At 39.9% G+C, this 71,882-nt stretch overlaps 2 protein-coding genes across 5 annotated transcripts in view; one reads left to right on the top strand and one right to left on the bottom strand.

The window, feature by feature from the left end:
• LRP6 (LDL receptor related protein 6) overlaps positions 1–31,056 on the top strand; it is a 127,668-nt gene extending 96,612 nt beyond the window's left edge. For 2 of the 3 annotated variants that reach the window (XM_085305905.1, XM_085305908.1), the window contains exons 11-23: positions 957–1,141; positions 2,830–3,156; positions 6,596–6,798; positions 8,722–8,933; positions 9,119–9,309; positions 13,491–13,700; positions 15,153–15,278; positions 16,684–16,920; positions 18,602–18,712; positions 20,549–20,779; positions 21,999–22,135; positions 23,300–23,397; positions 25,212–31,056. In XM_085305905.1, coding sequence (XP_085162031.1) covers positions 957–1,141; positions 2,830–3,156; positions 6,596–6,798; positions 8,722–8,933; positions 9,119–9,309; positions 13,491–13,700; positions 15,153–15,278; positions 16,684–16,920; positions 18,602–18,712; positions 20,549–20,779; positions 21,999–22,135; positions 23,300–23,397; positions 25,212–25,503 — 2,560 coding nt within the window. In that variant the 3' untranslated portion in view covers positions 25,504–31,056. The remainder of the gene's footprint in view (positions 1–956; positions 1,142–2,829; positions 3,157–6,595; positions 6,799–8,721; positions 8,934–9,118; positions 9,310–13,490; positions 13,701–15,152; positions 15,279–16,683; positions 16,921–18,601; positions 18,713–20,548; positions 20,780–21,998; positions 22,136–23,299; positions 23,398–25,211) is intronic. The other variant, XM_085305907.1, reaches the window with a different exon arrangement.
• A 13,308-nt stretch (positions 31,057–44,364) lies between these two features.
• Positions 44,365–58,590, bottom strand: BCL2L14 (BCL2 like 14). Of its 2 annotated transcripts, none has more exons than XM_085305923.1 (6): positions 58,467–58,590; positions 50,947–51,408; positions 47,946–48,110; positions 46,938–47,005; positions 45,658–45,930; positions 44,365–44,920 (listed from the first exon to the last, which is right to left on the bottom strand). In XM_085305923.1, the coding sequence occupies exons 2-6, from the start codon at positions 51,398–51,400 to the stop codon at positions 44,879–44,881; spliced, it is 1,002 nt and encodes a 333-aa protein (XP_085162049.1). In that variant the 5' UTR covers positions 51,401–51,408; positions 58,467–58,590; the 3' UTR covers positions 44,365–44,878. The 2 variants fall into 2 exon arrangements, with proteins under 2 accessions (XP_085162049.1, XP_085162050.1); XM_085305924.1 differs by having other exon boundaries at positions 47,964–48,110.
• Between the last annotated feature and the right edge of the window lie 13,292 nt (positions 58,591–71,882).

The following is a 71,882-nucleotide window of genomic DNA, read 5'->3' as shown; positions in this document are numbered from 1 at the left end:
GTCCAATCTGCGAAATTTTCAAGTATTAGAAAGAAAACTTCAGGTTTTCTTACTGGTGGTAAAGAATGGCCCACCCTTGGTCATCAGTTTCTGAAGCAACCTGTTCCAGTCTGTTGTTCAGTCAGTTGATTGTAATTAATAAAAACTTTACAGATTCATTGGTTACTACAGCTTGAGCTAAAGGTATTAATGTAATTGTCTCACTTTTAAAATGGTATTAGCTTTATGTCTTGGAAGAAATGACTAACTGTCTGATATCAGTTGTCAAATATACAGGCCTTTCTGCTCCTACGGAAAGAAGATATTAATATGTGGAAGCCTGAGCTTCTGCCAAATGAAGCTAAATTGTCATGTAAATACATAATAACTTGCATGTTTGCTCCAGTGGAAATGCCATACAGTTTTGTGGCATTCTGCCATCAGCTGAAATGGAGACACTGCTATACGGCTGATTGAATTAGTTGTGTGGAGATAAGCAGTGACACCCACTAACAAAGCCTTGCATACCCCTGCTTTCCTACCATTTTTATTCCAGCATTTGGTGGACAACTGAATAAAAACAGAAGACAGTTCTTGCAAAGTAGCATAGAAATACTGTGCTAAATAACCAGGCATAAATGAAAGTACTCTATTGCCAGCCTTTTTTCTCTTAACTGATGTGGATTTGTTAAGATTGAAATGCTTTCATAAAGAAGATGCTGGTAAAAATCCAGCTTCATGTGGAAAAAATAATGTTGGAAGCACTTTGAGGAAATCTGACTCACTACTTTGCTTGTGTTTTGAAATAGATGTTTAGTGTAATGGGGCCTAATAAATGCCTAAATTCATAACTCTTGTTTTCCCTACTCTCTTTAAGAATTTCTTCTTTCCTTTTTCTTTTTTTTTTTTTTTGTTTTCATATTTTCTGCTTAAGTTCTCTTTTGAATAAACATGACATATTTTTGCCTTTTAATCAGGTTTATGTACTGGACTGAATGGGGCGGTAAGCCGAAGATCGACAGAGCTGGTATGGATGGAAGTGAGCGGACTACTTTGGTACCAAATGTGGGACGTGCTAACGGCCTAACTATTGATTATGCTAAAAGACGACTGTACTGGACTGACCTCGATACCAACCTAATAGAGTCATCCAACATGCTGGGTGAGCCCCAGAGCCCTGGGCTGTGTGACGGGGATAGTGGCATTCTTTCGCAGTTTCTTAAGGCAGATTATTGCTTCGATAATGCAAAAATACGTATCTTAAGACAAAAATAGAATTTTCCGAACTCACACCTTTAATATTTGCTTCTATACTTGATGTTTATGCAACAGAGCACTCAGTGAGGCCTCAATTTTCTTGTATGCAATATAGTTGCTCACAAAGTTAAAATTATACAAGCTATGCATGTTTTTAGTTATATGTAGGACAAAGTTGTCAACTTTTAGTGTTTTGGACAGTCTTGTTTTGCTGCTCTGAAGAATGTTGGCAAATACATAGCAAACACTTCATTGTCTGTAGAAAGGTAGAGAGAAAGCCAAGATAACAGCTTATTGGATGCTTTTCCCTGTGTAATTTTTTTTTTTTTTTTTTTTCCTTAGGGTTCAGGCATTCTTCCAATATGCTGAGTGCTATGGAGCTTTCCCTGGCCAGTACTGGTCACCAGGGAAGTTCTCTTTTACACTAGAGTCTGCATGAGTGTTTTATAAATGGTCCTTACAGATAAATGGAGGTGCAGTATGTTATTCTGTCAGTGTCCCAAAGGTGGTGTATGGGGGTCCTGGGCCCTCTAAGGTTGGCTCAATATCATATTTTTAACATCTCTACAGCAACAGGAGTAGAATGCCTTGTTGTATGCCATGTTAGTCAGATTAGCATTGTCACTAGCCAATATTTAGCAGGCTGAAAGAGTTCATCTACTTTAAACTTCACACTTGCAATAATAGGACAAAGTTAGAAAAAGATAAAAACAGCAAAATGCATTACTAGGAATCATATGTAACAGAAAAGTATTTCTTCAACTTCTCCTGTGTTTCAGTGTGCTATTGAGGCTGACTCAATACTCCACTGTATCCCTTAGAAGCAATACGTAGAATTAGAATTTTGTCTTTCCTATCCCTGTGGCTATTGATGGCAGGATGCATTACAGCATGTTTCTTCTCTGTGCAACAGGAAATGACTTCTCTCTTGTTAATCTCCTACTCATTTTCTGTGAGTAGACACCAGGGCACCACATGGTAATAAAGCTTTGCATGGTTGAAATCGGTCCCCTTCTCCTCAGTCTTCCTCCCAAAACATGCTCTTTAAGGTCTCTTAACCTTTCTGAGGTAGACACAGTTAACTGGTTCTTGTCTTGAGTTTTCCACTGGTCCTTCCTCTTATGACGTTGTAGAGACAGATTAGTTTAACTTAATTTTTCTCATAATACAATGTAGAATCATCTTCAATTCTGTCTCTGTAAGCAGTGGGCAAAGACTCGAACATAGTGCCAGAGATGACAGCCTGGGAATTCAGTGTCAAGATCCTGCATCTCCTTCAGAGAGATACTGTTTAATCTAAGGAGAAGGCAAAGGACAGGATCTTTCTGATAACCTGTTTTGAAAATTATCAGGTTTTTTTCTTTAGTTAAGTATGTTCTGTTCCGTGAATCACAAGCAGGGTTGTTGGCATGTTTCTATAATAGAAAAAGGGCCCTTAGGCTTTAGGGTGGTGTTTTGAATATGGCACATCATTTTATAATTATAAAATAGTAACTTTAAAGCAAGTATATTTTAACATTTCTATGTCGGGGACACGTCCAACAGCCTCCCCAAATAATTCTGCTTTTTCTCTCCCTTCGTTTTTGGAAACAGGCCTTGACCGTGAGATTATCGCTGATGATTTGCCTCACCCATTTGGCTTGACTCAATATCAGGATTACATTTATTGGACAGACTGGAGCCGGCGCAGCATTGAACGAGCCAATAAGACCAGTGGCCAGAACCGAACTATCATCCAAGGACACTTGGATTATGTTATGGACATTTTGGTCTTCCATTCCTCTAGGCAGGCAGGCTGGAATGAATGTGCCTCTAGCAATGGTCACTGCTCTCATCTGTGTTTAGCCGTACCTGTTGGTGGTTTTGTGTGTGGATGCCCAGCTCACTATTCCTTGAACTCTGACAACAGGACTTGCAGTGGTAAGCCATGATGTGTGAAAATAAACTTCAGAAGCAGAGATCCTTAGTAATGGATACAAGCATTTTATGGGGGAAAAGAAGAGGAGTTTTATTTTTTACAGGTTTGCTTTGCTGATAGTCAAGTTATAACAAGTTTCTCTTCTAGATACCAAATATGTGTTTGAAATCTTTATATTGTCCTAGCATCCCTTCCCCTATATAAAGCAGGATATGTGACCAAATAAAGATGGCAATAAAAATACATATTTTAAAGTATAAGCTTCTAATAGTAAAATCCTATCAACCTTTAAGCGAAGGTACGGTATTAAAAGTAAAAAAATGTTTCAACAGGCCAGTACTGCAGTAAAATATGAAAAAACGGATCTATTGAATCTTTTCCCTGACTCTTTGAGCTAAAGCTGCATAAGTAGGAATGCTGGAAATACTTTTCGTTTTGTGTCTGTCCACACTTCTTAAACACTTGTTTTCTTATTTATTTTTAATCTCACCTGACATAAAGGATATTGGGTAGTTTTGTGTATATTCTGGACTTCTCGTGGCCTTTAGGTGGGTCAGGATTTATTTGCTGTCTGATGAGCTGCTGAAGTAGGCTGTGCTTCAGAGCTACACTCATAGCCTCGAAAGTGTGTGCTCTGCAGCAAGGAGAGACTTGGCTCTGCTGCCTCCGCAGCACTTTGCATTTCTGATCTCAGTGCAGCCAGGCCCCACTTTTCTTCATTGCTGTGTAGAATATGAACCACAAGGCCCCTCAGGCTGTGTGTAATTAGTTTCTAACCAAATAATTTATCCATCTTGCAATAACTGGCTGCCAGTGAAGCACTCATAATTTTGGCATCCACGCTRGATGCTGATTTGCACTGGTGTCATTCAGATTAGTCAGTGGGTTAAGAGATGCATGGTACAGAGAGACGGATTGTATCTTGTCTACATTATGCATGAGTAGAGAGCTCCAAATGTTGGTTTTAAGACCAAAAGCAAGGTTGCTTGTTCTGCAAATGCTACCTCATGGAATTTTTTGAAAATCATGCCCTTTGGAAAAGTCTGCTTTATCTCAGCTGTGTGCTCTGTACTGCTCCTCCTCTTTATTACAAGGGATGTGTGCATGACAGCTGGATCTTTGTATTTTAACATTCTCTCTCCTTTCTGCAAGTTAGAAGCAAAGTTGATACCATTCTGGTAAAATTCTGGAGGAATCTGACTTCCAGTGGAGAATAAGTAGCAAAATGATAAAAGATCATGTTTTCTTTTGAAAATGTTCTTGGTAACAAAGGAACAAGAAAAATACAGGAAATACGTTGCAAAGAAATTGGACCGTTTYCCCTTGTGCAGTTTAGAGTCTTTTAGGAGCCATTAATCATTTTCTTTGTGCCATATTCCAACCTGGTAACTTTCCAGACTCTCATCTGTACATAACTGGAGACTTAAGCTTCTCTGCTTATGATTTAATTTTTCTCTTGGCCACTATAATTGGAGCATGAATAGTCTTAACTTTCTCTTGCCTACTTTACCTGATTATGTATCAGAGGCCAGTTCCTTCCTTTCTGGATCACACTGCTCATGTTTGTATAGATTGTTTTAATTATGGGAAGGACACAGGACTCTGGCTAGCTCTGGTGTCCTTTCAGACCCACCATGTGTTGTGAAGTTTGAATGCAGTGTTCTTCCGGAGATGTGCTCGCTGCACTCAGTTTGCCTTCCAAAAACATAGTGCAAGTATGTGACTGTTGGGAGGGAAGGTGATAAAAACTGGGAGGTGACTTCCAAAATCAGTGCTGTTTTGGAGATACGGGGATTCAAAGGAGGAATTTTGCAGTTATCTGTTCAAATACCAAAATCTGCAGTTATCTATTCCAAGTTGGAAGCCAGTGGCTTCCAAGACAGTGACAGACTGTCTTCAGGGGGAAAAGAAGAAAGGATGTTAGATGCTTATGCCAGTGTGTTTGGCTGTATTATTTGTTTTATCCTCAGCTTATTTTTCTTTGCATTTCTCTCTCAGCTGCTTGATAAGAATACTGATTTTTTCTGAATTTACTGTTTTGCTATATGTATTCAGTATAAACTTTGGTTTGCTTTTATTGTACTTTCTCCTACAGTTAAGACCTAAATAGAAAAAGGCTTAAGTTACTGGAGACATGCTTGGAGGAGAAATACAGGTTTTCCAGAAAGCAAAAATAACTTGTAACTAGGTCTGATTTTTATAGGACATTAGGATTGAGTGTTTGTTGCCAAGGAAACCCCCCCCACACACCCTTTTCTTTTCCAGCAGCCAGAATAAGCATTCAAAGGGTATGCCTAAAATAACAAAGAATGATGATGTTCTCTGGAAGGCTCTTGCTCCGTCTCCTCCCAAGGTGCTGCCTTACCTGTGTTTTACAGGCTGGATTGAATGAGAGCAATATCCCACTGCTAACCTCTCCAGACTTGAGCTATAGAAAATTGATTATACAAATGTCAAGGAGGCTGCAAACTGCATTTCTGGCTACTGGATCTTGTGCTGTCTTGTACAGCAGTGGTTCCAGGTAGACCATTACTGAAAAAAATGCTGTAAAAAGGGGAAATACTTTCACTGCCTCATCTGATTTCTGACCCAGTTATGTAATACAGGGAATTTTTTTTTTTAACAAGGCATTAAGTGTACTTGCCTTGTGCACTAACAGTAAAATAATACTGGTAAGTTACAACTGAATGAGATGGAGAAGTCTTTTTTTTTTTTTTTTTTTTTTTTTTTTTTTTTTTTTTTTTTTTTTTGCTGTTTGACAGTACTTATAAGAAAAAAATTATTCATCCAGGAAATTTTTAGGGGGCATCTGGAAAACTGGAGCAGAGCATGGGATTTTTTTTTCTGCTTGCAGGGTAGCATTCCCAGCTGAGTGCCTAGAAATATTTAGGATAAATCTGAGAAGATTGAATAGCTTTTTCTCCAAAAACCCAGCCTGTACTCACTTAAAACATTTTCCTAGTTGTCATTTCATTCTGGTGTAGGTGGAAAGAGAGTTTGTAGGAAAAGAACTGGACCACCCTAATGGCCATCTCTGTCCCTGTGAGCTGCAAATAAGAAACCAGTGCTGACTTTTGCTCCGCTTTCTTTCCACACTCCGCAAGTGGAGTGTGTTTAGCAAGGTAATTTTGACAGAAGTCTTCACATTCGTTAGTCCTGGGATGCTTGAAATTACCTTTGGCAGTAACATCCACATTTGAACATTTATAATAAATAAAAAAGGTCATTCGAAAGGCTTTCCAAACTGAAAAGAGGATTGTTTTATGTTTTGGGTTTTTTCAGCAAAGGAAGAGGGAGGAAGGGAATGAAATATTAGGTACTGTCTGGTTTTATGGAGTCATGGTCGTTCTTGAACGTATGAATACCCAACATTTTTGCGGTGTTAACTTTCCTTCTTCTCTCTCTTTTTATCTTTCCGTTCTTTTTTTTTAACCCATCAAGCTCCTACAACCTTTCTACTGTTCAGTCAGAAGAATGCAATTAACCGCATGGTGATAGACGAGCAACAGAGTCCAGATATTATACTCCCTATCCACAGCCTCAGGAATGTTCGAGCCATTGATTATGACCCCCTCGATAAACAACTGTACTGGATTGATTCTCGACAGAATATCATCCGCAAGGCACAAGAAGATGGCAGCCAGGTATGCTGCGGGTGACAGAGTTATTAAAAGACGAGGGCAGCTTGCTTTATACCCAGCACTGAATGGATTGTACTTAAAAAAAAAAAAAAAAAAAAAAAAGTATGGATTTCCTGATTTTCCTGCAGATTAGAAGCTGCCAATTGCCAGAACAAATGGCAAATGGGAGTTTCTGGAATAGTAACCCTCAAACAGTAACTTAGGAGATGCTGCAGGAAAATAACATTGAAAATCAAGTCCTACTTAAAGATACTGTTGTCTGTTGTCTGCAGTACTTTACTTACTCAGTGTTGTCTGTTGGCCAGGGGTTGCTGGAAACCCCCATATAAGAGAAGTGAAACAAGGAGTGGAAGATTCTTGGGAGAAATTAAGTGTATCAGAGGTTGAAAGAGCATTTGCGAATGAGCAGAGTGCAGGAACATTGACACAGACATGAGGAGCCTAGGGCTCCGTGAGCATCTAAACTCTGTCTAAAGCCTATGAGGTTCTAGTGGGGATGAGAAGAAAAATGTTGTCAACTATAGAGGCACTGGATACAGAAGTTGAAATTAGTGACATGTAAGAGACAGGTTCAGAAAAAAGTCTTTAACTGGTGAAATTTTATTTATTTATTAACTTTTTCTGATTCTATAGAAAAAGTAGAGTGAGGTAGAAGGCAAAAGGGAATACAGGTTTAGTGAGGTTAAATGTGTGCAATGAGTGCTTATTCCTTTTCCACCTTTAAAATCAGTCTTTCCTTCCTGTATTTTTTTGAAAGGAAGGAGGAGCAGGAAACTAAGATAGACAACACAGGTAGTATGCTCAACTGTGTGATGCTGGATCCTGCTGGAATGTCCTTCAGTCTTGATTCTTAATATAGCAATGGTTTTAGTTTTGGAATATCTGAAAATTTAACACCCAAAACTAGCTGAAGACACCATTTTTGCCAGCTTCAGCAGAATAAAGAAATGCAGGATTTCAGGCACACCCTTTCTTACAGATGACAAGCCAGAAAAAGTTAGGCAGACTTTCCAATGAAAGGTTTAATATGAGAGATGAGGGGGTAGGAAGATGGGGGCTGCACATCTCAAAAGCATCAGATTTTCCAAAAAGATTAATCTCAGCTGTGTTTTGTAAATTATAAATTTTCTTTAGATTTTTGGAAAGTTTAGGAAAGGACATCTGTTATGTTAATTCAGTTAGGTTCACCTTTTGCTACAGAGAGACTATGCAGTGTTTTTCTGATAAAAAAAGAATATGTGAACTCCAGAGGTCTGGACCAGTAAAAGAGAAGAACTTTTGAGCAGAAATGTGTTAGCTGGAAATGTTATAAAGTCACAGGCTTATATTGGTGTCCTTACTGTCTGTTGGCAGAGTTTCCTTCCCATTTATGATTCATCCATATATTATATCCCTCAAGTGATATATGATATATGATAATGATGATGCAGAGGAGTGAGGCAGGATTTCAAGTCCTGTCTGGCCTTACTTTGCCTGTGTTTTTATCTTTTCTAATGTTCAGCTTCAGCTTTGGGAATTATTGGTGATATGAATTTGTCTGTTATAGAGAGCTAAGTGTTCTGGGTTTGGAACCATCTGAACTGAACTTAGGATTGTCAGGAAACCAAAGATAATGAAGCTGAACCTGAATCTTCAACATACAGACTATTTTGACTATTGGTAAAACTTGCAAAATCTTGTAAACTGCAACCAACTTGCGTGATCTTCATTACCACAAACCATCAGGACATTACCACTAACCATCAGACTGTATCTAATCATGGTCTCAAGGGACAACTGGACCTGGCTGTCTCCTGCTTTAGGGTAGTATTTTGGAGGCTTCCCTTTCCTGTACAGTAGTTTGATCTGGAGCATCCATAGGAAATAAAATTGCTTACGTTAGATGAGATTTAATGCTTTTTTGGGGGGTGTTTTTCATCCTTTTAGAGCTTTACTGTTGTGACAAGTCCAGTTCCCAACCAGAACCTAGATATGCAGCCCTACGACCTGAGCATTGATATCTACAGCCGCTATATCTATTGGACCTGCGAAGCCACTAATGTGATCAATGTGACACGCCTGGATGGGAGATCTGTGGGAGTGGTGCTCAAAGGAGATCAAGATAGGCCCAGGGCCATTGTGGTGAATCCAGAGAAGGGGTATGTAGCTGAAATAGAGTGATGTGGGGGAAAGCCAGGCTGAAGATCTTGTGAATTGAATTGTCATCTTGTTGCTGATTGGTTTCTTTTCAGAGAGTAAAAGTATCTCTGACATTTGTTAAGCTGTCTTGGTCACACTGCAAAAATGTGGAAGTATCTAATAAACTTTTATTTTCCTTTTCCAGATACATGTATTTCACCAACCTACAGGAAAGATCTCCCAAAATTGAGAGAGCAGCATTGGATGGAACTGAACGAGAGGTGCTTTTTTTCAGTGGTTTGAGCAAGCCCATAGCCTTAGCTATTGACAGCCAGCTTGGCAAATTGTTTTGGGCTGATTCAGACCTACGGAGAATTGAAAGCAGTGACCTTTCAGGTAGAATAGCGCTTTAATTCAGTGATTTGTTTCTATGATGTGGGTGTTGGGGAATGCAAGGAAAGGTGTCTCCTTTGCCTTCCTACTATAAAYAGCCTGTGGTTCTAATCACTCCTTAAATTCCCAGCTAGGGAATGTGCATGATTCATGCAGCATACCTTTTCAGTTTCATACCTCTGTCTATTATTTGCATTATTAATTGCTACACATGCTATTTACTTTGATTTCTTATTTCAATACCTTTGTGTGGTTTCCCAAAGTCAGTTCACGAATAAATTTCTGCAGTTTTGGAAAGGGGAAGAGAGAAGGGTTGTTTTTAAAGGCATTGGTTTTGTTGCAGTAAACTTTCAATCAGAGGAAAATATTCTCTCTTAGTGGAAAAATCTTTTCTGTAGAGTTAAAACAATAGATGTGCAGGTTACTTACGTATCTGCCATTTAGGGTGAAATAATATGACAAGGATATAGCAGATCTAACATCTCACTGTTCTCAAAAGGCAAAACTCCTGTTCCAGAAGTACCAGAACTGGGACAAAAAATGAGGAAAAATCATGCAGGTAGAGTAAGTGAGACTGAGATTTCTCTCATTCACTCACTGGATCCAGCAGGTTGCTGGATCAGATCGGCTGTCCCGTGTAGCTTCAGCAGTAATTTGCTGTGATAGTAGTTGGGCTGGATGTTGCTGCAGGAAGTGATAGAACGTTCTGAGCAAACACTTGCCTGTCTGCGTTTTGTATTATTGGGTACACAGCCCTCTTGACAGTGCTGCAAGTGAAGGGCAATGACAGAATTTCTCCTTCCTGTACAGGTAAGAGTTGTACATGTCCTTGTACTTCAGCAGTGTTATTCTGCTCTCTCTCAGAGGCATACATTTACATGCATAAGGACATACAGTGCTATCTGGGAGCATATGTGAAAATTTAGGAAGAATCTGATAGTTCATAGTAACATGTTTTACTGATGGTATGATGCCTTCATTTGAAGTAGCAGCATGTAATCCCTTTGATACCAGCGCGCTTTTCAGACTTCTGTTAGTTAACCTGCAAGAATAAGCTTTTGGAGTGGAAAACGTTCTTTCATTTTTCCTAGGTGATTGTAACTAAGGCTCAGCAAGATAGTAATTTTCTTCAGTGACAYGCTTGACATGTCACTGGAAGATTCAGGATCCCTAATGAACTGTGACCTCCTGACTCTTTGCTCTTTTAAAACAAAGGATTTACGCATTTTTGAATTGTTTTGAAAAACAATGGTGGGATGCTCTGGACTGTCCCACATCCAAGATCTGCATGAGTTGACTGAAGGGCAGCAGAGTACCATATATACCGTGTTTCTCTTTTGCATCTGTTGTTGGAAAAAAAAAAAAAAAAAACAGCAGAGGAGGAGATAGGTGTGAATTCTAACTCGGTCATTTTTAATGATTTTACTTTAAAAAGAATATAGCTGTTGGATCTCATGTGTTGTGTAGTAAAAGCTCACCATTCTTTCCATGAAAATGAAGAAAAAATCTTTCCAAAACCTTTCTTGCTTTTTGGCTTTTGCACTGCAAATAGATTGCTGTAATTACCACGATAAATTACTAACTGTTGAGATGCATTCCTGTGCTTAGGAATGCTGATTAATAGGCTCTTTTCACTGGCAAGGTAATTTTTCTGCATTTTAGCTTCTTGAAAACATGCACTGTCTCTTATTTCTGGCCTGTGTAGATGCTACTACCCATAAAGAGAAGGAGAGGTAAATGACTTCGGTATGATGCAGTCATTCTCTTCCTCCTTGTTATTCAGGCCTGCAGTTAGGACATAGTTATGCTGCCCAAATGTGAGATCCTATTGAAGCTAACCAGATTCTTTTCATGATTAAAGGACTGTTTATGAAAAGATGACTGAAATTAGCTCCTTACCATGGAAAATATTTGGAAATTAGTTTTTCTATTCCAGAATAATTAGTGTGATTTAGAAATATCTAATGGGTTTGGAATTAATCGTTTTTATTTGGAAACAGAATGTGCTATGTGTTTTTTTTTTTTTTTTTTTTGGTTTGTAAAAGGTATTTCTGAAAAGAGAATGGCGATGTCAGTGGACAAAGTTCCACTCAATCACATTTCCCTTTCATGTGCAATTCCCAGTAAAATGGACTAGCACCCTGATCAGCTTCAGATTTTATTGTTAGTTTGTGGAAAGAGTAATTTCAGTGTCTTGGTTTAGTCAGAAATAGTCAGCTACACTTTGTCATAAATATTAAAATAAAGATGAAGTTATTAAAGGAGTAAAAATTTTAAGCATCTGAGCTTTATGGGGAATACTGCAAAGTGCTATGCTGATTGATATGGGCATGGCAGAGCAGGGCATGTATAGATTCCATTTGGGTAGGTCAAGTTCTTAGTTTAAACTATATCCCTTCCTCTTATGTCATCTTTACATATCCTCCTACTCCCTTCTTAGATTTTCTTCTCAAAATGCAGGTAGCTGTTTCTTTCATTTTCTCTGTAAGGTTAATCATGTTCACTGGAGTTGAAAGACCATTGCAGCCATTTAGTTTGACTTACATCATTCAGTCTTAATTTCTACATCATTCTGTGTATAGCTTCCTTGCGAATCCATCAACATCTTCTCTGAATCTGATTGTTGTTGTTGTTGCAAATCAGTGGGTAGGAGCTCAGTCTAGCTGATAATTTAAGTTTGAATTTTTATGTTCTGCTTTAGATGCCACTAAATGTGGCAGTAACCTTCCTTGCTAAATGTTGGGAAGGTTACTTCAGTTCTGAGCTGTTTATATATTTCACGTACAGGAGCTAAATAAATTTTTCATAGCTGAATTTGTTTATAAATCATAATCACTGGCATACTGTTGATTAAAGTTCTCAACAAGCCAGAAACTGATTTTGCTTTTAATCAAAATGGAAGATAGAACCTGCTCAAATTGTAAAATGATAAAATAGATGCATCTTTCTGTCCCATAACAGTATCATGTATGGGTATGTAGAGATATGGTATAATATTTTTGTGATGTTCAGTTGTACTAGTACCTTTTACTGGACGAAATATAACAACTCCTTGGAGATTTTATTGTGGATGGACATATGTAAAGCTGTTGCTGCTATAGTAAAAGTAAAAGTAAGCAAAGCATGGATCCCAGATATCTGAAATACCAGGACTTGTATGTAAATTTTCAGGCTGTGGCCTAATTTTAGACTTTGTGACATTTCAGCATTTCAAAATTGGAGCAGAATCCTTATGTTTGTAACAGATTCTGAACATAAAATCAGTCAAACTTAATCGAATATTTGGCTGTTAGGACCTTTTTATATTAGGACCTTTTTATGTAAAATAAAACATGGGTAAAACTCCACTTTTGTGGTCTTAGGTTTTGAATCACGTTTTATTTTTGTATATGAATTATGAACCCTTCACTATCTTTGGACAATCTGTAGTGATATCTCTAGAATGTAGAGAGACTAACTTTTTTTGTGTATGTGCAGGTTAATTGTGAAATCTGGCAATAGTTTTTGACTATATTTTATGATAGTTAATCTATCATAAAAGTCAGCAAGTATTCTTAGAGATGTAAGAGTAAGTTCTCTTTGCTGATACTTTTGATTGCTAAAGGAACTAAGGAAAATAAATCTTCATTAGGAAGAAAGGAGTGTTCCCAGTTTAACATGAAAAACCAGTGAAGTGAATGCAGTTGAAATAAAAGAATACAGGAAGTCAAGTGTTTACCTTAGTCTGAGTTTTACTCATGTGAAGGGTACTCACTTCTTTGTCTCCTTTAGGACTTTATCCTGTATTGGTTAACTCAAACTAATAATACATCTTATTATTTCCCATTGTATGCCAAGACAAAGTGATTGATTTCTCCAAAAAAAGACAGAAGAATGAAAAGAAATACTGATTACCATCATATTGATAAAAGACCTGATAGTCTTATGACAGTTGATACCTCCAGTCCAGATGCTTCTAAAATACAATAAATGTATTTGGAGCACAAAAACCATTCTCTTGATTAAAGTAGGAAAAAAAAATGGTCACATGGCTGTGAAATCTTAATTCTTATATAAGAGGACCCAGGATTGCTTCTGCTTTTGCACTAGGCTACTAATACAAAAGCAGTAAAAAGTATAGTAGAAAGTAGTGTAGAAAACRTTTGTGTTAGTATCTAGCTGAGTTAAAACTTTTTCTTCCTCAGGTGCTAACCGAATTGTTCTGGAAGACTCTAATATCTTGCAGCCTGTGGGACTAACTGTATTTGAAAACTGGCTGTATTGGATTGACAGGCAACAGCAGATGATTGAAAAGATTGATATGACTGGTCGTGAAGGACGTACAAAGGTCCAGGCTCGTATTGCACAACTCAGTGACATTCACGCTGTTAAAGAGCTCAACATTCAGGAATACAGTAAGTACAATACCCATCTGCATGAGAGAGCAGTGCCTGCTAGAGGCAGGGAGCAGCCAAAGAGAGAGGAAGACTGTTGTTCTTCACCACTGATTGCCATCAGCACAGGTTCAAGGGGCCAGCAGTTAGCATCATTTTGTGTCTGTTGTGTTGCCTGAGGAGAATTAAATTTGTTTACTCAATGCAATTGACAATGGATAGGAAAGTTATAACAAACTCAGCGTCACATGCCCCCATTGGGGCCCCATGGGATTTGAGTGTGTATAGGCACAGTGGAAATGCCCGCTTGTCCCTGCTAGAGCATTTTCTCGATTATGCCTGTGGCACTGTAGAGATGTGAAGTAGCAAAGCAGCCACTAGTAGAGGTTTATTCTGCTTAGAAAAGCAGAGCTCAGGGCCTCTTACTAGCGGTAAAGGCTTCAAAAGACAGGCCACCCTGAAGGCAAAGTGTTACTGGCAAGTTGTATTAAAATTAAATGGCAAAAGAGCCACATTGCACTGCATGAAGGTAGTGGTAAACAACCATTTGGGTTGAACAAGTCTACACTTTTAAAAGTGTTCTCTGCACCAGGTATAGCTTCTCTCTCTCTCTCTCTCTCTCTCTCTCTCTCTCTCTCTCTCTCTGTGTGTGTGTGTGTGTGTGTGTGTGTGTGTGTGTGTGTGTTCATTGAGATGATTGGGAGCTGGATATTTAAAATAGCAGAGCTTCAGTCATCTTGGAAGAAATACGCCTGGTTAGCAGGCTATGGTGCATGCCTTGGAGAAATATGTAGAAAAATGTCTGRGGATATTTAATTAAAGCATCAGTGCAGACTACTACTAGTTTTGTTTGCTATTAGTCTCAGTAAACCTGTCAGGAGTTCCAAAAGTAGTATGTTGTCCTTATTAAACATTAAAATGAGGAGACATATTTATCTAGAGCATGTTAATTTGGGTTTTGGAGACAATGTGAAAGCTTCAGAATTTATAAATTAGAAAAGCTGACTTTTTCTAATGATCTTTGATAGTGAAAATGAAGTATAGAAGCAGAGGCATCTTTTTGATTGTTATTGCTGCTATTATTGCTGTAGAACCAATTCTACTGCACCTAAGAAGCTAACACTGAGTTTGTTTACTGTTTTAGAAGACCACATGGCACAAATCTCTGTTTCAGATCACAGATAATTATTGATGTGGGTGAAGGAAAAAATACGCTCTCTTTCAGAGCTGCTTCTAGCAATCACTGTCCCCAGTGGGAAGGGAGTCATGAAAGGGAGTCCTGTGAGCCCAAAGCAATCTCTGAAAGGTCTGAAAAGATGTAGGGTTTCTTGTCAGTGAGCTTATGAAGTTTACTGAATGCATTTTGAAAAAGAAAAGAGGAAATGCAACCCCCCCACATTCTTATTTCCTTACTGCCAACATCAGACACATGGGATTGCAGTTGTGCTATTTGTCTTATTTTTAAAATCACAGGGCAGCATCCTTGTTCTCAAGACAATGGTGGTTGCTCACACATTTGCATTGTGAAAGGCGACGGCACCACACGCTGCTCATGCCCAGTCCACCTTGTTCTGCTGCAGGATGAGTTATCCTGTGGAGGTAAGTTCTTCCCAGTCTCTGCTKAAGTGAGCTCTTCACTTCTGATTAGGTCTTCATGTGAGCCATGTGCTCCCATCTTTAGGGACAGCTCCTAAGCAGAAAGCATGTGACAGTTTACCAGATGTTGTAACATGCTTTTACATGTTTATCTGTTTGACTCCTGCCGATCTAAGTCTGTAAGTACTGATAATGAATAAGAGATGAGGAAAATTTCAGTAGTTTAAGTAAGGAATTCCATTCACCCTTTCTACTTAAGAGCACTGAATTATTTCAGCTTGATTTTCTTTAATTGTAACATTTGTATTGCTGTTTGTATTACTCTTTATGTTCTCCTTTGCCAAATAGAGGTAAATTCTTGTGTTTGGGGATGTTCTACCATTTGCCTATTCTTTGTTTTCCTCCTCAAAATCACCCTGGGTTTCCTTTCTGAACTGCAATCCCAGAAGGAGTAATTAGAGAAGTGTAAGTTGCCTCCTCCATGGTGATGTGGTCACCCTGGCCTATGCCCTGATGGTTCTGAGGGTGCAGATGAAATGAAGGAGATGAGAGACACTTGGGTGTCTTTGCGCCACCAGGCTAAATGGGTTTATTATGCAATCTTCTTACCATCAAGGCAATGGGTGGTCTCAAAGTGGAACAAGAGCTAACATAATCCAGATATTTTCTCAGAGCAAGTTTAATACCAGGCCAAAAAGAGAGAGGAGGAATAGGGGATATGAGTTTAAAAAATAAGAATAACAAAAAGGGGAGGGAGCTGAGGGGGAATTCCACACTTGCTTACTACACGAGATTAACAGTTACTGTAGTAAATGTTAAATAACAGCTGACAGCTGTGTTGAGATAGTAGGACTTGACTAGATGGAGCAGGTTTTTTGTCATGTTAAAAGAATTCTGACTGAACAGAGTTTTTGAGGGCACATAACTAGACATTGAGTCACTGAACATCCATCTGCAGTGCATTACATCCTTCTAATGTTTTCTATACGATTATTGTTGAATATTAAAAAGAAATTGAGCCATTAGTTGTGTATGCAGTCATGCTGTGGGAAAGGGGGAGTAGCAGAAAAGCATGTTGACTTTAAATGACAGCCACTAAAGACCTATTGCAGCCTAAGAGAATGATGTTTCAGGACTGAAATGAAGAGGGGGTAGAAGAGTTGTGCTTTGAGCGTACACATTTCTATGTTCCATTATTCTTTGCTCACTGAGAGCCCATTGCCATGAGCCTGCATCAGTCACATGAGGCTCAAGAATGGCTCCAATGACCGCAGAGGGCATGGGGGGTGCCAGTTACTTTGTGACGTGGCACATCTGTCAGGCAGCCGAGCTCTTCTTGTCCTTACCTGTCATGATCTACTGTTCACCTTGATTTTTTTATTTCTGTCTGTCTGCTTGATTTTTAAAGAACCACCAACATGCTCCCCTCAGCAGTTCACCTGTTTCACAGGTGAGATTGACTGCATCCCCGTGGCCTGGCGCTGTGATGGGTTCACTGAATGCGAAGACCACAGCGATGAGAAAAACTGCCCTGTGTGCTCAGAAGCCCAGTTCCAGTGTGAAAGCGGACAGTGCATTGATAGTGCCCTCCGGTGCAATGGAGAAGCAAACTGCCAGGACAACTCAGATGAGAAGAACTGTGAAGGTACAGAGGAGCTTTCAAAGTATGATGAGAGTAGAGCTGGCCAGAGAAGATTATGGTAGATACTGAAGTAATTGCTGAGTGTAGGATTCAGAAGGATTTGAGGTTGAGTGTTTTGTCACTGGTCCATTGAATGGGAATTAATTTCACTGTTCCATACTGGTATTTCTCCACCTGTAAAATTGAGATAATGCTGAACTCCTGCACAGTGGCTGAAGTTCTATTTTGTGAAAAGTAGCATTATAAGTTTTGTTAAGTTTTTAAACTGTAAAAACCTGCCAACTCTGGAGTGAATTACAAAGCAGAGCAAATCCTTGTCATAGTTGTTTGAATATCTTATATTGAATGCAGGTCCTGGGGTTATTTTATCATACCTGAATAAAATAAAGTTATGTGAAAGTGAGAGTGAGAGACAGATGAGATTATTGAAGACCTCTTTCTTCTGTAGATCTCAGCAAGAGAGAGTGTTCGAGCCATAGTTACGGAGAGAAGTGCCCTTGCCAGTACACTGAGAATTATATTCTTTAATTTTGGAAAGATCGAGCTATACTGATAGAGCCTGAACTACCTCATCATTAAATTAAGTGAAACATTAGCAAACTTTTCCTTCTTTTCCTTATTGCACAAGTAGTGGGGAGCTGTAGGGATCCCTCTTCTCCTTCATCCTTTCAGTACATTTTCTTTCTTTGAAGAGACTGTCTAAGGGTCTAAATTGAGGTCAAATTTCTTCCCAAAAGATGTGTTCCAGCTCAAACGAAAACATACAAGCTGGTGCAGAAATCCCTTTGTGATAAACAGGGATCATTAGCCAGATGGAATGCTGACATCTGAAAATGTTGTGCAAGGTAGATTCCCAGTTGCCATCCAGTGACCAGAGATACCAGAACAGTGGCTGTTTATCACCTTTAAAGTGGTCCTGTTATTCAGAGCATTCAAGTTGGTTACAGATCACAAAAGCCTTTAATTTTAACTTCTTAATTCAACTGAAGTCAGAAGTAATTTCTGGATTTACATGAAACAAGTGGCAAAAATATGTGTAGACAGCAGCAGCCAGCACCTTGCCTGCAGCACCTTTTTTCTCAAAGTAGTAGTTATTTAGTGATTGTATTGGCAAAGCTCCAGTTTTCTCTTCTGTCTTTCATTTCAATTTTAAAACCTAATATCAAGTGAAATATGTTGTTCCATGATCAAGGAGTTTCCTGGTTTATACAAGGGAATTGTACAAGGGCATTGAGAAATCACATTTATCTTTCTTAAACAATTTTATGTTCATAACTTGGCAGATTTATTTTTAATAACTATTCTCTTTTACTACAATAAATGTTTAGAGCTGGGGTTTCTTATAATAATTCAATTTAAAAAATTTTTGGAACAAGCGCCTGTGATCTCAGTGACCTTTTGCTTCTGATTTATTCTAGCCAAGGTAACTTTATCTGGTAATATCCTTATTGTAGATAGGGTTCCAACCGCAATATCTTCTCCAGAACTTTGGATCACATTTTTGCATGCTTGGCATGAGGGACCCTTATGTGCCACTGCCTGCTTCAAGAAATGAAGCTAGCAGCAGACTGAACTCTCCAAGATATTCCTGTTTATATGCCTTGGTGACTTGTTTTCTTAATCATTTTAAAGAGTAGAAATCTTTGATACTGAGTCTTGGTGTGGGGGGTATTTCTCTCTCCAGTGCTTTGTTTAACCGATCAGTTCCGCTGTGCCAGTGGGCAGTGCATTGGGAAAAGCAAGAAATGTGATCACAACCTGGACTGCAGTGACAGCTCAGATGAGCAAGGATGCTGTAAGTGTGAAATCTGAGACTAGTGACTTGACTGCAGTATTTCAAATTTGTTTGTTTCTTTCTCAGTGAGTTAGATTTTACTCTACCAACTGGGCCAAACTATTTGGTCCCAAAATGGATGTTCATGTTCTTACCTGCTATCATGCATCTAAAATACAAGGCAGTGGACTGTTAATAGGAAAAATATCTAGTACTCTTAATGAGTCATCTCAGAAGCAGAGCATGTTTTTAATTTTTCCACTTACATTTTTAAACACTTAAAGGTTTATTTTACTATGATCTATTTGTATGCTGAGATGGCACAGTGTTAAGAATTTTTTTAGCAGCATGAGGCTTTCATACAACTGCTTTGCTTCATGATTTTCTCACCCGGAGAATTAATAGCAGGTGCTTTTAGAATCAGAGGAGCACACAGTTTACAGAATAAACCTTCTAAAAAATTCCTGCATCTTGAAAAGATGTAATTTTGAGTTTGATTTATGATTTGTAACATATGGTATCTCCTACATTGAAATCTCCAGGGTTCTGCAAGGAAACCACTGCCTTTAAAATTCCAGCTTTAAAGTTCATTTTCACTGTTCATACTTTAACAGAAATTGTAAATGGGATATCTCTTCTAATGTCAGAGATCCACATACCGTAGATGACATACACTTAAACTAACACAACTTAAATATGCAAAGCTGGAGCTGAACGCCTGATTTTAAGGAGTAATGGGAGATGCTCTCTTTTGCTATGAAGTTGTTAGGAGGTATTATCATGGACCTCTATAGATATCTTTGTTTTAGCTTGCATGGTTTTTGTTTATGTAACAGAGGATGGAAAATTAGCCCACCTGAAGTAAGACTTCAGTTATCACTGTCTTTCTTCCACTGTGATCAGAAGTCTGTTTATTTCTCCCTGTAGACTGTGACAGGATGGTTAAAGTGTGGATTTAATGTTCAGGAAAAAGGAAATGTGTTGGGTAAAAGACTTTCAGTAATGGGTAAGATGTAAAACACTGACTAGAACAGGAAAATATTTTAAAGCCTACTTTTCTTGTCACATTCATGAGGCACAGGCAGGGGGTTGTCAGCTACTCCCAGAAATGTCATTGCTTGAGATTGGTATTGTAGGGAAAGCCACCCATTTTGACTGGTGAATAATCATACAGGTTCCTCATACAGATAGCACCTCCAAGACTGATGCTCAAATACATCTGTAATCATCCGTGTGGGACTGAGGTAGAGCAGATTAGGTAGTTTTGTAAATACAAGAAGGCTCAAAATTGGTCACTGATGCTTCATCTCTACTATTCAATATAAGTGAATGTTGTAGTCTGAGTTATAAATCTCTAAATAGTTGAGAAAAGGGAGTGATGATCTGTTACACAGAGTGATTACCTAGGCGCTTATGTGATTTAGGTCAAATGTGAATAGTTGCTTTCTTTAATGACAAGGAGGAGCATAATCAGAGTCCCCATCACAGTGCCATCCCGTCATGGCCAAAGGTCCTGTTTATTCAGTTCAAAGGTTAGCCTTGCCAGTCAGCATGCATCAAGTTCAGGAAATGGTTCATCAGACTCCCTGCAGCAGCACATAGCCTGTTATATGTGATTTAAAATGCTCTGTGTATTTGTGGAGCTCTTCATGTCACAGGTGGTGCTCATGGCCTTTCAGAACCTTCAGACAGACCTGTCCCTGTGCCTATTTGTTCCTGCCACATATTAGTTTGAAAGCTGCCTACAGAAGTGGAGGCTTTCGTTTTTCCTCTATGGAAAGGTGTCACAAAAACTAATGTTGGTACATGAAATTGTTAGAATAGTCTCTACAATATGATTTTCCTTTTTCCTTTCAGACACGACAGAGGAGCCTGCACCACAGCCCAACAACACGATAGGCTCCATCATTGGTGTGATTCTTACTGTTTTTGTAGTTGGAGCAATGTACTTCATCTGCCAGAGAGTGCTGTGCCCACGCATGAAAGGTGATGGAGAAACCATGACCAATGATTATGTGGTGCACGGACCAGCCTCTGTGCCTCTTGGTTATGTGCCTCACCCAAGCTCTTTGTCAGGATCTCTTCCTGGTAAGCAAATGGCATGCATGTTCCTTATTCTTCCCTTTGGCACAAAGTAGTTGTAGCTCAGTGTTCTGTGTGTGCACACACAGTAAATATCTGTTTCAGAGGCATAATTCTTGACATCAAGTTTTTGAAAGACTAGAATGTGGAGGCTTGTAGCCATCCTTCATTGTAATCATCAACTGCTATTTCACTTGTAACCCATGGCATCTACAAGCCCATAGATACTTAGCTGAATCATAAGCTCAAGTAGATAAATGTACTATATAAGTTTTCTTCTTTTCTTACTAAAGAAGCCTCTTTTTGGTCTATAATAACAACAGCAAAGTGTCATGATAGCACAAAGTAAAGTAACACAAAAAGAGAAGATTTATATTCATGGGATTTTAAACARTGTAATTACTCTTCTCTGATTTGTAGCTGGGACTTGTATGCTTGTGGAACTTCTTCCAAAGTCTGTAATAATCAGCAACAGTTGTGGTCTCAGGTTATTTCATTCGATAATGTGTAATATTGCACTTAATTTATATACATTGCTTCTCTATATAGTGATTGAATATGTACTCTACACTGTGGCTTTGGATCCAGCAGGTGCCGGTTAGAACATACAGATTCTGTGTGGCCATTGTAGGGTTAAAATAATGCACCATATTTTTTGGCTTTCTGTAATAACTTGCTTTCATGAGAAGGTCTTTGGGCAGAATTTTTGCCATTATTTGGAGCACGGTTGCATACCTCTCTGGTTTCCACTTGGACTGTCTGCCAGCATGCTTCAGTCCAGTCACAAAAGCTTACTTACAGGGTGGAAATGAAAGAACGAACATGTCCTTCTCTTACACACGTTTCAGTTCCTTARTTGAGGTGGTCAAAGGCAGTTTCATGTTTTATTCTGAGGCATGGAAATAGTGTCCAAGTGCCTCTGCCCTCAAGTCTTTTCCAGTTTTTCAAGTGGAATGATTTGTCTTCACATAGCATTAGTATAGCCCAGTGCCAAGTCTGTGGCTCAGTAGCTGATACACAAAACAAACAAGTTTATCCACTGATCATCTTCATTCCAGTTCTCCATCAAGGAGTGCTGAATTTGCTCTTAGTACTGAAAGGATTAGATCCAGGAGTTACGTGTTTATACTGCTGTTATACTCTAGACTTTTTGAAAAACTTTTTTCTCTGTGTTTGCTTCTAAGATTTGAATATTGACATACATAAATCTTTGTTCTTCTTTTAGGGATGTCTCGAGGTAAATCTGTGATCAGTTCCCTCAGCATTATGGGGGGGAGCAGTGGGCCACCCTATGACAGGGCCCATGTCACTGGAGCCTCTTCCAGTAGTTCTTCAAGCACCAAAGGCACTTACTTTCCTCCAGTAAGTCACACTGTTTCTTGTAGACCTTAATAGCTTTCAGTGAAGTGCCAGTGACTTACTAGGGATAATTAATTGACAGATGAATGTTTTGTTTCAGATTTCTAACCTAATAAGTCTRTCTTAATATGGAGTAAATTACTTTAAAGGGGAAAGGAGAGGGGATTGTATTTTTCCAAAACAGCAGAGGAATTTTCTACTAATTTTTAAGTTTTAGACAGCTCAGTGCCAGAGAAAGATATTAGATTGAATGTCTGGGGAGAAGAAAATGTCCTATAAATGCTGAGCAACACTGACACTGGAACTTTCATCATATTCTACCATGTGCCTCTGGAGGTATATGGTTCATTCTGTATAAACCATTGGAAAGAATTAATTTTAATATTTTTGTCAAGTTACAAAGTAAATAATTGTCTTGTAACTCCATAGCATGCCCCTAGTCACAGACCATGAGCATGCTGAGCTAGATGCTATATCAAGTTGGTACCAGTCCTAAAGGGCTCCCCATCTCTTTAATTTTGGCATTGGTTGTTGTTATTTTAGATATTTTATATGAAATATACCAAGCCACTATCAATAAATTAATGAATTGCATGGTCAGTCAGAGCAGGCTGAACTCCTAAAACTATTTTCAGTTCTTAGAGTCAACCCATCATTTATGTTTTTAAATCATTAATCAAAATAACTGTTTGTACAGTAAGAGTACGACTGCACAGGGAACAAATGCTTGCACTGAACAGCAAACTACAGACGCTATAAACAGGATAATACTTAGGGACTACAAGCTAGTAGAGGCAAACATCTGCCAGTTCACCTACGGCAGTAGTATGCCTAGGGACAATCTATTATGGAAAAGCCAGCTTCAGCTTTACTTTTCAGCACTGGATATGTCAAAATATCAACAGCAGTCACCAATTTTGAGAAGAGGTTAGTAATAGCTTCAATGGGAATGGGAACAATAGGAGTTTTCAGGAAGGTGTCTGTTAAAGAAATGGGGAATAAACAGCAGAAAAATCCTATTTGTTTGAGAGGGGCCAAGCATGCAGTTCTGAATTTAAGGTTCCTATTCATCAGGACTAAAAATAAAGTCTATAAAACTGATGTTTTTTTCAATTCTCCTTACTTTTTTTTTTTTTTTTTTTTTTTTGGGGCTCTTTTTTTCCTTAGATTTTGAACCCACCACCATCACCAGCTACTGAACGTTCACATTATACTATGGAATTTGGTTATTCTTCAAACAGCCCATCCACTCATAGATCCTACAGGTAATTGCTACAATAGCTTCTATTAGGACAAAAGCAGTTACAGTAGAAATGCAGAATAAAGACAGTCTCTGCTTCATAAGAATTACAATCAAAGGCTCTAATTCTTCAAGTACTTAAGTGGTTAAATCGGATCACTTGTATCATGTCACTGAAGCATGTGTGGGAGTGCAGCACTGTTGAGGCAAATCATGGAAAGTGGGTTAATGGTAGATCTCTCGAGCATATTGCGTTGGGGGAATAAGAGCRCTCACTTTTGTCACAAAGTTATCTAAATGCCTAAAAGAATTGTTATAATGATAATTCTATGAGACAAAATTATTTAGCCTGGAATGAGCCTTGCATTTTTTTTAAATTCTCTGACATAAATAATTTGTTACATAGTTATTAGGAATGATATGCATACAGCAAGAAGAGGAAAGTTGGGAATATAAAGGCTAGTATTTCAGAAGTAACATTAATATTATGGCCCAGATGAAGTACAGAAATTCTGATTTGACATATTTAGTGTTAATCTCTAAAGCAGGTGGTTAACTTCTGCTTATTTTCCCTTTGGCAAATATTTATGGACATGTAGGCTTTATCCCTATATATCTGAATGCATCTTTTTCATCTTTCCTCTAAGATTTAGAGTTTGTTACCATTTTATTATTAATTTAACTGTTTATCAAAAAATAAAGGAAAAAAGACCTACTACCCAGGGGTGTAAAGGTCCCCTCCCATATTGCTAGTAGATCTGGTCAATGCAAAGAAGTAGCTTCATTTGTCTGTTGAAAGAAATGCCTCCCTAACACAGAGCCTTTGGGTTTTTTCAATAATGAGGTCTCTGGGGCTGAAAAGACATCTATTCTCCATTAACAGAAAATATGGTCTCTGTAGTGCATAAGGTCAGACTAGACTTTTATAATGGTCCGTTCCAGCCATATGAAAAAGCCTCAAAAATGGATAGTAACGTTGTAATGAAATAAACCTAGATCTTGGCATCAGCATGTATCGTGCTGATCACTGGTTAGCTGTGTGATTTTGAATAGTATTAATGGTATTAAGGCTGTAGTGTGGGAATGAATAGTTTCAGACTGCTCACCCACCCAAAAATAAACCTTGTTTTTGCTGCTCCCAGTCTCCAGTCTTTTGTAACATTCTGACTTGCATGTTGCAGAGCTGCATCCCACCAACCCCCAGCTGTTGATTTCAGGAACTGGCAATTGCAGCTGCCAACCACCTTCCTTTACCTTTTTTCTTTACATTATCCCAGGCTCACTTTAAAAATGTTTTCTGATAGCAGCCACTGTGAATCCTATCCCAGTTGTGTTCTGGTAGGTGCTTCTCCTGCCTGCTACGAACATGACAAGTGATTTTTCTCCCTCTCCTTCTTGTTGTTTCTGGATATTTCTCTTTCCCTGAAAGTCAGTATCCATAAGCTGAGTAATGGAAACAGAGCATCTACTCCATGTAATTGCAGCACAGCTGGGTTTTTCTACCATGCCCTGCCTGCACCACTCTCTTGGAGGCACATTTTCCTCCTTGGCTGGAGAATTAATGGCTCTGTTGTCTGTCAGTAATGAGTATGAGCATGCCTTAGTTACTGTAATTTGATGGGGGCTCTCGTGCAAAGGTGGATCATCTGCAGAGGTCTTCAAGTTTGCTCTTTGTCCAAGAAAGAGGAGTGGGATGCTGTGCAGCTGCTACAGTGGGGTTGACCTGCTGCATGTTTCTGCCTTCACTTATCTACAGCTTGGCTTCTTCACGGGCACACCGCCAAAACGGCATAATCTTTTCCTATGCTAATGCTTCTCCCCTGAATGTTCCTGCCACAGCTACAGACCTTACAGCTACCGGCATTTTGCACCTCCCACGACTCCCTGCAGCACAGATGTCTGTGACAGCGACTACGCACCTAGCCGGCGGACAGCCACCACCACGGCCAAGGGCTACACCAGTGACCTGAACTACGACTCGGAGCCAGTTCCCCCGCCGCCAACACCACGCAGCCAGTATCTGTCAGCAGAGGAGAACTATGAAAGCTGCCCACCCTCACCATACACGGAGCGGAGCTACTCTCACCACCTCTACCCGCCACCACCGTCCCCCTGCACTGACTCCTCATGAGGAGTCCCCTCCCTCCATTACCTGCCTCTACCACCAAAGTGTAAATATAAAATGTTCTACTGGGGAGGGAGGGGTGGGAGCCCTTGGTGAGGTAGGACAGTGTACAGATAAATGTTATTAAATGGGGTGGAGGAATACTGGAGATATTTGTACAGAAGAGAGAAAAAAGGATATTTATATATTTTCTTAAATAGCAACTGCTGCTTGTGCCATAAAAAGAGAAATTTTTGTATAAAAAAAAGAAAAAAAGACCCAGACATTTGTACAAAAAGTTTTTATTTTTGCAAATGGAACACAAAAACATGCCTTAATCCAGTGAGGTGACTGAGCACATAAGGAAATGGAAGGACTAGGAGGTGTTGCTTGTCCAGCGAGGTGAGAGGTGGGGTTTATCTATACCAAAAATGTTTAAAGTAATTAATAATAAAGAAGTCCGTCTCAGAGCAGCATACCATAGATACTTGGAAGTAGCCAAATAACCTCTATAGTAACTACAGGGGTCAGCAACTAAAGTTAAACTTGAAAAAAATGCAATCAGGACAGATATTAACCTTACACAAAGGGCTTTGTTTTCTTCTGGAATCCTGCAATCATAGCAGTGAATCCAGAAAAATAGTCGCACGCTTTTTAAAATTAATAAACCTCTATTTCTTCTTAATGCATTTACAAAGCTGCACCATTCAGAGCTCTTCTTGCTTCTGGGATTTCAATGATTTCATAGGGTATATTTTAAAATTTACTTTTTTTGTTGTATAGATTTTACTATCCTTTCTACATCCTTTCTTCTTTCTGTGTGTCACTTTAAATCATAATATTCTTATTTAAATTACTGCTAGAATTGGGCTGCTCTAAATTCTTTTTTTTTTTTTTTTTGTCCCTAATTAGCCTTATCATAGAGTGAGTGTCATGCTCTACTTCACTTTCATTGTTTTGCCAGCACAGCAGAATTCTGTTTTGTACCAGGTCAGTGTGATTTTCACGTGATTGACAAGGGTAATATGCATATACCTGAGTGATCTATAGTCCCTTAAAAAAATATTTTGACCTAGTGCCCATAAATGTCAAATATTTTTATACCACATATATTATAGACAGCATATTTATAAACTATAAATTTAACCATGAATTGTTAGTTTTACTGTAAATGAATAATATATCCTTGCAGTACTTTCAGTGTATATTGATGTCACAGTATACAAATCATATATATATAAAACATATATATATGTTTAAAATATATATATATATATTTTTTTTTCCTAGTAAGGAAGCATTTAACTTGCAGTGAAGCAATTGTTCATAAGAAGTATAAGTCTTTTTCCTTGGAAGGGTTTCCTTTGTTGTATTAACTGCTCGTGGTTTTTGTTAGGCAAAGCCAGTTTTCTCAGTATGATTTCAACATACCTTCTCTTTTGCATGGTGTGAATTTAATACCTTAGAATTGACTGCTGTGAATGTCAAATTTGAAGATATTTTTAACTGAACCATTTTATATTTGCATTCTCTATTTTTGTATATTTTCTTGTTTAGCCCTTTCTCCTTTCAACCTCACCATAGTGATTTTGAAAGGAAGAGTATATAATCAAACACTATCTCTGTAGGTTGAGGGGCAACTTAGGATATCATTAACCTCTCTTCGACTCCAGTGCAGTGTTTGAATTTACTTTAACTGTAGTGGAGTTCACAATATACCTGATTTTGGATGGCACTATGCATTTACAATTTCTGTTGACTTTAAATCCATGTTGAAGGTGCTCCATGCCTTCAAAGAACCGCTCTCTGAAACTTCCTTCTCAAAACAAAGATACAAGAAGCTTCTGCCTTGTAGTCTCTGGGCACAAAATGGCTAAAATATTCTTCATAAGTGTCATTCAGGTTTTATTGTTCTCTGTTGCTTATTTTCCAGACAGTTTCAACCAAAAGAGAAACCGGCTAAAAATGTGGCATGGGCTTTAATTTGAACTATTGACAGAATTGGTAACAAATGATTCTTGCTAGTGCTGCTGCTCATCTGGAGTGCTGGAGCCTCCTCTGATTGCAGCTCCAAGAAAAACAATCATGTTTGGAATTCCAACTATGATAACGGGTCTTGCTAATGGTCAAAGATACCCAAGGCTATTACAGTTGATCTTTAGATCTGCTGCGCTAAGTTTTTTTGTCCAGCTTCATTCTATGTATCTAGGGTTTCTGGTAGCTGTTCTTCTGGCTCTTCCTTGCTGGTGAAGAAGTTTGTGTTCTCCAGCAGGATGAACATAGAGGGTATTGTGAACTAAAGGGAACTCAAATTTGTTTATATGAAGGGAGGGAAGGCAGGTGTGGTGGGGCAGGGGGCATTGAGGCTGGCATGCTGATGAAAATTGAAACTTGTACATTGTTTACATTTTTTTTAATGTGCAGCATTCCATGTGGGGTTCACATGTGGAAACTTGCACTAATGAACTCAGAAGAATATTGTATTATTGTTTCTCAGTCCAAGTGCTTGTACTGCGATGGCAATGGTCTCTTCTTGCAAAATACTTTTTCAATGTGCCAATTTCTATTTGAAAAACTCTAAGGTGGTTCAACTTAAGGAGTGGTATCCTCTTTCTGGTGGAGCTGGACTGCTTCACTGGGAATTTCTCTTGGAACAGACTTGCTAGAGGTAAATCACAGGTGTGTCTGCAAATGGATTAGGCTGTCCAAGTTCTGTGCTAGTTTATGTCCACATGTAACTCAGTTGAAGCCAATGGAGTGGATATATAATTCAGCATAGAATTTGATCAAGTCTCTCTGATGCATATATTTCACTTTGGGCATCAGGTACTTTGAGTGGGAGCCAGTGGGAGCTCATGTGAAGAGGAGAAATTGGACAAGCTATGTTTTTCCACTGAAGATGACCAGTGTAGGGAGCAGATTGTTTCTTGTCTGTATTAACCAGTGAATTTATTTAGTGGAAAGCAGAGATCTACCTTTGCAAGTACAAATATATTCCCAGTGACTCTAGAGTAAAATTCTGTGAAGTTCCTGGTAGGCACATATCTAAATTATAAAAGCAGTGCTGCAAGTTGTCAGTGCACCTGACATATTCCCAGTGAATAACCATAGACGGATTGAAAACTGAGACTAGACAATTTATCTCAGATCCTCTGTGTCATTGAGGTAGTCATGATTTGTATTCTGTCCTTCCCCCCATGAGGGGTGGTCTCTGCTGCTTCTCAAATTGACTGAGATGTTAGGACTGTAGATAACACACAAATGTCAATTCAGGAGATACTTGAGTAAGTGCAAAACATTAGCATGTAAGTAGTCTCACTGATGTCAATGAAACTGCTCATAATCTTTAAAGYAAGCACAAATGTCCTTATCTTGCAGCATCAGATACATATACAGTAGAGCATTTAACATAAGTATTCATTGTGCAGTTTTTCTCTGTGTAAATACCTGAAAGTGTTCATAGCCTAGAGTTTGGGCATGGTAAGTAGCTGGCTCATTGAATTAGGGAAGAAACAGTTCATTGTAGTTTAAAAAGATATGATGGACATTACAGCACAAAGTTTGAGTGCTAGCCATTGCATATTCAATGGGAGCTTTGCATGCTCAAATGGCAGAATTAATAAGACCTATTCTTGCCTTTTTAAATTATACCTGCCATGTCATGCTGCGCACATTTCATACCCTCCTCAAGATCACTTTTCATTTTGCACTACTTTTGGTTACCAAGATATTTATTTAAAAAGAACTTAGATAAGGTAAATGGAATATTCACCTAATATTTGCATTTGAAGTAATGGTTTCTATGAATACAAATTCATACAACCTGTGTATATATGTTAAATGAAATACTATTTACAGTAATGCAATATGTGCAAAAGAACCAGTTGATATAAAAGGATTTGTTTTGCTTTGAGGAGCTGTAACTTTGTATTTTAAGTTCCAAATTACTGCTATAACATTCTCTCATTTATCCTTGTACAGATATATGCATACATGCYTTTGGTAATGCGAATTTAACTAACACTAATAATTTTCTCTTATCCATTCACATTCACATCCCAGCACTGGCAGATTCAGTCTTACTGTCTTTCAAAGTGCTAATTTGGGATACTGTTGTGCTGTCTCATGTTAGCTCAAACTCTTCAGTCTACGTTGTAGGACAGACAGTAGAATACTTGCTACTTTAAACTTGAATAATGAATGCTCTGTCTTTCTTGACAGGAAAGGAGGTACATTTTTGGTACCGTGCTGTTACTTTTTGTGGTCCATTCAGTAGGTGACTAAAGTTGTTCTGCATTTTCCACAAATATACACAAATCAATCTGTTGTAGTCCTAGCCTACTTTTGAAGAAACGTGCACCCCAACTGCTTGATGTGGTAGGTGCTACAATCCACTGCAAGTGAAGGAGCATGCAGAAAATCCCTATTTATTGCATTAATGGGCTTTGCTGTGTCCAGTTTGTGCATTGCTTCTCTATTTTATCTGATTCTATAGAAAAGGCTGTTGCAGAAGTCTTAAATGCAGATTCATTTGCTGTACTTTAAAAAATTTAAGATTGTGTTCGTTATATAACACTGTTACAGACAGAATCTGCCCCTGAATGTGTACCTTGCATGTTGCAGATTACTTATTTTTACAATAAAACAGCTGGTTAATTGGGTGCAAAAATAACTTGAACATTGTTATTTAGAAATAGCTTTCTTTAGGCACTTTTTTTAATTGCATTGTAGTGGGGATATTTCTTGAAAATTTAACTTTAACTTAATTAGTAGTAGGTGACAGATGCACCTTGAAAACAAATTGAGTGACCTAGTAGCTTGAAAATGGGTACAAAGATTTCATTACTTTCTAGAAGAAGTAATATAAAATAGCATACTAATCCAAAATAGGTGATTTTCTTTTGTAGTCTTTAAAAAGAACAGATCAATGAGTGATGCTGGAATAACATTTACAGGGACTGGGTCATCCACTCTAAAACAGCAGGGCAGAGTAAGTAAACTGTCCATATTAGATTCAGGCCAGTGATAGTCTTAATAGAACAGATGATTGTGGTGATGCTATTGTGGTGGTGAAGAGCAGTCCTGTTCACCTCTTTTAAATGAGCAAGGAGCAGCTTTGAAGTACTGATGAAAATGGCTGTAGCCTTAAGGCAGGCAGGCAAGAGTCAGTGAGGGAAAAATGAAAGTGTTTTTTTGTAAAGAGGATACCACAAGGCTTAAGCTGAACTATCTTGTTTGCAAGTGAAGGATCTGGTGCTGCTTTCAGATTTTTAATCTTATTTTTGTTTAGTTTGTTCTTTTTGTAAGCTTTAATCATTGTCTTTGTCATTGTCTTAAAGCCAGCTGGTGTCTCTTGTTCATCAACTTTGGTACGATGGTGCTTTGCAAGGATGTATTTATATTATAATGACCAACATTTGGTCAGCCCTATTCACTCATTCACTTTTTTTTTGTAAAATAAAGTGCTTTACTTGTAAGGTGTATATAAACCTTGTACAAAAATCCTTTCCAATTATTACTATAAATGAATTGTAATAAATGAAATGTTGATTTTTATAATAAAACTAAGAGTGAAAAGGAGAGGGTGCTGTTCATTTTCTTTCAGCATCTGGAGAGAAGGTAGAAGTCCATGCATGCGTTTGTTCTCCATAAAAGCTAGAATGTGATCTACTTTCTAATGCTCTAGACCAATTCTGCAAACAGTGATGCATTTGCAAGAGACACATAGTTGACTTGAAGCAGTTCTTTAATGCAGTTTAAAGGTAAGTCTCCCATTTTTAGTAACTTAGCTTGGTTTGCCAGGTAATGCAAACCAGAGAATTATACCAAGTAATTCTCTATCAGACCACAGAAATATTGTTTTTTTTTTTTGTTTTTTGTTTTTTGTTTTTTTTGAACACTGATATTTAAACCTATAGCTTGGTGTTTACAATGACAGAAGTAGGATTTTTTTTTTCAGCTTTAACTTAAAAAGTAGAACAAGACAAGGCTCCCCGTTCTTTACCCCTAGATCATAGTCCTATCCCTGTAACAAAGAGCTGGATGGGAAGCAGTCCTCAATTTGTAACTCTGCACAGGAATTCCCGCTGTACTTGAGTGCAGAAGTTGTGAATAAAATATGTCTTTGCATTAATGTGGATTTGGCTATACTAAGATTCTTATTTTATATTTCCAGTTCTTCTGTGTGGAGGCATGGACAAGTCACATATCACATCTATATTAGTAAAATGGCCTACATTTATCAGTCTCACAAAATACTGTGAAAATAGATGCTACCCTTCTAAAACCTAAGGCGATATTTTACATTTATTCTTCCGTGAAAAATGAACCAATAGTCTGAAGCTGATGGGTGCTATGATTCTTTTAAAATGCCAGTTTAAAAATTGCTCCTGAGATACAGAGGAGTCACCACCTACCTTTTTTCTTTAAATGATGATGGTTACCTTCTAACAGAGCCAGTGCAGTTGTAATATGATCGATATCAGTGTGCAAGATTCATATGCTTTGAGATTCCCTGATTGTTAGTCTTTGCCAGGGACAGCTGTTAAATATCAGGGMGATCTCAAATGTAGTTCTCCAAGATAGTATGGATGGTATGGGGTGTGCAGTATGGATGGACATCGCAGAGAGCAGAGTCAGCCCTATCCAGTGAGCAACTTGAGTTGAACCTTAAGGGTGAAAAAGCATTTTAGAAGGAAACTATAGATCAGGAAGTAAAAGTAAGCTCTGCTTCAGCCGCAGCTCCACCATGTGTCTTTGCTGTGCCTCTCCAGAGCTAGCTGAACTGCTGAGATCACATTTAGTGTGCACCTGAGGGACAGCAGGTGTAGTAAGGGACGCAGGTATTTTTCATCATTTAAAAAAATATTCCCTGCCTCTCTTATAAAAGACAACTTGGAAGGCTGAAATGAATTGATTTTCTTAGCATAATTATGTGTCCTCCCTTGCACATGTACACACAAGCAGGGGTGACTGCAAGTGCTGGAATCCTGCCACTCGTTTTATATTAGAGGAGAAGGAAGCACATTGCATCTTTGTTTTGGAATGGGGAAGGAGAAGAACATTTCTTTGAGAAGACAAAAGTTGAGGTTTTGAGATCCACCAGTACTGGCAGCACTTCCCTAAGAAGCTGAGAATGCGAACTCACATGCTTGGTCCTGGATGCGAATTGTCAGACTTGTTTAACCTGTTTCACTAAGGAGATTTTGCTGCTGGCTGAGAAATATTTGCATGGGAATCAATGTGTGCTTGGTAGAGCTGCCTGTTGAAAAGTATGCACCTCAAGTTTAGCCTTGAATCAAACCTGCTATCAAATTATATTTTATAACAAAGTATGCAGCAGCTCTTCCTGCATCACATTTTTTTGCATATTAGGTTGGGAATACAAGATGTATATTGCTGGGCCTAGTGACTTTAAAAAACAAACCCAACAAAACCAGACTTGTTTCTCCTGAACAAACTACATGTCTCAGTAGGCAAACTTTACCTTGCCTTGCCCATACCCTTGTTCATCACAGGGAGACCTGTGATGGCAGTTCAATGCAGGTTCCTTTCTTATAGGAGAGATTATGAGCTGACAGCACTCTCCTGCTTACACCCTCCTTTCCACACAGAAACAGCTTAGCAGGAGAGTGTCTCATGTCTTGGGTTATCCAGCCTGGCTTGGTGCAGTTATGATCTTTCTCCAGCTCTGCTTTAACAAGATACTTTTTCCTCAATTTCAGAGAGGGATGCTCTACAGAAAATATGGAGGTTGCTTGTCTGGGTGCCTGTGAAGAATATTGATTGGGTCTGAGGAGACAGAAAGATTTCATGCAATAAATTCTCTCTATTTGTAAGTGTTGCCAAAAATCTTAGCTCTGTCTCCTTGCCAAGGAATTGATAAACATCTTGTCTTGGGACTGGTAACCCACTGAGCATATGGCTGGAGAGAAATGACCAAGTAACCCACCATATGTGTGAAGAAGAATTAGGAATGTAGAGCATAGAAAAGGAGGGGTGCATGAGGATGCAGCAGTGTCAGAAGCTTAGAGAATTAAAGATGTGTAATATATGCTAGGAAAGGAATTGGAAGTGTATGGCAATGGCAAGAAAGGATGAATTAATAGATGGCTATCTAAAGGCATAGAGCAACACAGTACCAATGGGAAGACTCCTCAATACTGCCATAAGAATGGCATGACTGACTGGCAATGTGAGGACCTAAAAAAGAATAATCTGGGATGAGTGACGAAAGGAATAGGTTGAGCAGTTGAGAGAAAAGAGCCAGAGAACTCCAGTAGTAAAGAGGAGCTTTGTGTTTCCTTGTACCCCAGTCTAGCAGAAGCACCTGCCATTATCCCAAATATRCATCCAGTGCTACAGCAGACAGATGAGAATGAATGCAGGAGAACAAAGACATGAATATGCACCTTCTCCTACCTCTACATCTCATACAAGGTGCAACTAGGGGAGAAGAGGCATGCTAAAACAGCCCAGAACACTCCCTTGCATTCACAGTATCATTGAGCGTCTCCCGACTTTTTCTCAGACTAGTTCCCTTTAAAAACAAGCAAAGAACAGTTGAGGAACCTGTTTAAATAACTCCTGCTGTCTCTCTCCATCCTCATGGGCGAAATCCATCTGCTGTTTATGCTAGGTGTGTGCTAGATATTTTACACAGCCATTTTCTGTCCAACACTGCTTGCAGAAAATACATAAATGATGAGGTATGGGAGAGATGAGATTGGGAAATTAAATAAATTGCTCTAAGGATGTCTCTTTATTGCATGTGTTTGTTTTATTTTGGGTAATGTAGCAGCCATGAGACTGGTATGAGGACAATAGGAGAAGACTGCTCTTTCTGCACAGCCCGGGAATCATTCAGGAAATACACATCAAAATGGTATGATCAAATGAGGGTATAACAGGAGCCAAGGCTGGACATTGGTCTGAGCATAGTCTGAGAAACAAGAACCAAGTGCTGATACCCTGAGCACTAGGGAAAAAATATAGAGGGAATGAAGAAAGGGGGAAGGAAGGAAGAAGAGCCACAGTCTGTGTGGCAGATGATGGGACGTGCTTTGAGGTAAATGGCAGGAAGATAACATGGCTGGCTAGGTGCAGCACTGGGCCAGGCCCTATGGAGACTTTAGTCAACAAGAGCAGTTTGGCTGATTTTGGTCTTGGAGGAGAACTGTGTTTCTCTGTGCAGTCTGAAGCGTGGGAAGAGAGGATATCCTGAAATGCTGTCCTGAAGGGAGCTCGGAGGGGCCTTGGTGCAGCTGCCTTCCTCCCAGCACTTTCGCAAAGGTGGCGGCATGCAGGGCAAAGCGGAAGGGCAGAGTTTTGCAGCTGAGGGAGCCAGGGAAAATCTAGTGAGATGAGCTGTTTTCTGTTCAGATCCTTTTCATCTGCCACATTTGGCTTCACAGTAAGCCAGCTATGTTTCTTCTGTGTCCTGAAGACAGTAGCAATAGCGTACGAATTAGCTTCATAACCCAGCAAGTTAGTTTGGGGGCCCCTTTGCCTTCCTCTTCTGACATGGGACTGTCTCAGAGGGTAAACTAATCTTTCCTCTGTAATGCCCTGCCCTACATTTTTTCATAGTTAAAGGTTCAAGGCAGTATCGGGCTAACAAAACCTACCAGTTGCCAGCATTTGGGGCTGGCTGGAGGAGAGTAGGCAAGACCCTGGAAGAGAAGACAACAGGGGGCATGAATGGGGCACTGTGAATCCATGTAAGCATCCTTGTGCACAGCCAAGTCCTTTGCCTCATCCAAGGTGCCCTCTTTCCATGAGCCCTGTTCAGCACCAATGCAGCATCTCACTTAGACCTGTTGATGCTTGTGGAAAGTGCTGTAAAAATCCTATGTGCGCAATGCTTACATGCTGTCTGCCTCCAGAGCTTTGCCTCCCCTGGTACTTATGAAGTGGAGCATCTAATGAAAGGCAGCTCATGGCTTCCCAGGGCATTTCATGTGCTTTTGTGGCACATTCCCTGACTGAAGCAACCTTTTTCATGGCTGTGAAATTGCAATCACTTGCTGTGGCAGGGAGTGGGGTGTTGCTGACATGGTTATTTGGCTCCAGGTGGGAAGTCAGCAGCAGGTGAACTGGGGAGATAAAGATCCAGATTTTATGCAAATATGCTCTGCATTGAAAAGTAAAGGAAGAAAGGATCAGAAAATGACCCCTACTGTGGACAGGAGGAGAATTTGCAAATACTCTTTTTTTTTAATTGCTCAGGAGGTGATAGCTACTTTTAAAAAATCCATTAGTGTATTTTTCCTAACTTCACTTTTTTTAAGCATTCGGTGTTTGCTGGAGRCAGAAACTGATTCTTCCTTCTACTCCACTTTCCCCTTTCCATCATGGGGATGTTTTGAGCAACTTTGCCATGGTTGCATGAGGGTGCTGATGCTTTAGTGTGATGATGCTGCTCTGAAGCACAGCTGTTAGCCATGAATTGCTTTACRAAAGAGAAACACTTTCAGATTCATCTAAGAAGTTGTTGCACAAGCAGCAGTAATAATGATTTTTTTTAATGCATTTCTCTCTCCAGTCCTCCCAGTACAATGCCCTCACACCCTCTTCCACACTGCCTCTGTAGCCTGCCTGCCTCCCTGAAACTACTCAGCTCCTTTTCTCAGCTCCCCTTTCCTTGTGCTGCCCCAGGCAGGCCCGGGCACTGATGGTGGCCAGTGTCCGCATCCCGTTGGCAGAGTGGCCTCCTCTGAAGATATGCTACATGCCTGCACGATGACCAGTTCAGCTGTGCCCTGACCTGTTTCTCTGTGGCATTAAGGATCCTAACAGTCTCCTCCACTCATATCCCTCCACCTCCCTAAAAAGGAAAAAAACAAAAGCTAGACACAAGTGTGGGCTTGTTAGTCAGAATACAAGGGAAATTTGTTTGTTAAGTGGCACAGAAAGGATTGCTCTTGTTTTTTTTCAAGTCTTTGTAGAAGATGTGTTTCTGTGTGCCAGTGTAGGGTGAAGAGGAGCATGCGGGAAAGGGAGAGCTGGGTTTTCTGCTGTTTTAAGAGCCTGTGATCCTTTTGTGCATGTTTTGCTTTCTTCGCATCTGCTGTTTGAATCATCCTGCAACTTTAGATGGCTCCAAAAAAGGAGAAGAAAGTAGAGAAACAGGAGAAGTGATCCTCACATCCCTATTGCTAGTTTCCTTAAATTAATTTGACATTAGTAGTATAAACCTATTTCTTTCCATGACTGTAGAAGGCAATGGACAAAGCACCTGCAGAAGTAAGAGCCTGGTGATTCAGATTCATAATTTACTGCAGGCTCTTGGAGACCTCCAACATTTGTTCTCAATTACCGGGTATTTGTCTTGCTCTTGCACATGATTAGCTGCTGCTGCTGTAACTAGGTACTTGGTGAATTTGGTCTCCTGACTCCAGCAAGCCKCTAGGAGCCACCTTTAAGTAATGAAAGAATTTATTTCAGAGAGGGGGTTATTTTTGGCAAGTCACTGGCTTTTATTATGTAGTTGCACTTCATATTTGAAATGATCTCTGAACAGTTCTTTTCCTATGCTATTTTGTGACATAAAAGGGTTTGTGGAAAAATAAAAACTCAGTATGAGGATCATGTTAAATAAGAAGATCCACCCTCCTCTGCCCAAAGGTGCTTTACTACTTCAAGTCCAAAATTCCTTAGAAGGAATTGAATTTCCCATGTGTCATGGAGAGTAGGAGTCTATTCCTCTCCCTCAAAGTGTTAGTGATGCATTACAACTGTGATGCTATTTTATATTTAATGATTCTTCCAAACAGGATAGATTCGTAATCTGAAGCATCTTTTACTTCTTTAAGATGTGTTTTTTTCTATGAAACTGAAAGAGTTTACAAAATACAGTAAATAAATACAAATAGGTATTACAAAATACCTATTTGTAACTACAACCTCCTCCACTCTTTCCATTACGTTTTTTTCAAGAACAAATAAAGATACATGATCTTTTAGTGTATTGCTTTGTTTCTGTGTATGCACAAAGAAGCTGACAGCCCATCAACTTTGTCATCTTGGGAACAACCACAGTAAAATACTCAGTGCTGTAAGAGCTATGAGAATACCAATCTTCATCAGCCCATGGGCTTCTAGGGACACAGACCCTGAGGCTGTAAGGTAATTAGCTGACTTATTTTCACGCTGAGACTTGATGATGTAAGTAAGTGCAGAATCATCATGACTGAACTGCAAACTCAGATGCATGCTACCAATGGCAAATTTGTTTCCACAGTGGTTATTAGCCTATTTTTGACTAAGGTTCTATTGGAAGTTATAATAATATGACAGCTTCCAATCCTTTCGTTTAGAAAACATTAGCAGCAGCAGAGGGAACAGGGCATTTCCTGCTGGCAATTGCAGCGATTTGCAGGTTTCCCTGCTCCTCTACCCCGTGTGAGAGACTGTGGTCTGGATGTCCATAGGGATACACCTGCACATTTCACTGCTTTGTCTTACAGTCTGTCCAAGCTGCTCTCTTGCTGCTGCTCTCCCTGCCAGGGACACAAACCCTTGCCCGTATGGGATGTGGGGTATCACCCTTAAAGGACCCAGTGGCTAAGCACAAAGGATAAGTACTTTACTCGGTACCATGTGAGGCAATGAGGTGAAGAAAAATGACCCCAGGCCCCTCCAGTTAGAGCAAAATACAGTCTGTGAATGTTAAAACCTTTTTCAAAGCAGAAAGTAGAAAGAAAACTTTGTCTTCAAAGTGATTGTGAGTCACTCCCCTTCAAAGCCTTTCCATGCATTTCTTGAAGTTTCTTTCCAGTGCATATTCCAAGCATTTTTGTGGGGAGGGTAAATTCTTCCTGTCTCACATTTAATTTTGGGCCATCAAACTGACTCTCATTTTGGCTTTTCTTCTGGCACTAGAAGCTAATTTGCTTCCTTTAATTGAACGCAGACACTGCCTCTAACATGACAGCCACTACCCACTCAATAATGGGATATTGTCTTTCCTGCTGTGTATTTGCCTTAATTAAAACCAGAGCTCTGACCTCAGTGCTGAACTCTGCCCTATTCTTCACTAATGCTTTTACACATCATTTAATGCCAAGGCTCGCTAGAGCACATGCACGTGCCTTTTTTACCAGCATTGTTTGATTGCTTGTTATTGTTTTTAGGATTGAGCTTCCCTTCATCCATGGAAGGCTCTTCACTGCTTCAGGAGAGCTGGCTCCCAACTCACCCAGCCCCTTCAGAGAGGCTGCAAGGGAGGTAGGGACAGGTGCCTGGGTGTTAGCAATAGGCAAAGCTGCAGAAAAAAGGAAGTGATTTGGTCTGAGCAATCATTTCTGCAGGCACATGCATTTCCTAGTCCTGCTCTGAAGTATTTGCTTTGCCCTTGTGCAGCAGAAATCCATTTTCAGGGAGGATCTGGGATCTAATAGGTATTTTGAGATCTACTCAATGTTAAACCTGGGTTTCAAGTTTGAAGTTCTATAGAATCATGGATGCTTAAATCTTTTTTTTTGTTTTGTTTTGTTTGTTTTTGTTTTTAACCTGTTTCTCTTATGCTTAAATCTGGATCTCCACTATGACAGTGTAGGTCCCTGTCACTTGAGCCTGTGCAGTGACCTTCAGGGTGTCCTTCATCTGCTGGGAGAGTATGGCGATAGCTACTCCTAGCTGGCCACAGTGAGAGTGGGACAATTTTTGTCCCATATTTTGGTAATAATCACACAAGGAACCCAAACTGTGTAACAGATGTATGCCTTTATTCCATTATCAAAAATCTGGGCAGAAACAGAAGGGCTTTAAGAAGGCTGTACAAAGAGGTGGTTGCAAATACTCACTGTCTTTGGCAAAAGAGATGATCTTTCCTTCAGTGAGCACCAGATTAAAAAAATAATAATAATGCCACCACCACCACCAACAACAACAATACAAAAATCATCTTTTGGCCCACCCTCCTTCTGCAATGTGGTTTTACTACAGCATACATCTCTTCTAAGGACATTTCATCTCTAAAAGTACTCCAGCATGTTTACAACAGTCTAAGTGCTGTGGTTTTTACATGATATTCAACATTTTCCTTCATCTCCAGCTCCTGAAGAAGGTGAGATTGGAGAGCTCAACTTTCACTTAAAAGCCTTTTCTGGAGAGAAAGTAACAATATGATCTTTATTTACCCAAAAGAATAAAAAGCAGAAGGTAAATATGACACCCAGCCTCCACAAAAATCTGGAAAAACCCACAACGCCATCAGAGAGGTTTAATATGTGAGGGTTTCTTCTGTGAGAGTTTGGGGAGCTAACTCAGAACTTTTTGACATTGGGATTGGCAATGCAGAATACTAGACTTGGCCATTAACAGCCATCTCCAGTTTTGTCAGAGAAGGTCAATCACCTTGTCTTTGATTCTTAAAAAGATGATAATGCCTGGAGCAATCTGCCTGTCCCCCATCTCAAAGAAAACCTGTCACCCAGGTGCTCATGAGAAGGCACCTTCTCCAAACCGTAGTCATGCAAAGGAGAAGTCATTCATCAAGTAACTCATACTGCAGCACTAGGTGTGCATATGTGCACGTGTGAGGATGAAGAGGGAATTAACATCAAATAAAGCCAGAGAGCAGTGCCTGCTGCATTTATTGTACAGCATGACTTCTTAGTCTGCAAGGGCAGCTAGACTGTGAGGTTTCTTATCACCTCAGTTGTCATGTATCCACAGCGTGCTTCACATTACTACCTCTGATTCACTTAAGGAATTTAWTTTCTTTATGGGCATCTACACTGAATATTTAGGCACCACATACATCAACAAAGATTTTGTTTAGGTTTTGCTTAACAGAACAATGTCCCATACTTGCCTATGTTTCTGCCAGTAGGCATAAGCAGAGCCATCTCAGTCTGCATGGTGCTAAGCTCCTTGGCATAGGGTGTCCTCTTGCTTGCCTAGCAAGCAGGCGTAACTTAGCAGATGTCCTCTGGATACAGCCTGGTTTCAGGCTTTGGAGGGGTACAGGAGGGGAGAATAGCCCCACAGCATGTGTTAGTGTTCTCTAAATATTCGGTGGCTAGAATCGTCATCAGGCATGCAAGAAAAGCCAGGTTCAAATCCCTAGATCCTTCATCTGCCTCATTTGAAATGGAAACATAACCCAAATTTTCCATTTCAGTACTGTGCATAAATGGTGTATAAAGCAGAAGCACTCCAGTAGGAGATAGAAAGTTTCCATGCTGGTGACTAAGCCTAAACACCTGGGTCTCATCCCTCTYCAGCACTCTCCAGTGAGTAACTCAGCTGACTTCTCATTCAGCACACTGCCTTTTGCTGGGCAGCATGTTAGCACCCTCTTAGATAAGAGGACAGAGCCACATTCCTTGTCACAGCTAGATGGTCCAGTGCACAGAATGGCAAGTACAGACTCGGACATCAGGATGCAGCTCATTGCACACTGCAGGCTCCTGCAGAGAGATCGGGGGCCACAGTTGGACTAGCTCACCTCTCCTTCACAGATCTGTTCCAGACCTAGGGAAAAAACAAGTTCCCATTGGTGTCCCCACTGTTCACATTCAGCATGACACACTGCAGGTGGGAAATGAAACCATCAAGGAGTCAAACAAAGTCCACAGGAACAACTGCAGACATGGCCAACCTAGAAAGAGGGGCATGTTCAGCCAGCTACCTGTCACTTTGACTGGACTTCCTCTCCACTGCCTTGAGTGATTCCTCCCATAGCAACTTTTACTCACAAATTTGGGGCCTTTTTCTCCCTTTCCATACTTAGCTTAATGTTCTGCTGCCCCATGAAGTTTCTGGAACTTTCTTGTCATCTCCTGCAGCTTACTGTATTATTAATATGTATAAATATAATCTCAATTATTTAATGCCCACTAAGACTGTCTTTAAGATAGGCCTATCTGCCTGCCTCTTGCACACCACAACTGAAGCTGTGAAGTGAGTCTCTACCTTCAAGTCTACTGGAGCATACTGACAAACAACCCTTTCCTCATTGCAGCAGTCTCTCCTACTACTACTTCTTCGTCTCCATCAAGGGAAGCAGCCAGACTGGAGTTTGGCATGGGTCTGCCAAATGTGTCCATGGGGGAGAAAGAGGAGGGGAAGACTATCATGAAATTGAGTAGCAAAGATGCTGACTCCAGCAAGAAATCTCTTCACAGTCCATCATTTCTGCCACCCCAGGCAAGGAAACATATCACTCACTCATGGATCTGCACAGAGAAAAGCTTTCTGTTTTGACAGATATGCAGTGGAGCAAGTCATGGAACACAGGAGAAAACTTCCCTGTTGGTTGGTTAGGAGGGACTAAAGTAGCTCCAATCCAAGAAGATCTCCAAACCCCACCTCACAACTTATCATGCTAGGGATCATGCAGAGCTTGTAGCTCATGTCTGCCTCCCTTCTGGGGTTAACATCATCCCTGGCAAAAGCATCACAGCCACAGCTTAACAAACATGCAAGACAATCAGCTATAATGTTTTCTGCTTGCTTCTCACCTTTCATTTGCACTACAACACCTCAGCTGTGAACTTTTAACCCTGAGCTTGTCCCAGATTGTCAGTCTTTTTAGTAAAGTCATAGACAGTAAATCTACTTTCCAGACAGTGATATCTCTTGAGTTAGTCCCTTCATTGCTCCACTGCAGTTCACCTTCTCTCAACCTGCTGTCACCTGAAACATATGTATTGGTAGTACCTCCCTCACTTGGGAGAACGAGAGAAAGGAGAATCAAATTTTAAAAGACTGAGACCTATACCACGGTTTCCAAGAAGAAGAGCCAAGACCTCTGTCTGTGCCTACATAGTATCTTACTAGCCTCTTTTAGAGAGATACTCAGCACATGCCCCTCTGTGTCCCTCTTCCAGCATTTCACAAGAGACAAAAGAAACTCAGCCCTGTGACAGCTGTGGAAAAGATAAGAGAAATGTTTGATTTTTGGTAAAGTCTCCAGAGTGCTTACTACCATTTATACATCCTCTTGGTTACTCACTGGAGCAACAAGCACTGTGGTCACGAGGCAGGAACTCTCAAGTTTGTGCAATGTTATGTATACATGGACAGCAGGGTCTTCTTATTACATGCTTTAGGTATTTCACAAGGAACTGTATTAGGCCCAAATTGCTCTGGAGAATGGCAGCACTGGCAGGTCCCCTTTTCACTGGGAATACCTACTCTCGGAGGCTGGGACAGCAATACCTAGTGCTAACACAGGCCACTACGCTGAACTGACTTCAATGTGCTGCAGAAAGGAGCTACAGGATCCTTGTAGCTATCATTCTTAAGAAATAAATCCTAGCACCATCTGCAGATGGCTAAACTCAGTTCTCGCAGCCTTAATGCACAGTGAAATCAGCTTCAAGTTCATATTAAAATTGCTTCTATAACAAATAGCATGATGCTGATTTGATTAGATATACAATAATAAAAATCCCAAGCAACAACTTTTGTTTTAACACTAAACCATTCTATTTTTTAAAGTAACATCCCAAATTGGTACCACGGAGACCTACAACTAAATGCAGAGCTGGATGTCTTGGGAGAGACTGAAGTAAAATGAAGGCATAGACAGTCAGGGTCCCTCACAATATTCTCTGCACTTCCACATATGCTGAAATGCACATATTTTTATTGCACTAGTTTAGTCATCATCAACAAAAAAGGGACTACTGGCTGGGCCAGTAGTAGAATTTTGTTAATTAATGCCAGGCAGCTGTGGTGGCAAAAACTTGATATTCATCTTTGTTGACTACTCTTACAATAAACCAAAGCCATCATGCCAGCAAAAAAGGTTACCACAGATCTCTGCCATAAAAGGAGCAGATTGCTCTTAAAATCTAAATGATGTGGATGACAAATGCAAGAACATCTAAATAAGAAACAGCTCACTTGGCTGATTTCCTCTGCTGGCCCCTACTGCTACTGAAAAAAAGGCCCTCTTAACAACCTAGAAATACARAGGAAAAATAAAAAACAGCTGAGTATCTTTTTTTAGATGGCTAGTTTTCACATCCTATTCAAGTCAATCTACTTGGCTGTTGGCTCTGTTCTTAGCATGAAACTAGCCCTAAGGTATCAAACCAGAGATGAGAGGTGTGGGCCTAGGGCTGCTAAACCTACAGCTTAGAAACCACACACTCAAACACAAACTTTGCATCTTGCTAAATAGCAGACTTTTATTCCAGCCAAGTAAATAAAAAAGTGACTTCCATAAGCCACTCCCCTACTATTTGCAAACTGGTGTACACTAACAAACCAAGTATGATCTGAGTGTAATTAAAATGGAATCACATCTAGTTCTTCAGAGCCGAGATGTAGCTAATAAGCCTATTTTAAAAATCAATTAAATTTATAATAAAACAGCATCCAGCAGCATCCAGTGTGAGGAAGGCTTGCACTCCTTGGGTGTTCGTGGAACAGAAATAGGAACAGTCACAGTCCAGCATAGGGAAAACAATCACTACCACTGTGAGCTCTAGTAGATCCTTTTCTATGTTAAGAACCTGTAGCAAGATAAAGGCTCCTCAATTTTAAATTACTGCTGCTTCTCCTCGACTTCTTTGCATCAAACTTTGGAATAGCCTTCAGCAACCTAATGTGTGATATATTAGATTATGACCATTGTTTTATTTCCATTTGAAAAAGGTGTCAGAGGCAGAGAAACAAGGAAAGGCATGTCACTTTTTGAACTTTGGTGTAAGCACTTGCCTATCCCCAAATCATCCTCCTTTTGGGGACATCTGAAGTGATCATAAAGTGTATGTGCTCTTCTTAAAAACTGACAGATAGGCAAGACTTACAGTCTAGGGATATATCAAGGAAAACAAAGCTAACCCAATTCCACCTTCTCTGTCTTTTGTCTCATACATAAATGTCCAAACCAGAAGCAGAGTCTGCTATGCATTATGAGTCAAAAGTTTAAGATTTATTAAAAATGCTCATCTTTGATGGCACTGCATATTTTACACACCCAGTTCAAACTCTTTTTGTCACTTTCATTCAAATTCATGATTTGTCAATAAGTTTTTGTGCAATCTTTGCAGTTAACATCCTTCTCACATATAATGAATACTTGGAAGGACTTATTGGAAGGAATGGAAGGAATCTTAGTAAGAGGTAGAGAATCTTTTCAGGAGACATGAAGGGGAACAGACAGAGGGAAGCATCTCTATTCAGAAAGTTAGTGACCCACTATCCATGGGGCTCAATGTGCCATGAGGAGTACCTTCATATACACTGAAGAACACATCTACATCAATATGAATTTTAAGAATGTGAAATTGTTTCCATCAAAGTTGTCCGAGCAACACTACAACCTTCCTTGGAAGTAAAACAAATAGCCAGTAATCATGCTGTCATTGGATTGTGGTAAGATCCAGCATATTCCCCCACTGAAGGCCTTATGCACCCTGAAGAATGAATGTAGTCATGATTATTCAATTTCTTCCTTATCCAGTGAAGTCAAAGCCTTCTCCTGTAAGAGGAAGAAAAGTTACAATTATAGAAGCAGTGAGGAACCTCAGTGTATTTTCAAAACTGCAGTCAGTATATTTTCCAGTACAATTTCATGATCAATATCCTCATATTCTATCTACTTCAATGGACATGCATTTTACAGATGCTGAAGGTTTCTCATTCTCTTCATGAGGTGCTACGAGCTCCACTGCAAATGCCACACAGCAAATCCAGGGAAATGAGTTATAAAGGGCAGCAGCTCAAGACCACTGCTAGCAGAAGAACACCTTACACAACCAACTTTGGAAGAGGGACATGAAGATAAATAGATGCCTTTGTATACAGACAAGTGGAAGCATAGCACATCACAAGGGCAGATTGTATGAACTACTGAACTTCATCTTGTCTCCAGAACTGGCCAACAGCAGACTTCTAGGGAGGAATATAAGATGAGGGCAAGCATGCAGTAAAGTTTCTTAGTGTTTTTCCCAGCCTTCAGCTATCTGTGACAGAGATGCTGACTTGGCCAGGAATAACATTTTATTTTTAATAGCCCTCCATAAATTTCTCATATTAATTCTTGGACCTATGTAAATAAAAAACTTTCCGCACAGAGAAGATCTTGTCACAGCCTAAGCACACACTGTGTTAAAGAATAACTTTTCGTTTCCGTTTGCCTCTGGCTCATGCTAGTTTTATGAAAGTAGACTACTTCTAGGTGCCTTAGGCTATAAGTCAAGGGAGTAAAACTCATACCCAGCCACCCTGCTTCTGAATCCAAGGTGTGAAGTGTTCTCTGAGGTATTTTATTCCAAAGCCCAGAACCATGTTCATGGGATGGTTGTCCACAGCAGTAAGTCTGGTGGCAACTTCCAGTGCTAAGGCAACTTTGGTGCATTGTACTTGGCCTTCTGTCTGGCTTGTTGAGTCTGCTGAGACATCCTCCAGGATTAGATCAGTGATCCTCTCAAAGAAGGTATAGGACAGCATGTCTATAAAATGCTGATAGAAAGTCTTGTCCTTTTTGATCTGAAAATGAGAATAAGGATTGGTTAAATTTTTGTGATACTTGCTTTCCGCATCTCATTGGGAAAGTAGAGCATTTCTAGGTAATATCTATATAGATATATAGAGAGATTATAATCTAATCATGATGCTGATTGCAAAGGAAAACACACAAACCCCACACCTCACTGCAAAGCTGTTCCTTCAGGCTCAGCAGATGATTTGGAGGATTTTTTTTTTTTTTTTTTTTTTTTTTTTTTTGCATTTGAATCAGAGAAGCAGAGAGAAAAAAAAAGCAAATGAAGTATGACACATATCTAGGCCTGCAGGTTAGGAAATGAGGGAATACAGGAGCAGTGGGAGGGTGACACAAGAGCCAAGGCTATGAGAAGGGCCTGTGGTTCCTGCTGTGCTAAGCTCCCCTTACTCAGTTACAGTTTTTGCAACACTTTTTATTATATTTGGGTAACTCTGCTTCCATGTCCTCCATGTGGGAGTACACCTTTGCAGAGCAGAAGAGCAGCTGAAGAAGAGAGCTAAGGGTGCAGGTACTTACATTTTTAATAAAGAAAACACCCAGCTTTGCTCTAACTAATGGGCTCATGCAGGCCCATTCACTCAAAAAATTTATTTCCCTTTTCCCTACAACAACTGTAGAGTTTCTCTCCCTTCACTGGGAACAACTTGTACACCAAGTTTAATGCCAAGTCAAGTGTTCTCAGACTCAGTCAAGTCCTCAAGTTCCTCTGAAACTCAGTGGAAACTATGCAAGGAACTGCACAACCTCCCTGTTGTCTTCCCCCCTACTCTCCAAAAGAGATCTGTGCTAGTCCTCTGRTCTTAAGGAACTGAATGATGAAGGTTTCAGAAAGGCCCCAGTGTGGAAAGAGAAGTTCAGGCTAGAGATAATGAGAGCTGGGTTACAAAACATTCATTCCCAAGAAATGTTCAATCCCTCTTTCTCACATGTGTGTATGTACACATGCACACACACTCAAGCCTGTCTAGCTGCTGAAAACRTAAGTATTTACCTTTTTTTCTAGTTGATCCCCCGCTTGTCTTAACAGTACAACTATTGTTTGAATTATCTTTTCTTCATCTGTTAAAGAAAGAACAGCAGCATAAACACCACAGCCTTCCAGTYGGATCCAAACAGCGAGCTACAGTGAAAGCACTGGTGTCAACTCATCATGAAAATAACTGCTATTTGTGAAAAAAATCACAAGGTATTCTGTACACAGGCTTTAGGCAGAAGCTCACTGTTCAAGTCTGCATAGAGTAAGTCATGCTATTTCTCCATCTGCATAATATTTTGCTCTGGTTAAGGAGCTGGACAAGAATAGGGTCTTTAACATCTCATTGCTAGCCCTTTGTACCTTGAAGCATGACTGATACTAAGATACCACAAAAGAGCAGCTGGTAGAACTCTAAGAAAAATGAACTTAAAATTAGGAAGAAATATTCTCGCATCATTACCGGTTATACCTTTCATAATTCACTAGGACAATTTCCAGGTTTGTCAGTTTGTAACCAGAAATTCCTAGAAAGCTTGCATGAAAACTAGATCTCTGCAGACATTATGGAAGACAAGTAATTTAGATTTTTAACAGAGGTTAAAACCTCTGTTGACCAATGCTGTCCTCTCACCAGAGAGGGACTAGCCTTTAATCAAGACATTATTTCCCAAGGGAACAAGTCTTCGGCCTTAGAAGCTCAGTGTATTATTCTGTTCCCAGTTCTGCCTCTCCTAGCACTGCTCTGTGACCTTACTTTACTTCACCTCCACTCTCTTTCTTATGTCACACACCTTGTTGGATTTTTAAGGATGTTCTTTTTACTGCAGTAGCAGGCAGGACCTATGCAGCTAGAGCAGCCCCTGAAACATGGGTGACAGAGCCAGACTCAGCAGAGCAAACTTGTTTCTTCATAGACTCTTACCTCAGAACACATGACTGCTTCACCATGTCTAGAGGAAAATGCCTCAGTATGCAATACCAACCTGAGATACTTCCTATGAGCATAAAATTCTTCACCCTTACCATTTTCTTCACCCTTACTTCCATCAGTAGCATCTGCACCCTGTAGTTCTGGGCCCTGGGCATGAGCCAGCATCTCGAATGACACATCTGAAGGAGATGGCTGAAATCTGGAAGTAACAAGCTTGGCCAGCCTGTCTGCTATGTGGTCAACATTTGCCATTTCATCTGATTGGGAAGGGAGGGGGGGGGAGAATAAAAAAGACAATTAATATTTCTAGTAAATAACTCAAAGCTTTACTCATGTACATGCCCCCTGACCTGGTAGTGTCCAGAGGATATCAAGASACTCTTGCTCCTGATATCTTTGCTGTTGCCTAAGATCAGGTGGTAACAATTTAGAGAGACAAGTAATACATTACAATCCCTCTCTAGTTCTTAAGTAGCAGCTATACAGAGGCTATACAAAAACAAGTGTGAGTTTTGCTCACTAGCATACATCCTTGCACATAATAGATTAAGAAACTAGAGAGAACTGCTCTGTAGGACAGTGAATCTTAGACATTACCACAAGTGGTTTGTGAATGGCCACGAGTTCACCTGTAGGCCCAGATTTAGGAAAGATAGTGCATTTCAATGCTCCCTCCTTGTTCCCACTGGCTGATTCTGAGCACAGAGAAGCAGGCTTCACTTCAGAGGCACCTCTACCACAAAAGTTTTTCCTATGCTTGGCACTTGTGTTATATAGACATGAATATTGGGAGAACTCATCACCCTGCAGCCAGACTGGCTTTATCCACCTTGCGTAATGATGTTGTTCAAGACCTTCACAAGCTGAAGGCCTCACTGAGATAGGGGAGCCTAAAGGGGCTCCTGCTATAGCACTGAGCTATATGGAAGAGCTATAGCAAGGCTTATTTAAGCTGGGAGTTGCTCTTTCTTGCAATTAGCCTCCCTGAGGTTGGGATGTGAAACTTGATCTCACCACCACCATGACTGAGCAGCAGCTCCTGTGTGATCAGCAGACAGCAAGGCAAGCTCAGCAGCAGTCTGACCCATAACACGTGTGTAAAATTCACAAGCAGAGTTTATTGTGAGGGCAGCAGGGGTTAACGCAGTCAATAAAAACTGCAGTTCAAGGTTGGTGAATCAACCCCATGACATTTCCTTCCCTCCGACTGCATGCAGAGTTTGTTTGGAAGCTGCTGCACTTCTAGGAAGGGGATCAGGCCATTTCTGAGAGCATATGATTATGGCTTGGAAACATAAGATTAGGCAACGGTTTTTAAACAGAACAGGCCTCCTATTTAGACAAGTAATCCCCCAAAGTATCTCAATTTTTTGCAGCATAACCTGGCCAAACTTGCATTATAACTGCTAGCAATATATGCTACAAAAATAAAGTTTTAGGATTTCATCCAGCAATCTGCTGAAGGGCAGGCAAAGCACAAATTTGAAGTCAAACACCAGGTCCAGGGAGGTTAAGCCAAGCACGGTAAGGCTTTAGCTTGAGACCATGCTGCCACCTGCAGGGAAAATGATGGTGCATTGGAGGAACCATTAAGGGATTGACTCTGAAACTCCTGGGAACTTTCTTCGACAATATAAAAATAAAATAGAAATAAAATGTAAAAATAAAATGGAAATTAAAATGGACATCATAGGATGCGATATACATCCTTGGTAACAAAACCATGGAAAGTGACGATCATTTCCTTGCAGCAAAATGCACCAGGCAGGGGCAAAGAACCTCTCTTGGAACATCCCAAGAGATGTCCCAAGCTGTCAAATCCAGCTTGGGTCATGTAATTGGCAGCATTGCCAAATTAACATTTGATAGGTTAGAGAATTATGGGTTTAGTGAGCAGGAGCTGGTCCAGGACAATTAAACTGATTGGGGTTGGGCTTTAGGCTGGAGACATGAGTGATGGATAATCTTTAGAAATGGATAATCTTTAGAAATATCTTTAAATATGGCAAAGGGGGAAAGCAAAATTGTCATCAGCAAGTCCCTTAGCCAGTAGTATCAAGCAAGGACAAATTAAAGAAACAAAACCCCCTTATTTACAAAATATGAAAACACCATTGTAAACTATCATATACTGTATATGGCTACTTAATGGGGATACCTCTCTCAATCGTTTGTGAGAAATTAAGGTATGACTTATTTTCCAGAGTAGAAAAGATAAAAATCTCATTGTGCACAGTGTAGCAACTCATGCACAGCTGGCTTTGGGCATTGGGGTACAAGTCATTTACATTGATGGCATAAGTTTAGATGAATACCTTTCACCCACCAACTCTTCTTCCAAAACATGGGAGGGCAGGTTCAGATTTACTGTGGGAAAGTCCCCCCTCAGCTTTCTCAAAAGCAAGATCTGGTCTCTTCTCAACCAGCCTCTGTTCAAATATTGTTTCTTTTTAATCTTCTCTTCTCTGTCAAGGACTGTACTTGAGAGGAATCCTGTGGTAGTGGTAGCAATGTATGGAGGTTAAAATAACTCCAGAAGACTGTTTCCATTTGAGTTCTAACAGCAGTGGGGATTATGAGAGGCAGCCTAGAGGCATAGGGCTTCTCTGCGCTTAGGTCTGGCTGCTGCCAATTGCATGGCTTCACGGAGTTTAAAGCTGAGTCTAACAATTTGGTCTTTAGTGTGGAATATGCATCCCATGATAAAGCTCCTAAATAGGCCTTCATATAACTTCTCCTCCCTGATTTTTGTGCGGAAATCTTCTGCCTGACCAGTGTTTCATGTTTTATTTCTAGTCAGGTGTGAAATGCTTGAAAAAAATAACCTGTACAGCTATATGTTATTCAACACCGTATAGTGGAAAACAAACACACACAGTCACAAGCACAAATTGCATGCGCAAGCACTAGTGAAGATCCGGCAATCTGACTTCCTAATCAGGACTCAATAGAACTAGCATAAAAGATGATTGAGCAGTGAAAAAGAACCTTCCTGTTCTTCCTGCCTTTCCACAGGCTACTGGCTATTTAAGCTATTTAGAGAGAGAGAGATTTAAAGACAAACAACAGCAAAAGAGAAGAACTAAAATATACCTGTCAGACGCTCATGCTTCACTTCTTGAGGTCCCTGAAGCTGTATCTCAGGAAGATAGAAACACTCTGTGGAACTTCGGGGCAAGAATGGCTTTTGGGGCAATGAAGGCTTTGGGGATTTTTCATGTTTTTCTCTGCCGAAGAAAGAGGGTAGACAATATTTTGAGAGGTATCTTTGTCTTGCTTGCTTTTGGCTTTGGCTTTGACACACAGCGCCCTGCGAAACCTCTGTCTGGTTTGGTCGAACTTTATTACCTTGATTTTCAAGCACTATTTGTCTCCTGATTAAGGATGAGGATTTCTGCATATTAGCTTCCTTTTTAATAAGTTTCCCGTATTTACCGACAGACAACCGCCGCTGTGCATAGGCCATTAGAATCTTGTATTCTATGCTGTTTCGCTCATCATCATCCAGAGGTATTTCTTCCATATCAGCATCATTTGGTGAAGACATCGTGATCCCTGCAAGAACATATTCTCCATTTTAATGTCCTATGGAGCAGGCAGTTTTTCATGAATACCTGCCAGTACTTTACATCTCTAAAGAACCTTGCATTGAACACCTCAGTGTGGTAAATCTTGCAGTACTTTGAAGCCAGAGAAATACTATTTTCTAGAAAGGGAATTTGGTTACAGAGCAATACCTCAAAGAGAAATCCAGGCAATAAATGAATAGGAATGAGATAATACATTGCATTGATCTTAATTGAAATTAGTTCCTCGGTGAGATTCTTCTTTTACTCAGCCCGTGTGCTTTACACATATCACTGTTTTGTCTTAGTGCAAGAGTACTCTTACTTAGGTAATATTTGCTCATAGGTATACGCTTTAAAAAAAAGAAGTAGCACAATTTAGCAAGCAAATGCAGTGTCTCACAATCACTGATGACAGATTTTTCTGCAGAAACAGAAATGTACAGGTGCCTTATGTAGGAAGGATGAGGAAATTCAAGGAGTATTCAATAACTGGGCTGCAGTGCAGAGAAAAGGAAAGATCATAGCAATAATACTGATTCTCAGAATGGAAAAAAAAGTGATTCATCAAAGCACTGCAAAGGAAAAGACTATCCTGTACTCAAATGACACCACAAAACAAGTATCTGAACGAATAAGAATTCTACTTTCAGAGGAACCTTTGAAAAGTCTAGGCCCTGAGTGCTCTAGGTAGGAAAGCAAACAAGAACTAGCCTAAACATTAGGAAAAGAGGTATATATATATATATATATGCGTGTATATATATATATGTATATATATATAAAAAAATATATATAAAAATAATATATACATATTAAAAATTCATATATTATAATGTTCTCAAATATTTCTTCATTTAAAGGCACCTGACTCAAGCACCTTGCATGTTTGAGGGCATGCAAGGGATGGTGCAGTGGCACAGACCTATTGTAACTTGTCCTTGTCCAGCTAGACATGTCAAACCCACAGTATGCATGCACACATTGCCATCTTCCTGTTTCCCAGTGCAGCACAGCTTAGCAAATCACAGTCCCACTCAGAGTGAAACTACTCTTAGGTTCTGGCTTTGCATTAGACTCATTTACTTCTGTTTCCAAGGACATGTGTCTCTGAGCAGCCAGCAGGCTGCCTCGAACATCTCCATTTAATACACCATGTGTGCAAAGTCAGACAAAACTACACACATGTCCAGAAGCTGTCACAAAAATCTCTTTGAAAAGCCAAAATTGGAGGTTTCTCTTCCCACTGTCCTCTCTCAAACAAGTTCCAAATTCACACAAAAAAACATAGGCATTCAGACCAAGAAAGAAAAAAAAATTGAAGTTAATTCCTTCCTGTCTGGAATATCACTCAGCTATTTGCTGCTATGAATATAACACTATTTCTGATATGTTTCCAACAGGATGTTTAAATCTTAAATATGGAGACTCATATTTGGAAGTTAAACAAAAGCACCACACATGCACATACACATACACCTACAACCAAGCTAAAGAAAAGTCAGTGGAACAGGGTGCCTTGCACCCCTGTGCATTTTTAACTCTCACCCTTGGGATAAGTGCAAGCTGTATCCACCAATTCAGTATTTTGTGGAATCCAACAAAGTAGCTGCTCTGCAGAAGGTAACTTTATATTGTAGTCATATTCTGCAAAAGCACCCAGATACTGCCCTGAAGAGGAAAGTGTGAAAAATGTCCAGGGTATCCTACTTCTTTACAGGCACTTGGCAGAAAAACTTAGAGTCAGGAAGATTATAGGACTGCAGTTTAATTTCTGATCGCTTACCCTTTGGAAAGATCTCCTGTGCAGAGCTGTGAAGCTATTAGTTACTTCATCCAGACTCAGAAAAGAACAGAAGTTGCAGGGTTTCTGTCCTTCTTTTACTCACTCTAAAAAATATTCTTTCTCAGGTCTAACCAAGAGGATGAAATAAGTCATATACGTATGTTTGAAGTGCCAATTTTTCAGCTGGTATAAACCATCTAAGAAGTTCCACCAAAATTCACAGGAATATAATGACTTACCTTTACCAAAAATCTGGCCCTATACTTCTAAACACTTTGGAAAAATGCTTGGAAATCAGAAGAAATTTGGAATTTGTAAAAGACATCTCATTACAAGTTCATCTTTTTTCACCACTCACATATAAAGGACAGCATATATCTTTTGGATGCAGGTATTGTTAGGACTGACATACTTAAAGGAGCTTAATACAAAAAGTTTGAAGTGACTGATTGATCAAAAAAATGCCCACGTCCCACCAAGTTATTGAAGAGGAAACAAATTTCAAGTGATTTGTAACCTGATTTTCAATACAACTTTTAATATAAGATTTAAACTTCATTTTGATAGAGTTTCACATATTCAAACTTTTAACTTAAACATTATTTCAGTTGTGGCACTCTGCTGTTTTGCCATTATTTGCAGAAAGCATCCAACATAACAAAACTTAGATAAGCCACTTACATCTGGTATGTTAAATTGTTTTTTATTTTTTTGTTTAGCCAGTGGAGGAAAAAAAGGAACACACAAAAAAGCTTCCCCATAAAATGTATACGCATTAGAGATTAGACCAACCCCAAACCCACAGTTTATACTTACCCATAGTCGAGAAGGAGAAGGGTGGAAAGGAGGAGAAGAAACCTGTAACTGCCATACTGCAGGTCCAGTGCTACAATTCCTCTTACCTTGCACTGCAAAGTGCATCTATACAGATCACAGCTTGCATGCTATTTTAGAGATTCCTTTCTTTTTGCTCAAGAGAAAGGACTGTGCCAGAYGCTGCTTTGAGATTGCACTAGCTTCCTCATACACCTCAGGTCAGTATTTAGAGCAAAACACTACAGAATTTAGAATGGGAGCACTGTGGCAAGGAGAGAGAGAGAAAGAAATGAGAAATGACTTGTTTATCTGTCTTATTGGAGCTTATGTTAATTAACTCCACGAGTGAGCCAAAATATAATTTCCCAGTCTTAGTGAAGTTGTCATTGAAACACCACCATCCCAAGCCTCCAAAAGATTAGTCTCACATGCGTGGCAGCAGCCTCTCAGACGTCCCTTTCCCCATGTGAGTTTGGATCATGCAGCTTCCTATTTTGTGCTAGCAGTGTGTTGCAATTTAATGTCGAGATGTTCAATGTTTAGAAATCTAGACTCAACTTCATGTGGCAAAATATCTCACTGTTCCCTAACCATGCTCTTGGGCTGCCTTGAGATGTTCAACAGGTCTCCAGAGACCAGCCTTACAGAGTCTGCAAGGGAAACCAAAAGCCCAACAGGAACAAGTCAGTAAGACATGGTTATAAGAAATAAAACAAGTGGAGAAAAAGAGAGAACTGGAAATACATAGAGAAAAAAGAACTGAAATGTGGCAGGACAGGCCCAGGGCTGTTGAACCTTCACTCATCTAACCCAGCCCTCAAGATCAGACACAGACACTAGTCAGAACAGCACAGCCTTCCCCCTATGAGCACTCTCTATCACATTTCAAATAATTTATATGGTATTCATATACACTGAATTTTCACTAATATAACCATTGCTGAACAGCAAGAAGAATAAGCTGTACTACCATAAGAAATCATTACAGCCCTATACATGGAACCATTACTTGTACACTATATGTTAAGAACTAGGCCAATTCGAAACACCCTTGAAAGTGGCTGTACATATAAAATTCAACCTAGAATTCAAACCTAGTCTCCTAAATAGGGATAAATGCAGACCTTTAGCAGGAGGTCAGATATTGCTAAAATTATTACATAACATCAGATAAGCACTTCTGCATCAGACACAGCCATGCAGCTAAACCTGCACCATGCTCTGATGGGAAGCTCTGAGAAAGGAAACAAATCATGCTGGTAAAAATGTGATATTGGTGCTTACAAATTGGTGCTTTTTTTAGCATAGCTGTCTTGGTAAGAAATCTCACCCCATTGTGTACAGCTAAGCCAGAGGAGTACAAAAACAGAACAAGGACTCACAGTTTATAGATTATTCATGCCACTACTTACAGCTGACAAGAAAAGAAGCTACCATCATCATACTGGCTGATGTTTAAAAAGGAAAAAGTATCAGTAGTTAATTTGTTATTCAGTGCTTTTTAAAGGTTGAAACCTTAATTTGTGGCTTACTCTTCAGAGTTACTTCTCCATACAACAACCAAGTTATTTTTCCAGTAGCCTCACAAGGCTGAGCTAGAGACAAATCAGTCTTTGTACAGAAGCAGCACTCACTTTGCAGGAACTGTCTCTCAGAAATGAGTTTCTATATAGCTTGTCTTTTAATGTATGCACTGATTTGGTTTGATAAGTGCTTGGAAGCCCTGCAAGAAGCTAAAACCAGAATCTGCATATTATTTCCTAGGATGATTAAAAGAAACTTGGAAGATCAGATTATGGAGTATAGCAGCATGGTCTCATTCTGTCTGTTTAAAAACTCTGTTCTAAATTATTTATTTTCTGGATTTTGTAGGCCTCTGAGGAAACCACATTAACCCCTCCTTCCTTGTTCTTCTCTAGATCTTTTCCTTCCATCACTAAATGTTACATCTATATGCTATTTTTCAGAAAATGGAAACTGAATTGTCATCTCTCATACTGGTACATTTACCTGTAACTCTTCCTCCACTTCAGAAATTATCTGCCAGAACCAAGAAATTTGGCAAAAATACCTACAGACTTCTCTGACCAGCAGAAATAACAAATCCCAGTTTCCTGTGGATTCTCTCGGATCCAGTAATGGTGCACTTGCACCTTTCCTCATCCTGAGTCTACTTAAAACAAAACTTGTAATACTGTAACAACTTTAAACACTACCCTAGAACAATTGCAAGCAAATTAAACTACATGGTTGAGATGTTTATTATATGTGGTTGAGTGGGTGGGATAGAGAAAGGGAACCATAAAAAAGAGATATACCAGCAAGGTGACAGTTTAATCTTTGTTTTCCTAGGAAAGTAAATCAAAACAGATTTTTAAGGTTCATGTCTGTAGAGACAAAAGGAAAAAGGAGGGGAAAATGTATCTTAAAAGTTTCAAAGAATACAAAATAGCTTTTGATTTGGAGGGTGTTCAGATGAAGCAGTATGTAGGCTATGCCATTTCAGGACATTTGTTTTACAAAATCACAGAATGGTTGAGGTTGGAAGGGACCTTTGTAGATCATCTAGTCCAACCCCCCTGCTCAAGCAGGGTCACCTGGAGGTTATGTCTCAAGGTTATATCTCAACAGCCCTTACTTAGCAGTTGTGAACCTGAGGGCAGTTTTGCATAGCCACAGGCTAACTCTCCTGGAGGCCAGCTCTGCTGAAGGCCAACCCTACTGGGGCATTCTACTGTCCTTCCCACTCCAACAGCCACAGGCACAGGCTAATTACGCTGCCATTTCTTCAGCAGGAATTTCATCTCACTGCAACACAGAGAGCCATGGGATTTGCCTGCAAAAAGAGGCAACGTCAGTGCTGACCCTGATAGCCAACTCAATTCACCATTACGTATGCTCTCACCAGTACTAGATAAATGCCAGGGAAGCACAAGCAGCTAGATAGTTTTCTAGCCAGAAGCAGTACCTGCCCTGAAAGACATGACACATTAAATAGGCGATGCAGGTAAGAAAAGTGAAAGAGGCCCCCCCTGAAATTATTCTTATGATGTGGTCTGTTTGCTCTCTCTCATCCAGCAAAGGGAAATGTGTTTGCTAGACCGGGATACTAGTTTTGAAAAAAACATTTTGATGTAATGTTAGAGAAAGACTATCAAAATAAAACCCACCACTCTTTCCCTTAGTGACTCATCACAGGTGCAGGTCTTTCCTTTCAGCTCTGCTTTTTTTCTCACAGAGGAAAGGAGAACTACCATACATCTGTGAAGTTCATTAGCACTTAAGCAGCACACTTCATTGGAGTAATATTTTGTATGTATTGAGTCAGCCATTTGCATAAATCCTTTAAAAGATAGGTAATGTCTATGCAAGAAAGACAATACAGTTTTAAACGGAACAGATGCAGTGCGAAGCAGTATTGGGCTTACATACAAACCAGCCCAGTGGTTAGGATATGTCCACATGGTACCACAATTTAGTTGCCTCCAGGATGGAAAGCAATAACTTGCAAGCTGAAGGATAATATACCCTTTATTTAATTTTAACTAAATAAGACACAACATAATTAGTAAAGGTAAAGTTACACTAGGATGCCAAGGAAAACATCCCCAGTGGCAACAGATTTTTCATGCACATTGCTGCATAACAGATGGAACGCACACGATAGAAGCAGGATTACTTTGATAAATGTCTCTCAGAAGAGAAAATATCTGCTTGTCTGTGGCTGGACAGAAGTATTTCCCGTATTCAAAGCTGAGGGGCTAGCTGAAAGTCTCCTGAGTAGGCAGACTTGAGAAGGGAAATGGTGTGTTACTTGGCTTTCAGTGCCAGTGGAAATGGTAAGGCATATATTTGTGACATCCAGGAGATTAAATCGACTACCACTGTGCAGCAAAGATCCAGCAGCAAAAAGCGAAGACTAGATCTGGTTGTTGAGGATTTTAGGGGAGAATGGCACCTGTTGAAACCCCTCCATCACTTATTTGCTGAATACCAATTGTAAAAGAAGGCAACCTACCTGCAAGACGTAACTTAGCTTTAACTGGGCTGACTGTAAGAATCAGGTGATAAGGATATAAATTCTACAGGAATTCATTAGAGTAAACTTCAAATTCTACTTTTCACATGTAAATGTAGTGTGGCTGGCAGAAAATAACCTTGATCTACTTGGTTAGACATGTAAACTATTTTTTCCAAAGCACATAGTCAATAGCAGCAGTTTTGCATGGCTGTTCCAAAAGTCCTAAGGGCGTTCCTTCCTTCCTTTATTTTTTGACATTACAACTAAACCTGAAAGTACATTGTTCTGTAACCAATTTAACTATGATAAATATAGAAGTTTAATACACATATAATAAGATTCAGAGACTCTTATACTGGATTATAGACAATCAGGCACTGTAGGATAAAAACTAAGTTCAGAAAAGAAAAGGGATTTTTTTTACCTTTCAGGTCTATTGTACCAGCAACCCTGAGTGCCTGCTGATCTGAATCCTTTCTCCTTTTCTTCCAGTGACTAGATTTTTTTCATTAGAGCCAGTTTCACATGCATACCAGTTCCCTTTAGTAAAAGAGACTTAACTTCTTTTATTTAGTATTTTCAGTCTTTCATCATAAGCTTTCATTGAGAAGAGCACGGCACTTTCAATAAAAAGTGCCTGTGTACTTCCTTATGAGAACAATGTTCAAACAAGTCAGTTTATTTATAAAAAGCAAAAAGGGTGTGACCTGCCCCTTATTCATGTGACTTGGTTTGAATAGCATATCAGGCAAGGGGAAAAAAATGTACGGCTATTTTCGGCATCTTGCCAAATATTATCTTTTTTTCTTGTAAAATCTTTTTTCAGCATGGTACAGGTCAAATTAAATCTCATTTTGATACAGATAATTTTCCTGAGAAGTTCTGAAAGCAGTTATACCCCTTTCTCTATAAGCAGCAATAAGCTATTCAATGCTATGTTTTTTCATACTTTATTGCTTTGATTCAAAATTGCGTTAAACATTAACTAGATAAAATCATTGTGAGTCTTTTACCAGTGATATGGCATTGCCTCACATGGATTTTGCTTGCACAGCTATTGTAACTCTTATACCAAAACTGTGATCTAGTTACGCATATAAGTAACTACAAGTTAAATAGGTCAAGAGCAGTTTGAAAGGGCTTTTCACCATATCAGTAATCTTCCATTTTCTATATAAGCTTGTTGATGAAGTTGCAAGTTAGGACAGGTCTGATGCATGTGAAAGAAGGTGAAGGCTTTTGCTTATCTGTCAAAGGGAGCCAGCCACCGCTTTGCAGCATGGTGCACCCCATTTGAGTCAGGAAGGGATCTCTTCCCAAGAACAACACAACTGAGGCTATGCCTGTATCCGAGACTGTTGCAAAGAAAATGTGCGCCTGGCAGCTTTTCTGTGAAGTGGAGAATTTACTACTAGAAACAGAAACGTGAACAAAGCCAAATTTTGCATTTCCAGGAAATAGTGGCTCCGGGTTTGCTTTATAAGCTTATAGAAGCTTTTTGTTCATGCTCACTGAGGCTTTCAATTTCCTTCCTGCTTTACTAGGGCCAACTGACCTCAGAGCAATAACAGCAGATGTAAAGCCTGCATATGATGGATTATTAACAATCTATCATTTTATGCACTGCAAAAACTTCAATTTTCATCTTCTTAATATATGCCATAACACAGTGCAGAATATACTTTCTCCAAAACCAGCTTATTTTGCAGTATTTCCTTACAAAGAGGAGGAGAAAGAAGTAGCTGAAGCCCAGAAAAGAACAGGGTAGCCTGCTGAAGCAAGAAAAAAAGAAGTAAGCAATCATACCTTTAAAAGTGCTATTCTGTATTTTATAGCATCATTCAAAAAGTAAGAGGACTGAGAAAAAACATATTAATATTGAATCTACTCTACTTTATATACTCTATTCCTATAGAAATTATTGCATTGTCATCCTATGTTACAGCATGAGGAGGCAGGAAAATTTTGGTCATTTCTCCACTCAGCATTTTGTTGACCTTACAACCAGAGCTGGATGTGTATCCATGCATAATCTCTGAAATACCCCAGCAAAGCCAAACCTTGTGCTGTTGAGGAAGCATCAGCATCACCACCCATGAAGTAATGACCTCTTCTGACATACTGACATATCCAACCCATCACTCGCATTTATTTCTGCAGTTTCCCATCCCAGGCCCAGAACATCCCTATATCCATAACAGCAGCCATTCTGGGAATACTTTTAAATGAAAATACTTGGACATCCTGCACATATAAAATTAATGGCTGGAGGGACCTGAGTATGTCTGCTAYGAAGCAATGTTAGGAGCAGGGATGTTCCTAAGCATGCTGCAGGTAATTTGGGCAGATATGGGTGTAAGGAGAAGCTCAGTCTGACCAGGACTCTGCTTTTTCTGGCAGTAGCTTTTTCAAACAAAGCTGGAAAGAGACCCAGAGGAGGCAAGAGGCATCTAAAAGGGAAACTCACATAGATATAATACAATATATTTTTAATGAACTTTAACTATTTCTGCTTAATTTCTTTGCTGTTTTCCTCTCATGTTTTTTCCTGCCAAGGAAAATTTATTTTAAAAGCCGGTCATGGAAAAGGATAGAAGACCAAAAATTCTGAATAATGACAGTATAATTCTCAGATTTATAGGAGATTCATGTGCAGTTCTCAGTCCCTTCATGCTTCTTCTTAAATCAAGATCTGAACTAAGTCCTGTTTTGCTTGTAATACGGATACTAGTTACTGTTTCCTGCAGTCCCTCAGGTTATCTTCTCAGGTTTCTTACTTTTCTGTTTGCCATCTGTCTTATCTAACTCCTCCGCCCCCCATTTAAATAGCTCCTTTACATTTAGATAACCCTACTAGATGTTTGACATTGACTGTAGGTCTCCAAAAGGAGTAAGATACTATAAGCTTTCTTTCATTTCCCTCTTTGGATAATTTAAGTCAGCTATAAGCTAGTCTCAGTTTTGCTTCTGCTTATTTTAAAGCTTAAAATTCTTAATCTCTGAACCTTTGATTTGCACAATCTGTAAAGGGACATTTGAAAACAAAACCATTGCTTTCACTGAATTTCAGAGTGCCTGTAGAGATTCATTGTTACTACATATATTGAATCACAGAATCACAATATCATAGAATGGGTTAGGTTGGAAGGGACCTCTGTAGATCATCTAGTCCAACCCCCCTGCCCAAGAGCATGTTAGACAGGATTGCGTCCAGCTGGGTTTTGAATATCTCCAGAGAAGGAGACTCCACAACCTCTCCGGGGCAATCTGGTCCAGGGCTCTGTCACTCTCACAGTGAAGAAATTCCTCAACATATTCAGGTGGAACTGCCTGTGTTTCTGTTTGTGCCCATTGCCTCTTGTACTGTTGCATGGCACTACTGAAAAGAGTTTGGCCCCATCCCCTTGACACCCTCCCTTCAGATACTTATACACATTGATAAGATCCCCTCTCAGTCTTCTCTTCTCCAGGCTGAACAGGCCCAGCTCTCGCAGTCATTCCTCATAGGGCAGATGCTTCACTCCTCTCTGATCATCTTCATAGCCCTACACTGGATTCTCTCCAGTAGCTCCATCTCTCTCTTGTACTGGGGAACCCAGAACTGGACACAGTACTCGASATGAGGCCTCACCAGGGCTGAGTAGAGCAACAGGATCACCTCCCTTGACCTGCTGGCAACACTCTTCCTGATGCACCCAAGGACACCATTGGCCTTCTTGGCCACAAGGGCACATTGCTGGCTCATGGTCAATCTGTTGTCCACCAGCACTCCCAGGTCTTTCTCTGCAGAGCTGCTCTCCAGAAGGTCAGCCCCCAGCTTGTACTGGTGCCTAGGGTTATTCCTCCCTAGGTACAGGACCCTGCACTTGCTCTTGTTGAACCTCAGGAGGTTTCTCTGCACCCAGCTCTCCAGCCTGTCCAGGTCTCTCTGAATGACAGCACAGCCCTCAGGTGTGTCAGTCACTCCTCCCAGCTTGGTATCATCAGCAAACTTGCTGAGGAGGCACTCTGTCCCTTCACCCAGGTCATTGATGAATAAGTTGAACAAGACTGGCCCCAGTACTGAGAGGTGGGGAACTCCACTAGCCACAGGCATCCAACTAGACTTTGTGCCACTGATGACTGAATCAAAAGTATTAGAGGTATTATTTACTCTCAAAAACTAGGAAGAGTTTGTGACTTCTGGTGAAACTAGTTGATTCCAGAAGGGAAAAATAAATCTAAAAGGAAAAGAATGGTTGTTCTGAGGCAAGGAAAGTACTTAAAAAAGGAGGGGGGGCAATCCCCCCCCCAACCTAAACATTCATCCATTTTTAGCTGAAATGATTTGGAGCAACTTCAACATTTAATTAGTCCTTGCCTTATGAATTTGAAACATCTGAGGCTAACATGCCTTTGTAGACGTGATGGTTCTCTCTGAAGGATATTTTTCTAACTGAAACCTAGAAAACAGTACCATTCACCAAATAAAGGTAGGAGAATAAGAGAACCACCAAACCAGACACACCATTAGCCAAACTTCAGGGAAGATAAATGAATCACAGCAGCTCTTGGCAGCACTGGCATCCTTTGTGCATTTGCACAAGCTTGACTCTGTGGATTCCTACTTAAGGTCAGCAAGTGATGCCTACTGTTAATGAATACTGAAACCTTTGCAGGGATAAAATGGCAGTGTTAGGCAGACACGGCTCACTCTGCTCACATATCCTTTTGCAGGCCCAGAGATACCTGTTAATTCAGTGGAGGTCTAGCACACCAGAAGGGTAGGAAACTTCCAACAGGGAGGAAAATCAGCTTTTCATTCCAGGTGGGAGGTACTTCTAGTGGTGGTGGAATGCCTTCATCAATAGCAGCATGAGAAGTGCTGCTTGTGGAAAGATGAGGGGCTAGGCTGCTGAATATCAAAGAGTTTTCTGTAGGGAATGTGGGGAGATTTTTTCCTTGAATGTGATTTTCCCCATATTAATGTGAACAAACCCTCGTGCGAAGCTGGTGGAGAGAGAAAAAGGCATCGAGCAGCGACACCTGGTGGTCACCGGTTCTTACAAAGTGCGCTGGCGATGCACACTCCCTACAGTTGGTTCAAAATGAGGAGAAAAAACAGCATTACCCTCATGCAGGTTTGAAAAATTGTCCTCTCTGTAAATAGCTTAAAGAAACTCATGGTTAAATCAACCAGCTTCTCTACTATGAAACTAGAATGGGAGTTGATTTTGATGCTGCTGCTGGGAAAGAAAGCAACAGGTCAGATGCAAACGTTCCTTCGTTCTTCTTCTTGAGATTACAAAGTTCATATGTATGTCTAAGAGACAAACTAGCTTTGGAAAAAGATTAAGGAAATAAAATACAGCTATATATAATTACTTTTTGTCTTGATCCTGACCTGCAGCTCTGCGCATTTCAAGTCATGTAAGGCAAAAGCCCTTTTCCCAGCCTCCCTACCTGATCCTAAAACAAGCCCTAAAATAAGTTTGTTTTCGGTTAGTACAGAATGCTGCCTGTCCTGAGGGACAAGGATGTATACCAGAGCCTGGGAACTAGTGTAGCATAACAAGGTTTCAGTCATGACCCCTTTTTTTCCCAGCCTTTTCTATAAGAAGAATTTGCCTAAGAGCCACTGGTAAATTTTACCAGCCAGAAAACTCTCTAAGCAAAAGCATGCAAACTTGCTGTTTYGGTTGGTTTTTCTTAGTCTCATGATTTTATATAAGAAAAATAATAAAATAGTAAGTGTCTAGATTAGGAATGAAATATGAGACAGGTTTAAATCTAAAAAAAAAAATATATACAGTTGTCTTTGTAAAGAATTTTCACATTTGAACTATCTTTGGGCCAATGGACTTTGGAGTCAACTGTGCGGAAGTAAAGTCCAATATGTAATAAAACCAAAGACAATATTGAGGCTTTGAATAATGTAACCCAGCACTGATTTAACTCCTTCAGCACAACACCATCATAAAGCCAACCTTAGCCTTGACCCTGTGAACCTATAGTGGAGCAGCTATGCACTATTGAAATCAGGGCTCCTTCTGAGTGTGGACAAATCCTCAGCCTGAGATGAAATTCAGTTTGAGAAGGACCAATGCAAAGCCTGTGCAATAACTTAAAAATACTGCCCCCTAGGCCTACATGGAGATTTAGTGGCAGATCAACCATTGGCAATTTTGTGGTGTTGGTCATTTTCAGGGGATGTGTGTAGTGCACCACACTAGGGCTGCAACAAATCTCTCACCCACAAAAGACTATTTTCTCAATGTCACTGAACAGTTTTGGGTGCTTGTGTTGTCTGCCACTGTATATTCTTTTTGCGCATTTCATTCTGTAATGGCAAATTACTTAGTATTTATTGAAGGAGTTTACTGAAACTTCCTATGTGTGTTCTTCATACACACAAAATAAAAAGATTTGCTTGGATGTCCAGCTAAGATAGATGTGCAGTTAACACTGTTCAGCTGTCACAGGCTAACTCCCTGGGCTGTGATGTACCTGAGCCACAGGGAAAGTCTTAATTTCTCCTGCTCACCACTGACATTTGAAGTGGTACAAACAAATCCTTATGTAAGTATAGATAGGGTTTTTTTCTTTTTTAAAATGGAAAACTTTCATGAGCATCAGGTAGGAAATATGTTTAGCATTCTTATACACTTGATTCACTGCAGTTAATGTCTGTAAAGGCAGAACTATTTTAGAGAGGGGTTGTGGAAGCACAAGCTGAATGAAACCATATGAATCAAGGGCATCAGAGACCCACACAGTTGCAGTTGCAGTCTATATTGATTACTTATCCTCATGGGTTAAATGGAATAAATTCTTTGCTCAGGAGTTTTAAAGAAGAGTGGTATTTTAGCAATATTTCCAGTTCAGAGAAAAACATTGTGTCAGAACAGGAATTATCCCCAAAAGATCCAGACTGCCACTCTTTGCACAACTATTAGAAGGTGGAAGGAGCCTTGATGGATAACACAGATGGTGGATCTATAAGCCTCAATAATTAAGGATTAAGGCTTTATCTTTTTGTGTCAAATTAGGATAATAATTCCCAAAGAAATGTATTGAACAAAATCTTTGTCTTCCTGAGGAAGCAGTATGGTTTCTGAACTTTGGGATATCCATTTTGTGCAAACCTCTGGGAATTGCTACATTTTTTTAGCATTGACAATAAAAGTTGCTTTTTCCATTTAAGTTAAAACTTACCATCTGTGTGTATAAGGGTCTTTTCCTCTGAGAGATAGATACTGGGTTTCCAGTATTGCTACTTCTCTGGCATTTGTTGGTCTATTAATCATAAAACTTAGCACTTCTGGAGAGCTGTAAATCTTCAAAACTGCGTGCTACTATGAGGGCCTTGATTCTGTAAATGAATTTAAAGTGGGTGGACCACTAGATTAGTGCAGAGCCCTGCAGAAAGCAGTGGGGCCTCCTGAAAATGTAGGCAAGCCTGAGGTCCCTCCCAATAATGGTGAGGTCCTCCACATGTTTTTTTCAACTGGAAACTCTTTAAGATATAGGTATAAATAAGGGCAGACCAGGCYGCATTGGCTGTAATATTTGGACCCTCTACTCCCTAAAGAGACAGAAAAAGGAAGCCTTTACAGAGCATAACATCTTTCACTGTCCTTTGAAACTGGATCTAACGCTCTTCTTGAGGATTGTTTAATGACATTGTTTACCTAGATACAGACATGGAGCACTTGTAGCACTTGACTCCCCATAGAGGTTGGTAAGAGGTTTTCCACTGAAATTGTCTCAGTTCTGTTGAATCACTGGTGGGGGGGGAAGCTTGGAGGGGGGGGATCAGGATTGAAATGAACCTCCTTTTTCCTCTCAAAAACAAATTTTCGTATTTTATCTCCTTGAATTTACATATGTTCCAATTTCTGTTTTCAATTACATTGACATTTAGCTGTCTTGCCAGGTACTGGCTGGCTTCACAGGAGTTGTAATTTTGGTCTGTTTTGTGCCCTGGTTTTGGTGTCCTAGAGATCAGCTACTCCTCCAATACAGCCACTTCTCCTCTGTTTTGGGCTGGGGGCTCTGCAAATGCTGCAGAGCTTGAGGCACTGAGGTGACCCATGCTGCAGCATGGGGCTATAACATGCTTGGGGTAATGCACAGCCATGCAGTCATGCAATTAGTAAAATACTTAGTTTTGCTTTGTCCCAAAATAATTCATTCAACAAAAAATTGTCTTCAGCTTCCTGTTCCAAGTTAAGAGAAAACAAGATATTCAAATAAAATTTCCTCCAACATAAAAGCTCTGAATTTTATTTGTCTCAATTCCCATTCTATTCCAAAAGGTACTGTGCCTTGTTGCTTGTTTCTTGTCAGGGGAAACAACATTAATTGTATTCCAGCATTAGAGTGAAGAGGGATACATGCTTTGGAGATTCAGTATTTTTTGAGAAATGATGCAAGATGTTTACTTTCATAAGCATTCAAGGCACCAAGTCTTACTTTCAGAAGTAACAGTCTGTAGTGCTCAACTAACTGAAAACAGAAACTAGGCTCCTACTTAATTACTAGGAGAAGACCCTCTAATTGACTTCATTAGTAGACTATCAGGTGTAAGTCAGTTCTGTACTGAAACCTCAAACCTCTTGATAAATATGGTGAGAGCCATTTGAATTTCAAAGTGACTTTCAAGTTAGTTTAAATAGCAATTTGTGTGTCTATGTATAAGRAGAATAGTATATTTTTAATTTCTTCACAACTCTGACAGCTCCTAGGTTTTCTAAGTGTCACTGTTTCTCATTGGCTCTAAGATTTTGGTGGCGTTTTGCTTTACTTTTTTTAAAGAGGTGGTCACAAAAGAGACACGCAACAAGTTCTACTCACTGAACAAAGATGCTGAAAACATTAGACAGAATTTCTGAAAGCTGCCTGAGATTAACTTTATAATGGAGTCCTTGGATTAAAAAAAGCATCCAAGCTTCAACTAAGCATTGCTTTTACGGCTAAAATAATATGTCCTTATGTCTCATAGAAGCATGGCATTCAATCTAGCTTTGGATATCAAAGAAATAAAGTTCAAAGATTCACTATTAAATATTTAAAATGCACTTCCTTGAATGAAGAGTGTCTAGAATTTGTTAGTGCTATTAACCCAATCAGGCTTCTACTAGTTTTCATGCAAACTGTTTATATTCCATTAGTATTTATCATATGCTGAATGCTGTCCACCCACATAAGAAGACACTATCCTTTCCTGAAAATCTTGCAGACATAGAAAAGGAGAAAAGCATTTTCCTTGTTGAAGGTTGAATAGGCCCTTCAAACATCTGCATGCAATTAAATAACTCAGAAAATAATAAGGGCTATACAAAACAAAGTAATGAGCTGTAGCTTTCCCTGTAACTGGCTTTAAAGATACAGGTCTCCTTCCCCACAGTCACTGAGTCTTTTGTTTTTAAAGATTAACCTCTTCTCTCTGGAGCTAGCAACAAATCTTTTTGTGCTTGTATCACAGCAGAGAAAAGAGCAGCTTGCTAATGGCTCTTATTTGGACTGCAGTCAGTGCAGCCTGACTAAGATCTTCTCTTGCCTTTCTTCATCACTAAAGGAGGAAGTACACCTGGCTCCCAGCATCCAAGCCCAGTCCTAGCTGCTGCATTCCTGCTCTGTTAATAAACTCTCCAGTGCCAGGAGGACTGATAGCAATGTTTTTCTAACGACAGCATTTCCCCTAGCGCGTTAGACGTTCTGCCTACTAAACCTTTTGGAATAATAAGATAGATTCAGCCCATTTGACATGACAGAAGGGATGAGGAGAGGAGGAAGGAAGCAACGACTAAAATTGCTGTCTGCTTAATACTTGGACAAAAAAGCACGCACCATATAGCATGGTTTTATTTAGGTCCTGAATGGTGATCTCAATCATTCAGCCCTGTCTGCTACCACAATGATGGGGTATCACTGAGAGCTTACCCACCATCAAAGCCCAGCTGTTCTGTAGCAACCAGCGACCCCTGACCCATGTCTGAGCAGACAAGACAAAAAGAAGGGATGAGATGTGTTCATGGAGGTCACGCCATTTATCAGAGCCAGAGCCAGAAATGGTACAGTCTTCCTGAGTCTACTGTATTTTCTACTACCTCTGCCTGCTCTACACCAGAGCTGGGTTGATCTCTGCATCAATAAGGAAAGCTGCTGAAAGTTTGGACTGCTACTCCTAATCACAGTCCATGGGCTACATGACAAATAGCATCTTTGGACATTTCATTTAGATATAGTGGCCAATTATTGGAAAATTAAAAATTGTTTTTCCTCTCACAAATTCCATAGGAGAAATCTGAACATTAATCAACCATTACATTTCTTGTTCCTTTCTCTTGTCAGAGAGGAACTTCCTGGGAATTTCCCCTTCTTTTCCCACTGTCATACCAGTTCTAGCACTGCCCATTTGCAGTTTTATATCACTTTTAATGAGAACAAGGCAATTCCAAATTGGGTAGCTTAACTAAATCTATTTTCTTTACTTTGTCCTAAAGCCAGTGCTATTATCTTCTCAGGGCTCTGATTAAATTTTCTGTAGTGATTCAAGGCAGGACTGTTTTCAGCCTGCCATGCCCTCTAACGGAGTTCAAGCTCTGGAAGAAGGCTGGGAAGGTAAGCAGCAGTTTGGCTTCCACAGTAAAGGACAGGCCAAGTAGGAGAGTAGGTTTTGGCTTATTCACAGAATTTCCAGCTAGACTCCTCTGGGAATCAGCCCTGAAGCATAATGGTGCTCAGGAGATCTGGCTGATCTGTGAAAAGAAGCCATGGAGATTCAGGGCAAACCATCCCATTGTGGAGGACAAGGAATTTTGCAATAAGTGCTTTATGCACCAACAAAAGCAACGTATAGAAGCACTGCTTAGGTATAGACAAAATACAAAAAGACAAAGCCCAGCCTGAGTTAAAATTAGCAAGGCCCTACATCAAACCGTATGCCACTTGCCAAAGGGAACTCAAAGAAAACATGAGTCCACTGATGGATTTGGGAAGCAATTTGGAGACGGATGGTAGAGAAAAGGCAAAAGCATTCACTGTCTTATTTGCACAAATCTTTACATGCACAGACTATTCCCTAATTTCTTTGTGGTCCAGTATGATTTGGAAGGAGAAAGAAGAGGCTAATATTACATCCATCTTCCAAAAAGGCAGGAATCAGGACCTGGGGAACTAGAAGCCAGTCAGCCCCATCTCAGTCCCTGGAAAAACTGTGGAGCACTTCCTCTGGGAATACATGTTCAAGCACACAATGGACAAGAATGTGATCAGGAATACTCAGCGTGGATTTATCGAGAGCAAATCATTCTTCTCCAATGAGAATGCCCTCTATAAGGAAAAGACTGGTTGTATGGGTGAGCAGAGAGTGGTGGATATACAGCATTCACATTTGCAAGCTGGGAAAGTATGGGATAGACAAAAAAAATGCTAGGTCCTTTGAAAACTGCTAGGCTCAAAGGATAATGATTAATGGGACAACACCTGACCAATGCTCAGTAAAACTAGAGTAGCTCAGTAGTCAACACCATGGCTCATATTGTTCAACACCTTAATCTGGTTTTGAACAACCTGGACGAGAACACAGAGCTCACCGTCAGCAACTCTGCAGACAAAAGCAGGCAGAGTGGAAGACACAAAGGGTAGAGTTTCAGTCCAGGGAAACTTTGATAACCTCAAGAAAAGAGACAACAAAAACCTCTCAGGGAACCTCAGTAAAGACTAGCATGAAGTTCCCCCCTAGGCCAATGGCCCTATATATCAGTACAGACTGGGAATCCACTGGCTGAGCAGCAGCCCTGCTGAAAAGGACTTGAGGGTTATTATGGTGATTGCCAGGTTGAATAAGAGCTAACAGAGCACTCTCACTGCAAGTAAGGCAAACTGCATACTGGGCCACATTGGGAAGAACATGGCCAGGTGACCAAGGTAAGTTACTACCCTCTGCTACTCAGTTCAGGTGAGGCCACATCTGGAACAGTAAGTCTGAAGAAGGATGTGGAGAAACTGAAGAGGGTCCAGCAGAAGGCTACCAGATAGTAAAAAGCCTAGCGCACATATCCTACCAATTGAGGTTGAGAGAGATGGCCTTGCTTAGCCGAGCAAGGAAGTGGCTAAGATATTATCTAACAGCTGCCTGCAAGTACATGTAAAGTAGACCCAAACTCTTCCTAACAGTGACCAAAAGTACAACAAAGGAAGCAGCCACAAATTGCAGTTTGGGATTTGCAGGTTCAGGTTGACACAGGGAAAAAAAAATTCATCAGGGGTAGTCCAGAATCAGAAAAGGTTATGCAGACACCCTTACAGATTTGCAGATTCTGTGGTTTCACAGTCAGCAAAAAGGAACATGACTATGCATCAGCTATTTCAGGACATATATATTTAAATTGTAGAAGGTAGGTTTGTATTGAGAAGTGAACTGGAGCAGCTGAGTTATGGACACATATCCTAACCTGCTGACTTTACTATTATGAAGGTGACAAACTCCTGCTAAGGGCAGACCAAAGATTATAGAATGGTAACTGCATAAAGTATTACAACGGCTTAATTACCAAATGTGGGTTAGAGCCATGAATTTGATTTTTACAACAGCAGTACCTGCATTTATGGATGGGTGGAATAGTCTCTCGAGTGAAAGGATATCGAGTCACATTTTATCTTTGGAAGAAATCAGGAGAAAAGTGCAAGCAACATTATTGAATGTAAGAGGAGAAGAAGCAGAACAGAGGAAGAAAAGATTTTTCTTTTTTAGAGAGCAAAAAAAGAGGATCATTCTAGGTGCCCTAGCATCTTTCAAATCTTCTCTTTCTTCAAAGCTGATTTGTTTTTCTGTGTATGAAAACTCAGGTCTGGGCTCTGAGTGCACTGATAGGCCTTAATTGCCCTGAGCAGCCTCACCTGAGACTGCTACCCAAACACCTGCTGCCCTTTGCCCCAGGAGCTCCACTTAAGTATCAGACCTGCTGCTTTTGTTTGGGGCTGTAGTTGGGCTCTGTTATCAATGCCCCTGCCTGAGGGCACTGGCTGTGCTGGGATCACCCTGGGCTCCCAGTTTGTTCTCTGTTGTGAAGTAGATCCACTCCTGTGGCTTATTGAGGCCAGAGCTGAGCACCCTGGAGCCTAGTCCTGACCAGCATTGCCTAGGGCCTCCCTGCATCCCTGTCACAGGCCCAGGGGATCTGTCCTTGCTCAAGTCTGGCCTGTGTTGTGCTGCAGCAGTGCCTCTTCTGATCCTTGTTTCCTGGATAAGTCTTGGATTTATGCTATACCTGGGCTGCTCCTTGAAGCTTGGTTTCACAGACCTCTTTTCTAGTGGCCAGAAGTGGCCTATTGTCTACTTGGACCACCCCTACAACACAAGGAATTAAGTTTTACCTGGTTGAACTTTTGACACTAGTAACTTTTGACTGACTGAAATGTATTTTTACCAGGAAAGCACATAGATCTGGAGACTTCTGATTATTGCTTCACTTATTTTCCTTGGTTAAAACTAAGGTAATGGTCAAATCATGTTGGATTCCTCTCAGGAACTTTTAAGACTTTCAAGTAATAACTGGATTTATTATAAAGCATTTTAAATTACTTTTATTATAGGACTACTTCTGCTTGTTTAAAATCTTGTAGTTTCATGCTATAGTTTTTCTCTTTAAAAAGCCACGCACAAAAATCTTGAATCAGTAACTGTTGCAGCAGTGAAGTTGTGGGAATGGAAGCTTGAGCATGCAGTCATGTGAACTGTTCTTAATTCTTCTGATGACAGTGAATTCAGATGCCCAGAAACCTCTTAAATGTAATATTAACCATTTGGCTGCTGATCAAAGATGCTCAAAAAGGCAAGAAATCTGCGAAATTC

Source organism: Rhea americana, unplaced genomic scaffold (genome assembly GCF_003343005.1).
Source record: "Rhea americana isolate MKP2758 unplaced genomic scaffold, rheAme1 scaffold_228, whole genome shotgun sequence".
NCBI lineage: Eukaryota > Metazoa > Chordata > Aves > Rheiformes > Rheidae > Rhea > Rhea americana.
The sequence above is the reverse complement of the archived record's forward strand: the minus strand, read 5'-3'. Positions and strand labels throughout refer to the sequence as shown.

Bases quoted from the DNA above. Each gene is read 5' to 3' on its own strand.
- BCL2L14 (XM_085305923.1), bottom strand. From the start codon at position 51,400: ATGTCTTCACCAAATGATGCTGATATGGAAGAAATACCTCTGGATGAT. The intron at 47,006-47,945 runs GTAAGGGTGAAG...TTTCTTTAACAG, and splicing joins AAGTAAGGGTGAAGAAAATG to ATGAAGAAAAGATAATTCAA. The intron at 44,921-45,657 runs GTATGAGTTTTA...TTCCTCTTACAG, and splicing joins TTCAGAAGCAGGGTGGCTGG to GAGAAGGCTTTGACTTCACT.